We start from the raw sequence: 72,089 nt of genomic DNA, 5'->3' as shown, positions 1-72,089 counted from the left end.
TTCTGACTTCTATAAACCTCTTTCTATGAAGCATAATGCCTATTCTGAAATAGCTATTTTAAAGTAAGGTGTGTGTAGACTCTCCACTGCTGCTATTTAAAATGGTCCCTTGCCAGGGCCATTCTAAGTTATTCCTCCTGGAGCTCTAAATCAAGATAGCATGTCTACATGAGGGAAGCATGCCTCAGACTAATTTTGAGGATTCCCTGCAGTGTAGAAGTGCTATTTCAAAATAAGCTATTCCAGAATAACTATTCCGGAATAACTTATTCCAAAATAACTGTGCAGTGTAAATGTAGCCTCTGTGACTTAAATCAATTTGCTTTGTCTTTTCTTACTTTGCCCATCTATAAAATATCCAATGTGGGATGTGAAAATAAATTATTTGTTAAGTACTCAGGCTATGTCTACACTACCCCGCTAGTTCGAACTAGCGGGGTAATGTAGGCATACTGCACTTGCAAATGAAGCCCGGGATTTGAATTTCCCGGGCTTCATTTGCATAAGCGGGGAGCCGCCATTTTTAAAACCCCGCTGGTTCGAACCCCGTGCAGCGTGGCTACACGGGGCTCGAACTAGGTAGTTCGGACTAGGATTCCTATTCCGAACTACCGGTACACCTTGTAGTGTAGACATACCCTCACATATTATATTGATGACGAACACCGTAAAGAAATAAATAATTCTGTATTGAATGCAGGTTATGCACAGTAAAGGCGTAAATAGTATTTAATAAATGTATATAAGAAAAGATTCAGTTTTAAATTACATCAAGGCAAAATTGGAAATCTTGTAGTTAATCATGCTTTACAGTTTCTAATACATTCTTAAATGAAGATGGCTTCTTTTTCCAGGTTATTGACTTTCAATTTTAAAGAGTAAGAGTCCAGAATATAATATAAGCAAATTCAGATGAATAACTAATCCTTTGTTTCTTTATTTGGTTTTGAAGTACATGTATTTAGGATTACTAAATGAAATGTACATGACTATTTGAAGTGGGCAAAAATGTTTGCAAAGAACATGAGAGAAATATTCTAAATGACAGCAAAAGGAAGAAATGTAATGCCACTATTCAGTTACCATTTCCTGCAAACATTAAATTTCTCTAGCATATCTACGATGTAACATACACCTCTTAAAATTCTTATAACACCAGCCATCCAGCAAAATTACCATGCAGCAAAATGGAAACATAATTTCTACTAGTTTTTATCTGTATCCTGTCATGATGTAAATTGTATTACTCTGAACAGTAAAATTTTGTGATAGCTGTATTCCATGAATCTGATACAAAGATTATTGAAGACAGGAGGTTTTCTTTTTCAGTGAATTCAATGGTTTTTGTTGGAAGTCCTATAAGAGTGGGAAGAGAAACTTCTATGAAGATAGGATGGTGTCGACACCTGTAATTTGGATTTGACACACATAAGTTTAGGAAACAAGGATAATAGATGTGTAAAGTAATATAGCTCTGAGACTTTAAAAATAAAAATATTTTACTGTACTCCAACAGATTGTGACAAATAATAAGACATAGAGTCCTAAGTACTACTGATATTGATGGATGGAAGTCTAGGGAGGGAAGAGTAGCAATAAGATTCTGTTATAACCATCCAACAAAGTTACACAAAAAGTTACAAGCATAGGAGGCATAGGTAGAGTGCATTTGCCCCATGAGAAAATTGCAGTATCATATTAAGGGGCAATCAGTGTTTGCCACCCACTACCCTGTTTAGCTTTATGATCCATGCCAATTTTGGTGGTTTTTATATATAATTATAGCTACCTACTTCACTACCTTTTGAACCAATTTTCTGCTTAATTAGCTCCAATTTTCATTGTCTGGCAGACAATTCAAAACTGTTGAGTGAGTGCCTTCTGGTCTGAAAACCTGTTAATATTTAATACTCCTCATTTTAATATCTTACTTTTCAAATGTTCACCTAATGATATAATGATTATTTCAAGGCTGATCATTTATTTTGATTTAACTCAACAAAGATGTATAGTGCTAATTCTTTAATATCGCCTTAGCTGGTAAAAGTAGTTCCATGACCCTCTAAGATCATTCATTACTCCATTCATTTTACCACAGTATTATTTTACAGCAGGGATAGGGAACTTAAAACACACAGGCTGGATATGGCCTCTGGCTTACTTTGATCTAGCCTGCAGTGAAACCCGGGGCTTCACCCCACAATGGATCCAGCTGGCACTCACACTCTATTCTTGTGGCAAGTCTCTGAGCTATTCTGCCCCCTGCAGGGCTGGAACACACACTCTGCTGCAGGGGAAAGCCGTGAACCTTGGAAAACCTCCCTCCACAGTCAGGGTCACTTCACTGCTTTGGGAACCTCAGGTTCAGTGACAGTCTCTCTTTTGTTTGTTTGTTTTATTTTGTTATTTTTGCTTCTCACTTGTGTGTGGCATCAGACTGACCAAAACTGTTTCCCACTCCTGAGATACAGTCTCAATGTCTGAACCCTTCCATTTCCTTTACATACTTCTGTGGGTTCAGGGGAAGATACAAGGATCAGCCTCTCAAGTATCAGCAGCAGAGGCACAGGGACATTGGGATGAAGATATGTGCATCTATATCCCTGCAGCTCTGGTCCCAGTGCTTGGCTGCCATTGAAACCACCTCATCATGGACTCCCCTGGGCATTTCTACCCACTGCAAGTATGACTGAGAAATAACGGGAAGACAAAGCAGTTGCACAGCTATATTGGAGAAAAGAATGTGTCCCACGAAATATTTATTACAGGTGATACAAACCAGAAAAACAGGATGACCGTATTAGGCTGCCAGTAAAACAGTATCTTTACTTGCAAATTGAGAGGCAATTCATGAAGAACCCTCCTAAAACATCATTTTACAGGGCCACTTTCAAATAGAAAAAGACATACCTTTGCAATAAACAAATGTATCAGCCAAATTCAATTCCATTTTCAGCTGTGTAAATCCAGAATTACTCCATTGACCCATAGCACTTCAACAGCTGAATTATGAGAGAAATTGTTATGATCTTGTTTACAAGCTAATGATAATAAATGAGCTATATCATAACATCTTAGCCACATTGGTGGCTTACTTTCAATTATAGTCTCACCTTATGAGGCTTGATTCTTCCTTCACTTGGGGTAAGGAAAATTAAAAAAAGACTCCTGTGAAGACAAAAGTACTGTACTGCAGTATAACTAGTGTGGGGAAAGGATCAGATCCATAGTATCTAAGCTATTTTAATAGTGAATGAACATACATTAAGCAGCTCTATTCTGATCCTCTAAAATATCCTGGACATCAAATAATACCATTTGCAAACATGTAAAGCTTACAATTTGAACAGTAATAAGTACCAGTTAATTTGAATCCCTAATAATAATTTAAAAAAGGATTCAGTGTTCAGCTGCTGGAAACCCCTAATCCTTATATTATGCATAACTAATTATTAGTTATGTAGCTAGGTGACTTAAAGATAAGCTATCTCTCTACAATATCCCAAATACTCATATTCTAATTTCATTTTAAACAAAAATGCTTTCTGTTTAAAAAAATGTTCGTCGCATGAAGGCCCAATTGTTATTATTTTGTTCCAGTTGCCTTTGTTAATCCAGAAATGGTAACAGTGCTGTTTACCAACCCAATTATTCTAAGCTTCTCTTTCATCTCTTTCTTGGTAGCCTTCTTGTATAAGCTCCAGTTCTGTGAAGAGAAGCAGGCAGGCTGGGCAGAGCCTCAATGAAGTTAGTGGAGTTCTGTGTCCTACTTGGTTCTTTTTGCCTCATCAGGGATTATGGGATTTATTCATTGTCCAAGAAGTCAAGGGAAAGGCAGCCTTTGTATTCTATACTAAGTAATTCCTTCAATATTCTCCATAATAATTGAAATTAACAGAAAAAAACTGTTTAGACACACAAAGCATCATAAAAATAAAGCTTAGTTAATCACTTTGTTGCTGCTTAAAATACATAAGCAAATAAATGATAAAGTATTGCATGTTGTATCCCACCTACTGGGTATATCACCTTTGAAATACCAATATTAAAATGGAAAATCAACCCTGAAAAGAATACCATCACAATCCACTGACACAATGAAGTTACAGAGGAGCCCAGTGATGAAGGGGTTAATCCTACAGCAATTGCCACAGATTTAAAACAGTGTGTCATAAAATACCTTATTTAAAAAACAAAAGGCCTGGCTCGGATATGCAAGCAGTATACCTGAGTCCTACTGAAGTCCAAAGCAAGGGACAGAGATTGAAGGAAGACAAAAAGAAGTAAGCCCTCATTCTTGGTAGTCAGCTTGTGTCAACAGAAACGGAAAAACACATTTCATCTCACAGAAATTTAAAGCAATAATTATCTGGGGAAGTTGTTCTTCTTCTAATTTAAGACTTTTAATTCCCCTGGAAATACTGGCCAAGTCAATATTTAGAGAGAATGAGCTTTAGCCATTTTTCTCCCTTTATGGATGACTTTCTGTTCCCCTGAGTTGAATTAGATTTTCCTGGAGTTCATAAAATGACACAAACAACCTGAATACTTTCTAATTTATAGTTGGCAATATTTTCCTCTTTTTATTTAATGAAAAACAAACATTCACCTGTGAATCAGCATGAGTGGAACAACCCTAAAAACTAGCTCTCTACAAGCTCAAACCAGACAATGAATTATATTTCCCTTTTTTCATCAGTAAAATATACCAAAAATAATGTATTCAACAGTATTTCTTCACATATTTGCATTCATAACCACAGCATTATTTCCATTATACAATCCTCAACAGATAGAAGGTGGACTAGAAAATATAAAGTACCACATCTAATACCTGAATATAAAAAAAGTCAAATGAGACTATTCCTGTTTGGTAAAAGAGGGAAAGTTGTTGACAATTATGAAAAAAATCCTATGTTGAGGGCCAGAACATCAACTGGCATAAATGGACATAATTATAGTTGATCTATCTCATTCTGCCTGTTATCAGGAATTGGAAATGTACCTTTACATAATAAGAAATATACACCATATATTCAAATCTAGTCAGCCTCAGTAAGAAATGTAGAAACTCAGATTAATAGCCAGCATTGCAAGAATTTGGCCATTTGGGAAAAAAAAATTCTCCAAGTGGCCCTAAGAAAATCCCAGATTTTGAGCACCATAAAGCATGCTCCTGAATGCATTGCATAAGAGTACATATAAAAAAATCATAGAAGATTAGGTTTGGAAGGGACCTCAGAAGGTCATCTAGTCCTACCCCCCGACTTCTGCTCAAAGCAGGACCAACCCCAGCTACATAAAAATTCACTGCAACTAAACTAATTCACTGCAATTAACCATCTACTCCTTTTATTTATACTGACTTCTTGTAAAATGGAGCTTGTTAATACTTCTTGGGTCAGAATTCGAAACAGAGAATGCAGCAATTTTGCATAAAAAGAGGCACCTATATATATTTTAAATATACTTACTCACCTTTTAGGAGTATCTTTTGCTACTGCTTTATTCATTTAAATCCTAATTTCTGTGATTGCCTATTAAGATATCTTTCTCCTACAAGAAATTTCTCCCTCTTAGCTATAGCTTAATCTTTTCAATCTGCCCTTGTAGTTGATTCCCTCCAGTCTAATAGCTTGTTCTTCTCTGATTCTTCTGAATTTATACATTGAGGTAAGTCATGCAAAACATGACATATTGGGTTAGATTCTCAGTTGATGTCAGTCAACATAGCCACACTGAATTCAATGCAATGACTTTGATTTACAACAGCTGAGTAGTTTGCCCAGTATTCCAGATATTTTCTTACCATGAATTTATAAAACTCCCTTTGCTTCACATAATATTCTTTTTTATGTTTTTTGGGGGGAGGAGGCAAAAATTGGACACTGTATTCCCATGTTTGTGTTATTGTGAAGGAGACCAGTTATGTAGTGGTACAGATTGATACTCCATAACCTATGCAACCCAAGTCCAGCAACACTCCTGGTCCTATGTCATTATGGTAACTCCCTGGGGCCAGAAGCATTGCCAGACTAGGAGAGATGAAATATGGATTCTCAGGCTGCAGTGGGGCCACTGGGGAAAGCCCCTGGTGGCAGCGGAGCCACCAGGCAGAGTATGAAGTTCCCCCGCTCTGGTGGCAGTAGAGCAGCAGGGATGGGGAAGAAGCAGAGCCCACCCATGGGGAGATCAGAGTCCCAGGTGGCAGCAGGGCATCCAGGAGGAAAAATGGAGCCTGGTGCATTGATCTCCCCTGGCCCAGCAAATTCCTTTGTCCGGGACCAGCCAGGTCTTGAGGGTACTGGACCAGGGAGGTTCAGCTTATAATAAGAACTAGAGAATAAAGGCAACAAACTCAATTAATGAAGAGTCTTTAAACTCTAATATCTTTACATGAAACTTTTCTCAAATAATTAGAATAATGAACAAGTTTGATCAGAACATGCTGGAGAATTAAGACATCGATACAGAGATATAATGAAAATGTCAAGCTGCCACCTTATTAAACACGCTAAACAGGTGGTAAAAAAATCCTCTCCCACCCCTACGAGCCAAAAAAAAAATCTGCCAGGTATTAATTGGGTCCAGTGCAGGGTTAACTGGCCTTAATCTTTAAGAAATGAGACTAAGCACTCCCTAGCCTCATCCTCCCTAATTGATGACGGAAATGAATACAGAAGATTCAGTCTCTCTACATTCATGAAAGAGACTAAATATAGATGAGTCAGTATGGAACCACGTTCTAACATTATGTTAGGGACACTAGATTTGCTTCTGGATATCTATCTTTTAGATCAAATGGAAAACCAAAATCCTAGTATTTTTTTTCAAGTGATATTTTAGTCCTACTGTTCTGGAAGCTAATTCCATTGTATAATTGCATTCTTTGTCTCCCCCCGCCCCCCTGCCCCAAATTCTTCCCATGTTTTCAATTGTATGTGGTATTCCTCACTTTCTGTACAGAATTGTGCAGTATTAGTGTGCAGTATGTTCAGCCATATGTGTAGAGGGTGGGGGCATGTTTCAGTCCAAAAGTGGCTGCACTTTTCTGGTGAGTTGAATGTTAAATATATTCATAGATTTTAAAGATGGAAAGGATCATTGTGATCATAGTCTGACCTCCTGAATCACACTGGCCATAGAACACATCCAATGATTCTTGGATCAAGTCCAGAATTTCTGACTAAGAAAGAACACATCTTTTAGAAAGACATTTCAACTTAATTTAAAGCTTTTGAAGGGGGAAAAATTACCACATCCCTAAGTTAATTACTCTGTTATAAATGTGTGCCTTATTTCTAGTCTGAATCTATCTTGTTTCATCTTACTGCAATTGGAATTTAGTATGCTTTTTTCTTCTGGATTAAAGAACACTCTTCACAATCATCTCCTTTTGTAGGTACTTAGAGATGATGATCAAGTAACATCTTAACTTTCTCTTGTATAAACTAAATAGATTGAGCTTGTACTTCTTAATAGGTCTTGAGTATTATTTTTTCAAATATATTCTTTCAAAAAAGAAATCATTTGAAGCTAAGATCAGAAAAGACCACCCACACTCAAATCACATATGGCATGCTTGGTGTGGTGAAAAAGCCCAAAGTTAAATAGTTGAAACTTTCATAGTTGCAAACAAACATTTTTCAGGATTGCGGCTCTAACTTTGACATTTTGCTGATAACACAAACTGATGAATGATGACTTTGGCAGGCTCCTATTAATAGATGTATCCCCCTTTAGCAACCTCATGTCCAGAAAAGCAATTGAGTCAACATGGAATTTTCAGCATTTCATAAGACAAGACAAAGGAATAAATAGTCTCATGAAGAAAATTAAAAGATATATCTCCACTGATCTGAAATAATGAAACATAATCTTATTTTAGTCATAGTTTTTTTTGAAGAACAAGATTATTATTTTTTTCTCAGAGTCTGATAGAGATACAAGATGCATTAAACAAACAAACAAACCACCTACTCATATTGCATCTGAAATGTATTTGTAGCATCTTCAAATATCTACATTTTTGTTGATACCGGTAGTACAGAAATAAGAATAGTAGGATTTACTTTCTTTCTTTTCCTGTAACCTGATTTAAACATTATAAAACCCATAGGACTTCTCCCCTATTGTTAGTCCTTGAATAGTTTTATTGGGGTTAAGGATTAATTAATAAAATTGATACTTGTTTGTGCAAAGGTGGTATATCAATAAAGAACACTCTGAGTTATGCCATTTTTATGACAAAACTTTATGGCACAACACAACAAAATGCACAAGATTTAATGCCAGTTCTCAAATTGTGGATTAGGACTATCAATCAAGGGAGGATGGAAGGTGCAGGGTGAGTATCAACAAAACTTTACCACGGTACTTCTTGGACAAGATTTCACAGGGAGCTCTTCATGAAAATGATGTTCTACTGTTGGTCAAAGGATTAACCAGTGACAGGAGAAGGGCAAGAAGCAATACCATTAGGGTGTATATTGTGTTCTTACTTTAGATGACACACAGAAGGAATCTTGGAAAGTTAATACAAACTGAAGTCATGTGAGTTCTGAAACTTATTTTTAAGGTACAGGCCAGTTGTGGATCCCTTTTCAGTACTATTTTCAGTACAATTGTGGACACACAACTGCAGATCTAAAAGTAGCCATCCTGCAGCAAAAAAACTTCAGGACCAGACTTCAAAGAGAAACTGCTGAGCTACAGTTCATCTTTAAGTTTGACACAATCAACTCTGGATTAAACAAAGACTGTGAATGGCTCGCTAACTACAAAAGCAGCTTCTGTTCTCTTGGAATTCACACCTCCAGATCAGCTGCTAGAAGTGGGCCTCATCCTCCTTGATTGGATCCACCTGGTCATCTCCAGCCTGATCCTGGCCTGCATATTTATTCCTGCCTCTGGAAATTTCCACTACATGCATCTGACGAAGTGGGTCTTTGCCCACGAAAGCTTATGCTCCTACACTTCAGTTAGTCTATAAGGTGCCACAGGACTCCTCGTCACTTTTCAGTACTGTTTCAGTACATGAATTTGCCTGGGGAAAGTTTGGGTGTTTGGCAACTGTCCTCAGAGCCAACATGTTGGCATAGGGGATAAGTTATCTTCATCTAACCAAATATAAAATGAGAGATTAAGGATCTGAATATGTAACACTAGGAAAACCACCATAAAAATCATTCGTAGTCTGTGGCTACTCTAGTCCTCTGATGATGTTTCTATAATGATCTAAGGCAGCATGTCAGGCTTTGATAGGCTATGTGATCAAGTCAATTAATGGACTGGCCAGAAGAACATTGGAGATTCCATCAGTAGCATCTGTTGCTGCACGAATTATCCTTATTTTTCATCATGTAGATCACTATTCTCATAGGCTGCGTCTAGACTGCATCCCTCTTTCGACAGAGGGATGCAAATCAAGCACATCAAAATTGCTAATGAAGCAGGAATTTAAATATCCCACGCCTCATTAGAATAAACATGGCCTCCACTTTTTTCTAAACAGAGTTTTTTCTTAAAAAACAGCAATCTAAATGCAGATCTGTTGATAATAAACCCTTTTTCAACAGATCCTGTATTCCTCAAAAAATGATGTTTACAGGATCCGTCAAAAAAGGGTTTATTTTCAACAGATACATGTCTAGACTGCTGGGGGTTTTTTAAACTCCGTTTTGAAAAAAAGCAGTGACCATGTTTATGCTAATGAGGAGCAGGATATTTAAATGCCTGCTTCATTAGCAATTTTGATGTGCCTAATCTACATCTCTCTGTCGACAGAGAGGTGTAGTTTAGACACACCCATACTGAACAAACTTGCAACCCATGTACTATTCTTTTCAATCTTTGTCAGTGACTGTTTAGTAATATTCAGGCTATTTACTTACTTCTGATAGCCACTATACTCCATATGATTTAATTTTAGTTTATGTCATTTATATTTCAGATGCCAGTTCACTGCAAGGGTCAGGTTTTAAGAGTTTTCCTCACATAAAGATTGGGATCTTAATTAAAAAAGAAAGCTTAGGTTCTAGAGCACAAATTGGCACTCAGTGGGAAGTGATACATGAAGTCTTATTTGAGTTGAGGGCTAATGCCAAGTGTACAGGGCACTCAGTCTCGTCTTAACAAATCATCCTAAAAATCTTCAAATGAAACAGCTGTGAAAACACTTAATTCTTGACTTGCTTACTGCTCCACTGGTAGGCTTTTCTGTTTTTATTTTATCAACTGTTCCCTTCTTCAAGACAGGATGTTCTGATTCCTACTTACATGAATGATCACATACTAACTTTTTAGGATGGGCCTTCTCTAGGCCTTCTAACTTTGTCACTTACTGTAACATGAAGAGTAAAGGAAGTTAAGATTGTAGTTAGCACTACATTCTCTTCGCACAGGATTTGCAGGCTTGAGCTCCACTGATTTGCAGAGTCACCTGGACCAATCTAAGTATCAAACCTTTGTCCTTTATAAAGATATATACTGTTAATAAATGGACCCGCTTCAATTTGCACTTTTATTACAAGCTAACATTGTGCCAAAAAATCTTTTCTAGGAAACAGAACAAGATTAGGTTTCAGAAATATAAATCAATTTATACTCATGACCTACCCTGAAATTTGAACCCAATCTCCAGAGGCAAAAGGCTTACAGTTTTATTAATCAATATCAAATTTCATGCACAATGTTATTATGGAGACACCAGTGATTGTGTGATAAGTTGAGCTTTGTACTTATAGCAGAGATACAACTTCTCTTATGTTAAAAAAAAACAGTTTATGGTCCAAAAATGGCATGTACTCTTTGAATTTAGAATGAAGTTTCTGATATTTTACAAATAATTCCACTGCTAAATCCAGGAATTATAGTTAATTCTTAAAAAGTGTCTATTTTGAGATTTCTTTCATGATCATCAGTAATTTTATTTGAGATAACACAGATTCCTAAAGTATTATACATACTTAAATTTCATGCATAGGTTACATTTAGAGCTGAGGAAGAAATGGTTTTCCTATCCCTTGAAATGTTTGAGATTTCAAAGGTTTCACCTGTGCCATGCAGGGATGAAAAGTTCAAATGTAAAAAATATTCATTAATTGAAAATTTTGAAAAAAAAAATCAGCTTGGATTGATTGAAATATTTTATTTTGATAATTTCAAACTCTTTTATTTTACTACATACCTTATTTTTACCTTAAATTAGCTTAAATTTGAGGCAAGAAGTTATTTTGGAAAATATTGAAATAGCAGTTTTGGACAATTTCAAGACCTTTTATTCTTATTTTTTTCAAAATGAGAAATTCGTTGAAAGCAACCCTACCGCATGAACAATTTCATTTTTGATGAACTATCAATTTTTTTATTTCCAACCAAAAAAATCACTGAAAATACAGCAATTCTAGTGACATTTATACACGTAATAAATGTATAATAAAGGGGTTTGGGGACATTATTTTTCGTAACTGAAAGTCTGTCTTTCAGTAGAGGCAAAAGAATAATATTTAACAGTAGAGAAGTCAATAAAGAGCTTTCAGCATGGCTACCATTTCTCACTGAGGACAGTTAGGAGTAGGCCACAGGCAGCTATTAGTCAATTTATACCCTTCTCAAATTGGTTAGTTTTTATTCTTTTGATTGGGAGTACCTCTTCACTCTGTTCTTCTCTGCCTCGTGACATTATAGTGGCCACCATCTTCACAAAACACACCTTGGATTCACTCTCATTGTGCCATATAGGAAGCAATAGACATTTAGAAACAGAGCATGTTAACAGAAGACCACTTTGTACTCAGTCACCTTGTGAGCAGAGAGACAGTGGTCATTTTGAAGGAAAATTTTTCAGTGACTCTCTGTGAAGAACATTTTTAATTCTGCTGATGGATTGGTTTTCAGTTGTGAAAAATAATGCACCAACTGACCTTTATTCTTAAACATTCCTTTTGAAAACTACGTGTACAATATCTACTCAATTGAAAGAGCAGGAGGAGTGTGGAACAGCTCTGGAGAGGGCGGGGGTGTTCAGGAAAATAAAAGAACCCAGGAAGGAAGAGAGACACAAGCATGTTTGTGAGTCTCTACGTGCACAGTATCAGAGAGGTAGCCATGTTAGTCTGAAACTGCAAAAGCGATGAGTCCTGTGGCACCTTATAGATTAACAGATTTATTGGAGCATAGGCTTTCGTGGGCAAAGACCCACCATCAACCTCAGCCTAAGCTAGTCTACTCAACAGATCCACTTCCTGGACACTACAGTGCAAATAAGTGATGGTCACATAAACACCACCCTATACCGAAAACCTACTGTGCTTACCTTCATGCCTCCAGCTTCCATCCCAGACACACCACACAATCCATTGTCCACAGCCAAGCATGAAGGTACAACCACATTTGCTCCAATCCCTCAGACAGAGACCAACACCTACAAGATCTTCACCAAGCATTCTTGAAATAACAATACCTGCCTGAGGAAGTGAGAAAACAGATTAACAGAGTCAGACGTGTACCCAGAAACCTCCTACTACAAGACAAGGCCAACAAAGAAACTAACAGAACACCACTGGTCATCTCCTACAGTCCTCAGCTAAAACCTCTCCAACAAATCATCAGTGATCTACAACCCATCCTGGACAATGATCCCTCACTTTCACAGGCCTTGTGAGGCAGGCCAGTCCTCGCCCACAGACAACCCACCAACCTGAAGCAAATTCTCACCAGCAACTATACACCACACCACAGTAACTCTAACTCAGGAACCAATCCTTGCAACAAACCTCGGTGCCAATGCTGCCCACATATCTACACCAGCGACATCATCACAGGACCTAACTAGATCAGCCACACTATCACGGGTTCATTCACCTGTACATTTACCAATGTAATATACACCATTATGTGCCAGCAATGCCCCCTCTGCTATATACATCGGCCAAATTGGACAGTCTCTACGTAAAAGAATAAATGGACACAAATCAGATATCAGGAGTGGTAATATACAAAAACCTGTCGGAAAACACTTCAATCTCCCTGGACATACAGTAGCAGATTTGAAGGTAGACATCCTGCAACAAAAAAATCTTCAAGAACAGACTTCAAAGAGAAACTGCTAAGCTACAGTTCATCTGCAAATTTGACACCATCAGTTTAGAATTAAACAAAGACTGTGAATGACTAGCCAACTACAAAAGCAGTTTCTCCTCTCTTGGTGTTCATACCTCCACATCAGCTGCCAGAAGTGGGCCTCATCCTCCCTGACTGAGTTGACCTCGTTATCGCTAGCCTTACTCTTGATTGGTTCTCTTTTCTTATGCCTGTATATTTATACCTGCCTCTGGAATGTCTACTACATGCATGTGAGGAAGTGGGTCTTTGCCCACAAAAGCTTATGCTCCAATAAATCTATTCGTCTATAAGGTGCCACAGAACTCCTCGTTGCTTGTACATGCACAGTGATGTTTAGGGAATTCAGATGGGATGAAAAATCTGAGAACACTGTCAGAAGAAAAAATAAAAAAGAGTTTTAAAAAATTAGTTCAATTTAATCTCGATCCACAAAAATTAAAATATCTTAATCACATTCTGATTGTTACTACATACCAGCATTAAGATTGTTTTTACTCCTTAAATGTGTATTTCCACTCCTTAAAAGAGTTGGATTTTTTTTTTAGTTTGACCTTAACTTTGCAATTTTTAAGTTTATAAGATTTGGGACAGTTACAACTTCCTTTTAATGTAATTCTACCCTAAATTACCGATGTGTGCTCAAGCTAACTCCAGTCTAACCTAAATTCATAATTTTTGTTTGGGAATGTGTGTGTGTATGTAAGTATAACATATATGCACAGCTACTTTAGTAGTCACTACCAATTTCTGAAGAACTTTATTCACATTTAATTTTATACTCAGCCTACACACTGTGTGAATGTTAAATATATTCATTTTTAATTTAAAAGTTTTTGTTGATCTGATACCTGACTGGAAAAATATAGAAAAAAATATATTAGATATGCACAATGTTACATTATAAACAGATGCAGATTGGACAGTAGAGCACAGTGGATATAAAAAGTGACACATTAAACCATAGTGTAAGGATAAGACGCCTTTTCAGAATGAAGGAAAAACACACAGAAAGTGGCATGGGGCCCTGTTGAAGGAACACAGTTCCCTTTCAGTGAGCTTTTGCCTAATGATGCTGCTTTTTTAAACATCAACAATGTATTAATCACAGCAAAGAGTACAGATTCCACATCAAGTCTGCTGGCTCCTCTCCCGTGAATTCACATAAAGGATGTTCCTCTCATCCAAGTAATTCCAAAGGTGACAAATATTACAGATGCTGAATTTATGGGAATGCTTGCTCCCTGTTTATTAACTCATCCATCTTGTGAGAAATAAAGGGACCAAACGGAGAGACAAGTGGGCTTTTCTTACCCTGTCAGCTCAATGATGTCTTAAAAGTAATCAATATCTATAATTACAAAACCCTGCCAGGGTATTTTAACTCTTTAGTGGCTCTTCTTTGTGTCCTACTTTCATATACAATAGGATGAGCAGACCCATAAACTAATTAGAAAGAATAAAGTTTTAATTACTTCATTGCTGCTTTTCATTCGTCAAATCTTACTAAAATCAGCTGCTCCATAATGGTAGTAAGATATTTTTTAATTTAATAAATATATAAATCTGTCATTTAGAGAAAGTGTGGGTGAGATGAGTGTGAAAGATGCAAAAGCACCCAAGAATAAAGGTTTTCTCTCATGTATTTAAGAGGTTTTGTGTGTGCGTCTTCTTACTAACTAAAAAATGCATATTTTTTAAAGTAGAAACAAATGCATTTTAAGTAGAAATAAATACCTTTTTCATCAGAATAACACACAAAATCAATATTTTTCATGAGAAAGTAGCTATTTTGTAGACATCTGGCATAAAAGGGAATTTGGATTAATGTGTAAAATTGCTTAAAAGCACCAAAATGTTCACGCAAAATGCTGTGAAACAAAAACAGTGCCTTCTTTGTAGCTTTAGGGCCATGGCAATTTCGTAAGCCCTTTACAATGAAAATAAAGACCAGCAAGGAACACGTGTTTAGTTTATTCATATTGTACTATATTTCTAGAAGTATTTATACTTTTAAGCAGTTGCCTTAAAAAATTCTATGCACATGATCTCTATCACCCATCCCCCACTCATTGATGTCATCTTATTAAGAGCAGTCTTAGCTTAACTGCTAACCTGCATGGAAAAGAATCCAAGCTCACATTGAAAATCCCATTGAAAATCCATAAAAAAAGTTAACTCGACAAGCTGCATGAAGTACACATGCATTTTGTCTGAATAAATGCCAAGTAAGATTATATTGAAATAAACAGTTGCAGATGGTATACCACACAGACTAGAATTTGGAATTATATAACATTTCCGTTCTATTTAACAATGCCTACACTCTGGGTCACTCTCTGCAATTATTTTTTTAAAATTCGATAACTAATGTCTAGCTGCAAAAAGGAATACTTTATATTTAAATTATTAATATAAAATAATATCGTATTTTCATGATCGTGCCATAGTAGTTATTCAGACTGATATAATACATCACCATATTTTTTCCAGTTAGTTACTGAGGAATACTGTATATTCTCATAGTTATTCCAAATCCAGGACATTTAACACTGATATGTTTATGCAGAATATGCAATTATTCCATATTATGAATGTTTCAGATGTCAGATAAATACAAGTATCTTCATGTGAAATAATAAGCATGACATTTAAACGTTGTTTTTAGATAACTGGTATTTATATAGCCTGTAATTTTACAAAAACTAGAAAAAACAAATGGAATCACTTTATGTATAATCATAATGTTTTATAACTTAAAATAAACATGTCAGGTGAGCCAAGATAGCTGACGTTATTATCCCTAAAGACTTTTGATCATGTTGTCATACCTAATTAGCTCAACAGCATACATTTTGAAGAAGTTATTCTCATTATCTAGTATATATGTTTTTCAGAACTAGCTAGTGATACCACCAACTGAGGACTTCCAACCAAAGAACAAAGACAGGCAGTTATTATTAGAAAGATTAAGAATTTATGCATATCCTATGACCATGGATATGGCATGGTACCAACATGTCACTCATGCATTCTGCCACTCAAAACTTCTTTATTACAGATTACTAGTCCAGTGAGACTGGAATATTTATTGGATTTTTTATGCAGTCTTGTTGTGAGTTGAATACTCATTTTATATTGAATAATCTTTTCAGAGGCAATACGGGGCATGGGTGAAATCTGCTGTTAAAGTCTTGTTGTCATATCTCTGTGCATAATCAAACAATCCTGTGACTTGAAGATTATAATTGTTTGTATCTTGCTATGAGCCTTCCCAGATTTGATAACTTTTCCTTAACTTCCCTGAAGCTTCAGATCGCAATAATTTCAAGCACCATTTATTTTACTAACATTGGTAGATTTTAAAATATTTTTTGAAAAATCTTTTGCTGCTCTCATATAAAATAAATTACAGGACTAGGTAGCACTGCATAGTAGTACCATATGTAGTGCTACATAGTCCTGTATTTTGTTTCTGCTACGCCAGACTAACACGGCTACATTTCTATCACTATTCTTCATATAAAATAAGAGGGCCTTATTCATACATTAATGTATATAGGACCTAATTCTTATTCATGCTAAGGCTTTTTACACAGGTCTGGCTAATTTAAAGATTTACTACAGATAATATTTTTCATTTTCTGTCTCATATCTTAATGTCTCGAAACACTGTAAATGCATTAATTCGTTAATACTTCTAACACACCTTGGCTACATCTAGACTACATTCCTTTTTCGGTAAAGGGATGTAAATTAGGCATGTCAATATTGCAAATGAAGCTAGGATTTGAATTTCCCGTGCTTCATTTGCATAATGGCAGCTGCTGCTTTTTTCGATGGGGCATTTTTTGAGGAGTACAGGATCTTTCGAAATGGGGCATTTCTGTTGAAAATGTCCTCTCTAAAATGCTGGGTTTTTTTTTTTTTGAAAAAGCCCTGTTTCGTAAAAAAGCCGTGGCCACCATTATGCAAAGGAAGCACCAGAAATTCAAATCCTGGCTTCATTTGCAATATCGACATGCCTTATTTACATCCCTTAACCGAAAAAAGGATGTAGTCTAGACACAGCCCTTGTGAGGTAAGTAAGCAGTATTATATCTATTTTATACATGAGGCAACTGAGGCACAGAGAGGAGAGATAGACAACATTTCAAAACTGACCTCCGATTTTAGGTGTATCAAACTTTTGGTTAACAAACTTGAGACAGGTAGCAATGTCAAAGTTGAACACACAAAATTAAAAGCCACTTTTAAAAAAATATTCCTTGTAAATCGAGGTTTACAGGGTCTTGTGGAAAAGGGGTTTTCCCAACATTTGACCCCATCTACATGGGGCCAAATAGCAGCAAAACCTCTTTGGCAAAAAGAATCGGAAGAAGATATGCAAATGCAAGCGTGATTTGCATATCTTCTTCTGGAAAAAACCCCCGGCAGTGTAGCACTAGCCTTAAAGCCCGCCATAACTCAGAAAATAGCCATTGCTGATCAGGGAAGAGGGTGTGCCCAGGCACCTTTGCCTTCAGCACCCTATGGAGGCTCAGTATAACATGAGCAGAAAATCTAAAGTCTCTGGCCTGGCTTAGGAGGAATCCTCTGAGTACAGAGGATTTAGCTTGCACAGGGAGATGCAATTTGCCAGTTCCAGCATGTATGTATTTAGTCGACAGCATCTGAAAAACAAAGCTGGAGACACCGTGAAAGGAAGTTTTTGCATGATTTCTGGAATATATTTCTTAGAGTCAGGCCAAAAATCGCATGTAGATATATAGTCTCTTTTCATGGTGCTTTAGTACTCCCAGGGTACGTCTACACTAGCTCATTAATTCGAGCTAGGTAGGCAAATCAGGCAACCGGAATTGCAAATGAAGCCTGGGATTTAAATATCCCGAGCTTTATTTGCATGTTCCCTCTGGCCACCATTTTAAAATCCCCCTTAGTTTGGATTAACTTTAAACTGCCGCGTGTAGCCGCGGGCAATTCGTTCGAACTAAGGGGGATTTAAAAATGGCGGCCAGACGGGAACATGCAAATAAAGCCCAGGATATTTAAATCCCAGGCTTCATTTGCAATTCCGGTTGCCTGATTTGACTACTTAGCTCGAATTAACGAGCTAGTGTAGACATATCCCCACTTCCAGACCTAACCAGTACAAAAAATGCTTTTGATCTGAGGAAGTGGGTCTGGCCCATGAAAGCTCATCATCTAATAAATCATCTTGTTAGTCTTTAAAGTGCTACATTGTCCTGCATTTTACTTTAACTAAATGAGGATGTGTGTCAAATGCATACCAGTGTGTGTGTGTGTGTGTGTGTGTGTGTGTGTGTGTGTGTGTGTGTGTGTGTGTGAACTAAGCACATAAAGGTTGACATTCATTTTCTGCAAGAATTTTGGATGAAGATTTGGCCAGTTATTATTTCAGATAGATTGTAATATTTTGTATTACATAATAAAAGATTCTTGTTTTATCTTTGGCAAACCAAGTATGATTATGAAAGATCTTCATATACACTAGTATTATATTGTGCACTTAACATTGTGAATACTGATACAACATGAACTGACAGATAACTGCAGCCAGGATTAAAACTAATTTCTACTGTCTTTTTGCCATCATTGAAGGCAGCCCAGCTGAACAATCTGCCTAGAGACTCATTAGCATGTGGAATGCTGACATCCAAGCTGTGCGGAATCCCATGAAACAGAAAACTTTGGCCAACATGAGGAAAATCTCTGTGCAAAATAGCTATAAAAGCAAAGTTACATATATTACTTCTCATGATATAAGGAGATATACAGCACCAAGAAAGACAATTGTGGTGTCAGAACCATTTTCTAGGCTGCTTACTTTAATCTCTGTATGGTGACTAGATCCAAAAGACCAGAGCCATATAACCCTGTACAGAAGAATGGCTGACAATGTGATATGAAGTTTGCAGATTCAGGTAAATAAAAATTGGCTCTGCTTGAGCATAGGGAGGTATTTTTACAGTTACTCACACCATCACATCTATACGTATATTAGTTTTGGGCCGTTTGCTGCCAATAATTATAGGTCCACTACTTCAGTTAGTGCGCATGCTGCAGGGCTCAGCTTGTCTCAAAATTAGGCTACATATTTTATCTACATATGTGTAGACTATGATCAAGGTACATCTTAATTTTTGTTTAATATGCTACATCGACTCTGCTCCTTAAGTCTGTCACTTAAAAAAAAGCTACAAAAATTATTCCAGATCTGATAAATCAGCCTTAAATTTCCCATGTTTCAACATATTTTTGAAGTGCGGATGCAAAGGATAAAATCCTTATCTCAGTGAAGTCAAGAGGAGTAGTGTCACTGACTTCAGTGGAACCATGTTTTCACAAAATGGACCTAGTGTTTTAACACAGGTTGAAGCTCTTAGGGGTCTGACCCTGTACCGAACCAGAAAATTTGCCAAACCACGGGAGGTCAATATTCTCTAGCAATATTACCAACACTTCCACTGTTTACTGGGCTCTGAGAAGACATTTATGGGTAAATTAGAGCAAAATAACAGCACAGGAGACTTAGGGTATGTCTACACTAGCCACCCTAGTTCGAACTAGGGTGGTTAATGTAGGCAACTGGAGTTGCAAATGAAGCCTGGGATTTGAATTTCCCGGGCTTCATTTGCATATTGCTGGGCGCCGCCAATTTTAAATGTCCGCTAGTTCGGACTCCGTGCCCGCGGCTACACGCGGTATGAACTAGGTAGTTTGGATTAGGCTTCCTATTCCGAACTACCGGTACACCTCGTTCCACAAGGAGTAACGGTAGTTCAGAATAGGAAGCCTAATCCAAACTACCTAGTTCGTGCCACATGTAGCCGCGGGCACAGAGTCCGAACTAGCGGACATTTAAAAATGGCGGTGCCCGGCAATATGCAAATGAAGCCCGGGAAATTCAAATCCCGGGCTTCATTTGCAACTCCGGTTGCCTACATTAACCACCCTAGTTCGAATTAGGGTGGTAGTGTAGACATACCCTTAGAAACAGGACTGATGGTTGAAAACAAACATGGGACTGCAGGAAACTTGGCCATACCCATGATAAGTAGATATCTGGCTAACTAAAATCATGCTGGAAGGCAGATGTTGTTGGAGCAGAGAATGCCAGATTAGAGAGATTCAACCAGTAGTAATGTTACTAATATTGTGTAGAGAGATAATACCACCTCTATATTCTTTCTTGATGGTTCCCTGATTATGCATCTGAGATTCTTAGCCATGGCACTGATTGGGAGCTAATGTTCTTTTGGTTCTCCACCACAATTCCAAAGTTTTTTTCTAGTCACTGCTTTCTAGAACATGGTACACCAGTGTGCAAGTATGACTGCATCCTTTTTATAGACTTGTTATTATTTTAATCTTAATTAATTTTCTTCACAGTTTCTAAACCCAGTTAATGCAGTATATACTCTGAATTAAAATAGAGCTGGTCAAACTATTTTACAAAAATACAGGCACACATTTTTTACCAGTCATTGTGGATAGTTCCTCCCTTTTTCTCAGCTCTATTGTAAGCCTTTTTGGTCGGGGTCATATTTCTTGGTATAGATGTGAGCTGCATCTAGCACAATGGGAGTTGATTCTTCATTGGACAATTCAAATATTAAATATGAAAACAGATATGGTTTTGAGAGCTAGTAGCAGCAGGGCCAGAAGCCTTGCTGGGCCCTTGGGCAAGGCAGAAAGGGATCTATTCTGCTGAGGTCTTAGGCAGAAGGGGAAAGACCACCTGGAGCATGTTGCCTAGAGGTCCAGCAACAATTTAAAAGGCCCAGGGCTCTGTCTGCTGCTGCTGCTAAAGTAGCAGCGACCTGGAGACCCAGGCCTTTTTGAATCACCAAATCTTGAGCCAGTTGCCCTCTTCCACCCCCTACTCCTCCCGCCCCCACTGTTGGTGGGCCTGGCTGGTCTTATGGAACAAAACCAAGATTCTGAGGTAACTATCTATAGGGGAACCTAGACAGCCCTTTGTTGACTAAACCACACTATGTCTGCTTTACCTAAAGTATTAACGTCTAACAAAGCTAAACTCAGGCCTGTCTCAAGTCTCATGCACGTAACATGCAGGCAAGACTGGGGCTTTGAGTGGCAGGAATGTTTTTGTACAATCATGCATGTCCAGCATAGTACAGTGTGATCTTGCTGAGAAAACTGGGAGTAGAGTGGAACTGGTATATTTCATTTCTGATAAGCAAAAAGCAAGAGACAGCCATAGAACTGTTCACTAAGCATAGTTTCACAACATCCCAAGTAGCAAGATGTATCTAAAATAAAAGTATAAAAGTATCATACACAATATATAATTAATTAGCAGATATTATTAGTGTGACCAAGTCTCACTTTGCTATGAAATGCACTTAGTAAGAAGAACTAATGGGAGGTAGTGAGCAGGATTAACCTACAGGTCCTGCTCATTGTAACTAGAAGTAAAAAACCCTTCAGACCGGCTTGGGAACAGCAAGGTGTCCCGAAGTATGGGAGTCAAAGGAATCATGAACGTCCTGCCTGGTACTGTAGGTGGCATATGGGTGACATGTAAGTGAACTAGGCTTAATTATTGTAATATAGTAAGTCTTCTATTAATTGTTTTTGTGTTGTTTTGAGTTGTACTAATTGTTTTAAAAATTTACAATATTTAAGGTTTAAATTGTGTAGTAATTGTTTTTAAGGCTTGTAAAACTGAAAAAACTATATTAGCTGCTTAAAGCTTGCAATAAATAAGTGAGTAAGTCTGTCTGGAGTGTCCTGGTTTCCCTCAGATCTAAAATAAATTGAACCACACAACACTATCATACACATTTTTTTGTTTTTATTTATTAATTTTTCTTTCATTCTAGGAATATTTGTGTCAAATGTAAATATATAACAAATTGGTTATCTCCAATTTTGAACTATTTTTACTTGTTCCCGGCTTAGCAACAAGTTTAATTAAAGCAAAATCATTAGAATTTTAATTTGTCATCATCAATTCACACTGGTTTTTGTTTTGAAGCAGAAAGCTGATGAACATGAGCTTTGGATATATTAATGATAACTTTTGGATATATTTATGATAATTATTGAATTAAAATCATGCTAAGAATGAAAGCATGTTATCAGATAATTCACTGATAAGTTATTAACTTTACAATGCCTACTTTGCTAGGCAAAAAAAATAAATACTTAAAAATGTTTACAAATAACATTCAAGCATATTGCAATTAATTGTTTGATAAAGAAAGATGTGAGCCCTTATCCTGCCAAGATTATAGAACTATACGAGTGCTTGAATTGAAGGAATGTATTTTTTAAAAAATGTGCTTTATTTATGATTATTTTAAATAGTTCAGTGCTGAAAAATATTTCAGATTTCCAGCCCTATATTTTGCTGCATTTCCCTTAAAAAAATACTAATTATTTTAAAACCATGAGTAATACAAGGTCTTTATATTTTACATGATAATTTAGGTTTGTAAACATATAATTGTGCACATAACATGTGTATACAGTATGATATAGTTTTTTTTAATTTAAATTTTTATTTAAATTTTAATTATTTTCAGTTTCTATTAATTAACAAGAGGCATCAGGATCATATATAGTTCTGTACAGTGGTCATATATAGTTCTGTACAGTTCAGGATCTTTGTATTTATAATGGCATTTGAGGTGATTGCATCCTAGATATATGTGCACTGAATAGCCCATCTTTGCTGAAGTATTTTCATGTTCCTATAATAACACTATGCATTCTCCCACAACTATTATTGCATATATCTCTTCTACGGAACAATTTTCTTAATTATTCTGGACATCCTTAATGTTCTCACCTACATTTACAATGACCCCAATGCAAACATATGTTTTTAACATCCTAACTAAATCTAGATGACATCCCATTTACTTCTCTAATCTTTAAAAAAAACCAGCTTGAAAAATTGCAAATTAACTAGGTCTCTAATTGATTAATTTTTAGGACACCTGAGACTGTGCTTGTCTAACTCATCTCACTATTAGTCCAAAGAAAATGTTGATCAGCCTCTGAATGTTCAAGGATAAGCTCTAAAGGCCTATGAGTTATAATTCTGATTTTCTGTAGTTTTCTTTTCTGTGAGAAAAAGGAGAGGGAAATTCTTCTGAAAACTGGGATGGATATGGGACCTCAAACAGCTACCTTTGGCTCTGTGTATGTTCACAAGAGCTTGGTGTATTCAGGTATCTACAAACAATTTATGCCGTCAGAAGGAATCCTTCTTGAATATGTACTGACTGAAACCTGAGTCACAACAGGGAAGTGTAGATCTGCCCTCTGAGATTAATATCACATGAGAATATCCTTTATACTTGTTTCAGACTTCCTTGAATACTAACATTATGTTATTATTACACTGGACTTCTAACTACACTGATGAATCATAGTTTAAAGATGACTGAGTTATTAAAGCAGCAGAAGGACAACTGAGATTACAGAGAAATCTGTCTACTATTTGAGGGTTTTGCTTTATATTCTTTACTCAATCTGGGTTCTGTAACATTTGCAAGAACAATAGCTATTTATTCAGGACTTACTGCTTTCAATATATTCTCACAAAATGAAGATAATTCTATTATTACAGGAGATATTTGGTTTCAGCAAAGTACATTCACCTACCATCAAACCTGTACAATAGGAAAACAGTGACGGGTCATCAGAACAAGTGAGATCCACAGCTGATATGAAGTAACAGAAGGCAGACTGGAAAACAAGAGAAACTAGCTGTTTTGTAAAACCATAAAGAAGAATAAATGTATCTGTATTAGACACATTATGACTAAAGTTAATTCAATACCACTTCCAGTTTTAAGCTCTGACACTTGGCCCCCAAAGGAAAGATCCAAATAGTAAACAGTCAGAACAACAAGCAGTATGCTCCATTATACTCTGCTGTCCTCATGAAAAATCCTTAATTATATCTGCAAGAGCAGATATGCTTAAAAGCGAATAAAACACATTCCAATCTTGACCCAGCTCTGAGTTGCAAATGTATATTTACAGTAAAGATTAATCTCTTTTGAGGAAGTAATCAACCGAGGTAATATTAATTAACAACCTAAAAAACAGACATCATGGTAATAAAAATGGAAATATCTCTGTTTGAAATTTCCTTAAGCAACTGACTTTGTGCATTTAATTTGCATATTCAGATCATGACTAAGAGCTCAGTCATTAACTGTACCAACCTGAGGGAAGCCAATGCATTTTAAAACTACCCTTCCATCTACCATGATCACACAGATGGATGGGCCACATAGGCAGATGTAACTAGCTCTATATCAGCTACTTTCAGTCTCATTTGGCATAAATAAGGAGAGCCTTCACTCTGCTCTATCAGAGAAATTTTCATCTGTTTTTTTTAGTATAGACTTAAAATCCCTTCATGTGGTTTTGGTTCCACAGATGGACCATGGAAGGGCAAGATTTTCCCTTAAACTTTAGCAGATATGACAATTTACTCCAATTGAGGATATTGGCCCTTAATCTCAAGGTATGTCATGCCATAGTTTATTGCTAAATAAGTCTATAATATATTATGTTTTTCAAGAGTTCTTAATGTTTCCTTGTTTGAGGAATTTTGTAACTCAAAGTATGGAAAAAGCCCGTTCATTCTCTCAAGAGAATTCCAAATTGTGAAGTACTCATAGTACATGAGCCTGTTATTGAATTAATTAAATCTGAAGAAAAATATTCATTACATAAATTTGATTTTTCAAAAATTGCTTTTGCTGAATATTCTACAGGGCAGTGGTCCCCAGCCTTTCGTGGCTGCCAGGCGTCCGGTGGCAGGGCCACTCACGTGCCAGGTGTCCAGGGGCGGGGCCGCTTACACGCCGCGCTGCCGGAGGTGAGGGCACACATGCGCCGCGCGCCCGGGGCAGGGACCGCCCATGCACCCTGAGCCCAGGGCCAGCACCACGCATGTGCCACGCACCCGGGGCAGGGGCTGTCCATGCGCCATGCGCCTGGGGCTGGCACCATGCCTGTGCCGTGCGACGGTGGGGGGAGCAGCCCAGATGTTTCGGTGGGCTCACATAAATGCCTCAGCGGGTGCCATGGAGCCTGCGGGCACCACATTGGGGACCACTGCTATAGTGTTTGCCCACGTCCAGTATTAATAAAAATCTCTAGTCCTGACGTAAGGATACCCATTCCCACGCAGTTTTGGCACACTTCTTAATTTTAATACTCATCTATTTCCAATGCTGGGTCTACACTGCCATGAATTTGAACATTCAAGGTCAAAATTTGTGTTACTTCTTGTGAAAAGTAAGAGTACTGAAACTGACGTCTGCGGCCCCTAAAGTCAACAGAATAGGCTTAGTAGTGTAATCTCACTGTTTAGAAAATTGACCATATGGTGCTAAATTCAACCTAAACTCCTACTGTAGATCAGGCCTAAGTCATCTCACACTCTTCTCTTAATTGAAAAGTCAACACAAGTGCATTGGCTTTCCATTTACAGAACTGGTGCCATGTAGATACACTGAACAGTACTGAGAAATGAAAAAAAAAGTGTACCCCTTTCAGTCACTGTCTAAAGATGAGAAATAATGCCTCTTAGACATGCTGTGACAAATTGAAACTTTCCTGGAAAATTATATTAATTCCACAAAGGGAAAAAGGGGATAGACAATAATAAAGGGGGCACAGTACTACTTCTCTGGAATCTATTTAAGCAGTAATCTTCTAAAAGTAGTTTATGCCGACTGATTTGTCAACTATCACAGCAGCAAACTGTTCATTAACTGGAAAACAGGAGCCTCAAGGAGATTAGGATTAATCTAAGGTATATTGTCTATTATTATTTATAGTAAGTATCATCTGTGCATCTTCTTCAGGGTGTAGATCTCAACTAAAGGAGAGTGATGTAACATTTGCTAGGTGGTTTTCTGGGAGAATTAATGCTTTTTTAGCATCTGATTAGCAGATATTCATTTGTCTCAGAGACACACCAGCTATATTTGTCTGTTATCAGGTTAATAAAACATACATTCAGCTTCCACACTGAGGAAGCTATTGCATGACCATGGATTTCCCCCAAAAAATTTTCAAGTGATTTTTTTACTGCGTTGTATCATTTGGAAGCTGGCATTTTGTGAACTGAAATGTTAAAGGTCAGAGATAATATTCATGATCCAAGCACGTGGATAATTTAGAAAAGGGGAAAAAAACATATCCAGCCAAACATAAAGAAAAATTGATTGAAATAATAGGAGCAAAATGGAGTTTTATCTCTTTTTGTAAAGATTATGTAAAGTAACCTAGACGTTCTGCTGAATTAAAGGTGAAAACTAAATTACAAATGTTTCCTTATGCATCAACTCTTAGAAAATACTCAGCTCGTATAGTGCCATTCTTAAACTCTTTTATATATTCAAATACAAAGAGTACTAGAAAGACCAGTTAATCTTACAGGTAGAAATGACAGAATGTTGAGCTTTAAAAAAAATCTAGATATAGTTTAGGGTATAAATTTCAGAGGCTGTATTTTTAATAAAGGAAAAAAATTGTTTTAAGTCTTCTGTTTTTAGTATAAACTGTGTTCAGTTTTTAATGTCCCTTTATTCACAAAAACTGAAACCTGCTCCAATGACATATAAGAAAAAAGTAGTAAAGGAACTCACTCCTTTTACTGCTAGCTCATCTCACCTCACCCTGAGCAAAGCTTGAAATGCATATTTAAGATGGTGTTTTTCCATATGCTTTAGGATCACACAGTTTTCCTACTATCCAGCCCTACTATCACATCCCTGAAGTCCCTGCCTCCCAATCATTTCAGCCTTCTCTTTTTCCTTCTCAGTTCGGTGCAGTCAATGTCACCAGTTAGAAATTGCTTTGAAATTGAATTTTTTTTTCAATTTCACCTCTGATGTCTCTTGACATGTGTTCCAGTTATCTTCCCATTTCTCCTCTCTCATCAATCGTTGGTTTTACTTAGGTCAATCTTGGCTTCTTCCTGCTGAGCGATGCTAGCTGCAACTCATACCTTTCTCCAAGAGAGATTACACACAGATTGCACACTTGAGTTCTACTTACTCTTGACACTTTCAGGAGTATGTGTCATACAAGCAAGTTTGCCATCTTTGATTTGAAGAAAGAGCTGATGGAAACACAACAAAAAAAGGGCATGCAAGAAATATAATAATTCATTCATAATTGAAAATACATGTGTAAAGAGCAGCACTTTATTTTATATAAAAATATATTTTTCTATTTTCAAAACTTTTTAAGGTATATTTCAATAAACGTGTAACCATCTAGTGTTAACATACTGCTAACCAATATTATGGAAGGACCTAATCACTAAATAAAAAGAAAATATAATGAAAAAGAATCGTCCTACTTACTATGTATATTTTCACATTTAAAGCATTTTCAGGAATACGTATGCAGGGCAGCTAAAATACTTGACTCGAAATCAATATGCATCAGTAATTCCCTATCATAGATTATTAAACACTGTAGGCTGGATGTTGGCAATTCAAAGACATTCATTCCAGAAGCATTCAACACTGTATTTACCATATCCTCAGCTCAGATTATTTTCTTATATCAGTCATACTTTAAAAAATAAAAAAGACAAACTTTGACCCAGACCTGAGCAGTGTCCAAGAAGCATATAGTGTAATTCAGAAAGATGGTACAAATTCCCAATTAAGTTAAGTCCTGATTTTGAGCCCCATGTTCCTCTAGTTTGTACAGTCTGTCAATAGCACCTCTTCCTAGTGATGGTCCTCTGTTGCCATGTATGCGTGTGTTGGTAAGAAAGGTATGCTGTAGTAAACCAGTTCTAGGCCTTTGGAAAATCCCCCTATGTTGTGGTTGGCTCCATCAAGTATAGAACTGCTTTAGATGATCAACTATCATCTAACAGAAAGGAGGCAATTGATTGACTAACCCAGATCAATACCAACATATCTCTTGCTGATCCCCCAACATTGACTGAAACAGTGAAAGCAATTGACTTGCTGTCAAATTGTAAATCACCTGGGGTATGTCTACACTACCCTGCTAGTTCGAACTAGGAGGGTAATGTAGGCATACCGCACTTGCAAATGAAGCCCGGAATTTGAATTTCCCGGGCTTCATTTGCATAAGCGGGGAGCCGCGATTTTTAAAACCCCGCTGGTTCGAACCCCGTGCAGCGCGGCTACACGGGGCTCGAACTAGGTAGTTTGGACTAGGATTCCACGAGGTGTACCGGTAGTTCGGAATAGGAATCCTAGTCCGAACTACCTAGTTCAAGCCCCGTGTAGCCGCGCTGCACGGGGTTCGAACCAGCGGGGTTTTAAAAATGGCGGCTCTCTGCTTATGCAAATGAAGCCCAGGAAATTCAAATCCCGGGCTTCATTTGCAAGTGCGGTATGCCTACATTACCCCACTAGTTCGAACTAGCGGGGTAGTGTAGACATACCCCTGGGGAACATGTTATACCAGCAGAAATCTACAGGCCAGAAATCTATTCATGGCACAGAAACTGACAAAATATTTCAATTTGTATTCAAAGAACTATACCAAAGGAGTACAAGGATGCATGCATTGTCCACTTCTACTAGCAGAAGGAAACATGCAATTCTGCAACAACTATCAGGACATCTTCTTATTGTCAAAAGCCAGCAAAATTCTCACTACAATTCTGCTGAATTGCCTTGCGCCAAACATTGAACAAGGGCCTGCTTGAGATCAGTGTGGCTTCAGTAAACATCATGGGACCATAGATATGGTGTTTGCAGCTCATCAGTTCAGGAGAAATGCTAATAATGGAACTTCAACCTACATATCACATATTGACCAGACAAAAGCATGTGATACTGTCAGTTGGGCGGGCCTTCCTCGGATCATGGCAGAGTTCAGTTGCTCAGAGAAATTCATTGCAATGATTCAGCAATTTTATTATGGCATGTTTGCTTGCACTGTGGACAATGGTGAGTCATGAACCACTCTTAGTCACCAGTGGACTCAAGCAGGGCTGAGTGATGGCCCCAACCCTCTTCAGTATGATAATCTCTGCCATGCTTACAAATGGCTTTCAAAACTGTGACAGCAGGATTGGCAGCAGATACTGGACTGATGGCAAGCTCTTTATTTTGAGGTGGCTACAGGCAAAGACAATGGTACAGGAAATGACTGTCCATGATCTTCTGTTTGCTGATGGCTGTTATTTGCACACCAAATCTGAGTCTGACATGCAGCAAGCAGAGTATGGACTATTTCTTTTCTGCTTGTGACAATTTTGGTCTCACAATTAATATCAGGAAGTGATTTACCAGGAAAACCTTGTGTAGAGCTAAAGTGAATGGCAAAACTCTTCAGGCAGGACAGGTTCACCTACCTCAGAAGTACACTCACATGCAGTTCACATCAATCATAAAATCAATGCCTGAATTGACAAAGCAATGTGGACTTTGGCAGAATATGTGCAAATGAGTGGGAGCATAGAGGCATAAGTCAACAAATAAAACTGAAGGACTATACATCTATCATGTTGCCAACTCTGAGGTTTGCATGCAAAACCTATATGATACCCAGCACCATGCTATATTAAGCTGAAAATATATGTTTTCACATGGGCTGTTTAAGGAAACTGTTGATTACAAGCTGGGAAGACAAAGTTCCAGAGACCGAGTTTCTCATATGAGCAGGTATTCCAAACATCCATTCACTGTTGATGAAACATACACAAGATAGGTCACCAGAATGTCAAATGAGAGGTTACTCCTTTATGGAGAACTAAAGGAGGGAAAGTGCTCCCATCAAGGCCCGAGGACACTTTTCAAGGACTCCCCCCAGTTACTCTTGTGACGATTCAACATTGACCCAGAGTTTTGGGATGATCCTGCTAAGGATCATTCTACCTGAGAAAGCCACATCCATAGTGGAGTTACTGTCAATGAGCAGAAGAGAACTACTGAAGCACAGCAGAAGCACAAGCAGTGTAAATATCACAAGAGCAGCACCTCCACCCTTTTGTTCAGTGTACCACAGATATTTCCAAACTCAAATTAGCTGGATCAGCCACTCACGTGTTCGCAGAAACCAAACCAACCAGCAACAGCATAGTCATCTTCAAATTGGAAGGAAGAACAAGAGAACTGATTTGTCCAGGCAGTAGTGAATAAAGCAGTCTTAAGGGTGCTGTTCTTCATGGTGTTTTCTCTGTGGAGCTGCTCTCTAAGTACTTTAGTATTTGCATATCACGTCATAGGAGTATTTTGCTTCTTCTGACTGATTTTTGGAGAATGGTTTAAATTACTTGTCATATTTCTTTTTTGCTTAATTTAAGAAAACTGATATACCTTCAACTTCTTTAGCACTGAAGAGTGGAATGTCACAAGAAGCACTAAGTATCTGAACAGGGTGTAACTGTCTGCAATTAATTTAGAAATTTCTCTCTACATTCTTGGAGTGATTATGAAGCACTGCCCCACTTCTCCTCCTGGGACATTTAGGGTACGTCTACACTACAACGTTAATTCGAACTAACTTAGTTCGAATTAGTTAATTTGAACTAAGCTAATTCGAACTAACGGATCCAGACTAAAAAATTAGTTCGAATTAGCGTTTTGCTAATTCGAACTAGCATGTCCACATTAAGTGGACCCTGAACCGGGCTTAAGGATGGCCGGAAGCAGTGCCGGCAGGGCATCAGAGGAGGACTTAGAGCATGGAGATGCTGTCTCAGGCTAGCCGAGGGCTGTGCTTAAAGGGTCCCGACCTCCACCCCGGACAGACAGTTCTCAGGGGTGCCCCGCTTGCAAAGCAGTCCTGGCTTGGATTGCCCAGACTGCCCACACTGGGCACATCACACCACTCAGCCATCAGCCCGGCTGCACTTGCCCTAGGCTGCCATCTGGGGAGAGGGGGCAATTGGGGGGCTGCAGGAGAGCTTCCACCCCCAGAAGCCCACAGAGCGAGCCCAGTCCTCCCCATTGGGGGCTCGTGCCCCATTTCTCCCTCACCTCCTTCCACTTACCCTTCCCTAGCCCCTCTTCTTGATGTACAAAATAAAGGACAATTGTGGTCAAAAATGGAATCTGTCTTTATTGAACAAAACTGGGGGAGACTGGGAAAAGGAGGTGGGAGAGGGGAAGAGAGAGGGTGGGAGAGGGGAGGGCAACTAAAATGATCACGGATTGGGAACAGGTCCCATATGAAGAGAGGCTAAAGAGACTGGGACTTTTCAGCTTAGAAAAGAGGAGATGGAGGGGGGACAGGGTAGAGGTCTCTAAAAGCAGGAGTTGGGTGGAGAGGGTGCATCAAGAAAAGTTCTTCATTAGTTCCCATAAAGAAGGACTAGAGGACACCAAAGGAAAGGAATGGGTAGCAGGCTTCAAACTAGTAACAGAAAGTTGTTCTTCACAAAGCAAAGAGTCAACCTGTGGAACATCTTGCTGCAGGAGGCTGTGAAGGCTAGAACTAGAACAGAGTTTAAAAGGAAGTGAGATCAAGTCATGGAGGTTGGGTCCATGGAGTGCTATTAGCCAGGGGGTAGGAGTGGTGTCCCTGCCCAAGGTTTGTGGAAGGCTGGAGAGGGATGGCACGAGACAAATGGCTTGGTCACTGTCTTCGGTCCATCCCCTCCAGGGTCCCTAGGGTTGGCCGCTGTCGGCAGACAGGCTACTGGGCTAGATGGACCTTTGGTCTGACCCAGGATGGCCATTGTAAGCTCAAGGCTCAGGGTCGGAGGTCTCAGTGGACCACCTTGATTTTCATGCACACCTGATGACAGCACTCCACTAGGTGGAAATGATTAAGGAAGGTATGATGACCCATGCTGTCTGAGTTACTGTCAGGCAGCTATAGTATATACTGTATAATCTACTGTTATAGATTGACTTTAAGGCCAGGATGGACCTTTGTGATCATTTAGGCTAAGTTTACACTACAAAGAAAAGTCAGCATCACATTTTTGAAAAACCTTCTCTTTCAAGCCATCCCTTCTTCCTTGTGAAACGAGGTTTATAGGGATGGCAAAAGAATGTGTCCACGTTTCCAAATTTTTTTTCAGAAAAGCAGATGCATTCCTTGGACTCACCATAGCTTTTCCAGGATACCCAGAAAAGAGTTGCATTCTCCTTAGTCTCACCTCCTCCACATTATAGGCCACAGAATCTCATCCACCTGCATGTAAAATAGACCCCTAACTTTCGAGTGATTTAATTAAGTCCTCAGATTATGGTAACTCAAAGCATTCCCCTATTTAGTGTTCTATTTCCACATATTGAGGATTCCGCATACTGGCAGTACTCGAGGAGCCACATGTGATCATAGGAAGTCCCTTCATGCCACCACTTCTATAAATTTATCAAGTTCACTCTTGAAGTCAGTTAAGACTTTTGACCCCATAGCGTCCCTTGGGAGTCTGTTCCAGAACTTCAATTTACTAATCCAAACACTGTTAATATTAATTCACCCAAAAGTCTGTCAGTGTAAAAATGGGATCCACAGCGGTCAGTCTATATACATTGCCCCATGTGTGGGAAGTATTTTTCATAGCTAAAATGGTACATGGTACTGAAATCATTGTGTGGGGCAAACTGAATTTTCAGTTGCATGCACACGTACAGCTGGAGCCATTTTTCTCTTTTGTGACATTAATTTTACTTTGACTTTGATACTCAATCTTTACTTTATTTCAGTCCACTGAAGACTTGAAATTTGGTAAACAAAAATTGTTTTATATATAGGATCACAAAAATAGAATAGAGAGAAGAGAAAAAGAAAACACTGAGGCTATGTCTACACTACAAAGAAAAGTATCTTTTTCCACTTTTCTTCTTAAAGAGGCTGTTTGGACATTTGGCCCATCTACACAGGGACAAATGTTGGGAAAAACCCCTCTTTTGGAACATCCCTTCTTCCTCGTAGAACAAGTTTTACAGTGATGCCAAAAAAACGCATCTGCTTTTCCAAAAAAAATGTCGCAAAAGCAGACGGATTCCATGGATTCAGCAGAACTTTTCTGGGCTACCTCTTCAGTGTAGACATAGCGTGAGAATATAAATGGCAAGGTAATTTAGGATCAATAACTAAATATGAGACATGGCTGATTTATTTTGCTGTAGTCCTTTACAACAGAAACTCAAACCACACAATACACTATCTCTGTTTGCTTTCTTCTTGTTATACAGTAAAGAGATACACGACTTTTTCTAATGTGCTTAACTTTCAGGAGATAATTAAATGAAAATAGTATCTTGCTTGCCCAGCCAAAGTTTCTAAAAAGAGCAAAGTTACAGACCTGCATTTCTTTTATTTCAAAAACACTGAAAGATTCTGCACCCACATATGGCTTTAGAGTAGATGTGTATGTAATTTTTAAAGGTTTTTGTGGGGAACAGGGGGAGTTTAAGTTTAATTTCACTTCTTCACCCTCTGCTTTCTTATTGTCCTCTCCATTCCTTTCACCTATTACCATTACATTTTTGTACGTTGATTCTAATTCTCTTCCCTTTTCTTCCTCCTACCCTTCTTATTACTCTCAGTCTATCATCTTACCCACTATTAACCATACATGGGGGACGGAGCTGTAAAATCAACATTAAATGTAGCATAAGCATCCAATAGTTGCACAGTTGAAGATAAAAAAAAAACAGAAATTGAACAGAACCAAACACCTGTCACTCCTATCCAGCCTTTGGGAAACATTGACTCTGGATCTACATTGAAACTTTGTGGTTTCCTCAACTTGATGATGTTGAACCAAACCTTCTGAATCCAAACACACACAAAAAATTGTTGGGAATTCAGCTCTGGATCTTAACTTCAAAAGCTCTAGAGCTAAAAATAGGTGCATCTTCTTCCTTTGGTGCAAGTGTACTGCTCTCATAATGTCCCCTGGGAACTGAATGCACATTTCAGGAGATGATACATCCCTCTGTGTTTGCACCTGCCCCTTTTTAATAATTGTTGTACTTGTCCACACCCACAAACCAACACTCTTTTCCCACAAAGGTGTATGACAGCCAATCACAGAAATTTTAAAAATACCCAAATATCTATAATTCATGACAATTAAAGCACTAGAAATAAGGAACACTATTCTCCATTTTAAATAATGGCCAATTTTAATTGTATAATATTATTTTCAGTAAGAACATCTAATTAAGGCATTTGTTAAAGTTGTGTAACGTTAAGCTAACAGGGAGAGCCTAATGAAGTAATATTGGGATTTTTCCATTAAATTAACATTATGGACTTTTAATGGATGTCTTAATTAGATGTTGTTATTACCAGGGATGATGCACAAATAAAAGTCAGGCCCAATGGGTGCAGAATGCCTCATTAGCACTCACTGAGGGACATCGACAAAAATGCCTCACTCTACCTAATGCATAGATGCTGAATTCCTTTTACACAGACATTAACACACAAAGACACGCACACACATACACACAAATAACATTTTTTTTAACTGTGCTTATAGATACTGGTCCACTCTGTTGTCTTTTATACCAGTGCAATCTCATTAAAACTAATGAGGTCATACAAGTGTAAGTGAGAGTGCATCAAGTGGCAAATAACTCAGCTCTGGATTTTTCCATAGTTCTGCTCTTTTCTTTTCTTTCCCCTCTCTACTTAGGATAAGCAGTGCAAGTGGTGATGATCTAAAATAATACAAAAAGTATGTGTTCCTCACTCTTTGGCTGCATCTAGAATGGCATGACTTTGCGCAAATACTTTTAACAGAAAAACTTTTTTTATTTTAACGGAAAATACTTGTAACGGCAAACCATACTTTGTGCAAAAGCATCCGTGCCAGTGTAGACGTTCTCTTGAGCAAGAAAACTCCAATGGCCATTTTAGCCATCAGGCTTTCTTGCTCAAGAAATTAACGTTGCTGTCTACACTGGCCCTCTTGCGCAAGAATACTTGAGCAAGAGGGCTTATCCCTGAACGGGCTCATCTGAGTATTTGCACAAGAAGCACTGATTTTGTACAGTACAAGGTCAGTGTTCTTGCGCAAATACTCATGGCCAGTGGAGACAGGCGGCAAGATTTTGCGCAAAAGCTATTGCTTTTGCGCAAAATCTTCCCAGTCTAGATGCAGCCTTTGGGTTTCTGTTCTAGTAGTATCATTAAAATATAATTATGTACTCACTGAATGGATTACAAAATAGGCAATGGTCACCTGACTGAAAACCTGCTACCCTGAGTGCAGAGAAGCAGAGAACAGTTTTTACAAACACTAATGGCTGTAACCACATTCTATTTTTAAAGCTACAGCTTCAGCTGTTCTAGATCCTATCTTCCCAGAGGTTCTAGATTTGTAAGGTGTTTATCATTGAATCATATAACCATAGAGCTGGAAAAGACCTCAGGAGGTCATCAAGTCCAGCCCCCGTTCTGGGCAGGACCAATCCCAACTAGATCAACCCAGCCAGGGCTTTGTCAAGCCAAGACTTAAACACCTCTAGGGGTGGAAACTCTACTACTTTCCTAGGTAGCCCATTCCAGTGTTTCACCACTCTCCTAGTGAAATAGTTTTTCTTAATATCCAACCTGGACCTCTCCCACCACAACTTGAGACCATTGCTCCTTGTTCTGCCATCTGTTATGACTGAGAACAGCCTTTCTCCATCCTCTTTGGAACCTCCCTTCAGGAAGTTGAAGGCTGCTATCAAATCCCCCCTCACTATTCTCTTCTGCAGACTAAACAGATCCAACTCCCTCAGCCTCTCCTCACAGGTCATATGCTCCAGCTCCCTAATCATTTTGGTTGCCCTCCGCTGGACCCTCTTCAATGTGTCCACGTCCTTTTTGTAGTGCGGGGCCCAGAACTGGACACAATACTTCAGATGTGGCCTCACCAGAGCTGAATAAAGGGGAATAATGACATCTCTGGATCTGCTGGCAATGCTCCTTTTAATACAACCTAATATGCCATTAGCCTTTTTGGCTACAAGGGCAAACTGTTGACTCATATCCAGCTTCTCATCCAATGTAACCCACAGGTCCTTTTCTGCAGAACTGCTACTTAGCTGGTTGGTCCCCAGCCTGTAACAATGCTTGGGATTCTTCTGTCCCAAGTGGAGGATTCTGCACTTGTCCTTGTTGAACCTCATCAGATTTCTTGTGGCCCAATCCTCCAATTTGTCTAAGTCACTATGGACCCTATCCCTGCCCTCAAACGTATCTACCTCTTCCCCTAACTTAGTATCATCTGCAAACTTGCTGAGGGTGCAATCCATCCCCTCTTCCAGGTCATTAATAAAGATATTGAACAAAACCGGTCCTAGAACCGAACCTTGGGGCACTGCACTAGAAACCAACTGCCATCCTAACATCGAGCTGTTGATCACTACCCATTGGGCCCGGCCTTCTAGCCAGCTTTCTATCCATCTTACTGTCCATTTATCCCATCCACATTCCCTTAACTTGCTGGCAAGTATATTGTGGGAGACTGTATCAAAAGCCTTGCTAAAGTCAAGGTATATCACATCCACTGACTTTCCCACGTCCACAGAGCCAGTTACCTCATCATAGAAGCTAATCAGATTGGTCAGGCACGACTTGCTCTTTGTGAATCCATGCCGACTATTCCTAATCACTTTCCTCTCCTCCAATTGCCTCAAAATGGATTCCTTAAGGATCCCTTCCATGATTTTTCCAGGAACCGAGGTAAGACTGACTGGCCTATGGTTCCCTGAATCGTCCTTGTTCCCCTTTTTGAAGATCGGCACTACATTTGCCTTTTTCCAATCATCCAGTATCTCTCCCAGTCTCCACGATTTTTCAAAGATAATGGCCGAAGATAATGGTCAATGATATTTCCAACTCCCTGAGGGTATGTCTACACTACCCCGCTAGTTCGAACTAGCGGGGTAATGTATGCATACCGCACTTGCTAATGAAGCCCGGGATTTGAATTTCCCGGGCTTCATTAGCATAAGCGGGGAGCCGCCATTTTTAAATCCCCGCTGCTTCGAACCCCGTGTAGCGCAGCTACACGGGGCTCGAACTAGGTAGTTCGGACTAGGGTCCTATTCCGAACTACTGTTACTCCTCGTGAAACGAGGTGTACCGGTAGTTCGGAATAGGCACCCTAGTGCGAACTACCTAGTTCGAGCCCCGTGTAGCCGCGCTACACGGGGTTTGAAGCAGCGGGGATTTAAAAATGGCGGCTCCCCGCTTATGCTAATGGAGCCCGGGAAATTCAAATCCCGGGCTTCATTAGCAAGTGCGGTATGCATACATTACCCTCCTAGTTCGAACTAGGAGGGTAGTGTAGACATACCCTCAGTAATCTCGGATGCATTAAGTCCGGACCCAAGGATTTGTGTACGTTTAGCTTTTCTAAATAGTTCCTAATCTGTTCTTTACCCACCAAAGGCTGTCCATCTTCATCCCATCTTGCGTCACTTAGTACATTAGTCCGGGAGCCGACCTTGTCCATGAATACAGAGGCAAAGGAAGCATTGAGTACTTCAGCTTTCCCCAAATCATCTGTCACTAGGTTACCTCCTTCATCCAGTAGGGGCTGCACACCCTCTCTGATCACCTTCTTCTTTTTGTTAACATGCCTGTAGAAACCTTTCTTGTTATCCTTCACATCCTTAGCCATTCGCAAATCCATTTGCTCTTTCGCCTTCCTGATAACCCCCTGGCATTTTTGAACTATACGTTAAACCCCTCCCTGGTCATTTGTCTAAGTTTCCACTTTTTGTAAGCTTCCTTTTTGTGCTTAAGTTCACTAAAGATTTCCCCCGTAATCCAATCCGGTCTCCTACCATGTTTGCCTTTCTTGCTAAGCATCAGGATGGTTTCTTCCTGTGCCCTCAATAAAGCTTCTTTAAAATACTGCCAGCTGTCCTTGACTCCCTTTCCCTTCATGTTAGCATCCCAGGGGATCCTGCCCATCAGGTCTCTGAGGGAGTCAAAATCTGCTTTTCTGAACTCCAAGGTGTGTATTTTGCTACTCTCTTTTCTTCTTTTGGTCAGGATCCTGAAACCTAGTAGGCCAGTACATTTTTTAAAAGCACCTGGGTGCAAAAATCTCATTAAAATTAATGAATTCCTAAACACATTTGAAAACGTAACTAGGTATTTATCTGAATAATTATCTCTTCCTGATTAACTCCTTGGAACTGTGGACTCTGAGGCCTGGGCTACATTAGACCAGGAAAGTCAGCTTAAGGTTCACAACTCCAGCTATGTAAAATGAGTAGCTGGGGTCAGTTTACCTTAAGCCAAACCTTGGCAACGTCTATAGTCTGGGAGGCCAATGGGAGTGAACACTCCTTTCAGCTTTCTCTTACGTCTTGCAAATGGAGGAGTACTGAACTCCGGTAAGAGCTGCCCTCAGTGTTCAATTTAGCAGGTCCATACTAGACCTGCTAAATCGAACACCAGAAGTTCAACCTCTGGAGTGTCGATCTTCTCATAAGTATTCATGTGCCTTTATTGTCTCACTGATAAAATTACCTAGAGCAGTGACTGTCTCACATCTCCAAGCATCAACTTTCTTACATTTAATAGGGCAATAATCTGTGCATTAGGAAGGAAGTGATAGTAAAGCACTGCCAGTTGAGAGAATCTGTCTGTGGAATGAACTTTAAGAGGAAGTGAGGTTAATTCAATTTGATCGTCTTTAGGGATCTCCAATATAATTTAAATGGCAATCACATCATCCACACCTCAGAAAAAACAAAGCTTGAAGCTAAGTAAGTATGCATATGACAGCACTCCCACCTGGCTAGAGGTCATTCTGTGGCACTCTATCATTGCCTCTATTCCTTTGGGAGGTCTTCTTAAACTCCACACCCCAAAGCCAACAATAATTTAAACACTCCCCTTCTAGGATCAACTTTATTCTATCCTCTAGGCCCTAAAACTTAGTTCATTGTCTCTCTCACCTTGGTAAGGAGTTCCCAGTCCTCTTTCCCAGATCTACATCCCTATTCACTCACACACCCAGACTTTCCCTGGCTAGAGCTCAGCCTTCCAGCTCTGTCTTCCAGTTCTCATGGCCATAGGTCCTTTCCTCATTCCATGGTTTTAGTCATATCTTCCTCTCTCCTGCAGCTTCCTGCTGTTCCTATAAGGAATGGCTGTCCTCCATTACCTGGTCTTTATTTCCCTCACTTTGGAGAAGAGTTAAACTTGTCATAGGTGAGCAACTGCTCATTTTCCCTTAGGGGGCCTATCACATGGAGAATGTATATAAGAATGTGATTTTTAGGATGAAAGCCTATAAAATAGCTGACAAATCATGTCTGGAAAATGAAGATTTCCCTGAGTTGTTTGTTCCCTACAATAAAGTGTATGGGGTAACTATTTAGGGGTAGTCAGTAGATGGACCAGGGATCAAATCCAAACTGCCAGAGGGCTTTGAATGGACCATGTACATATTTTTATTTACTTACTATTGTTATTATTTTCCATGGAGTCTGAACCTTGATTATTCCTTAAGCATAAATTTGGACCTTGACAAAAAAGTAATGGATTACCCCACTTTAACATTTTCTTGGTCCATTATATTAATACACGATACAACTTTTGTTAACAATATTTCCTAGCTCCTTTACTGAGATAAGGATGGGACTTTGGCCAACAAGAATTTCACTGAGCATTTCCCATTAGGGAGTATGCCTGAGTTTTGATCTGTTTCATAATCACTTTAATATGTAAACCAATGATTTCCATCTTTAACAGTTTGGCAAGAAAGATTAGGCAGACTCATTTAGGGAATATTATCCTTTCAAGCATGCACACTAGCTCCAAGTCATTAAATTTTGAAGCTAGTTATCCTTCTCCAGTGCAATACTTTAAGTATTCCTTTATATTTAAACATTTTATATGGTGCAAAGGGCTAAAATCATGGTCCTATGAAACAATATACAAATAAGAAAATGGTCCTTTAATATACGAAGTTTGGGAAAATATGTGTTTGAGTAAATAGCGAGTAGATGTCACTTGAGAGATATTTAAAAAGTGATAATCTGTGGCTGTATATAAAAATACGGTACTACTGTATTATTAAAAAAAATCAATATGCAATAGAATTGAACATCACTAATAGCAGCCAGAAAGGAGACACCAACTAATGGAAATAAATCTCCTTTAAAAGCCTTTCAAATCACCCACTGTAACTATCATTTCAAAAATGTGAGGCTATGTCTAGACTGCAGACTTCTTTCGGAAGCTTTTCCAGAAAAGATCTTCCAGAAAAACTTCTTCCGAAAGAGAGTATCTACACTGCCAAAGCGCATCAAAAAAGCAATCTGCTTTTTCGAAAGAGCATTCACACTAAATGAACGCTCTCTCACATTTAAGCTTTGATTACCATGGAGTGGACACCATGGCACCTGTGTTTTTTCCTCTTCTTTCGAAAGAACTCCCTCTTCCCTGTTCACACGTGCCTTTTTTCAAAAGAGCTTTTTCGGAAAAAGGCTTCTTCATTGTAGAAAGAGGTTTACCAATGTCGGACAAACCCCTCTGTTCTTTTGATTTTTTTTTTGAAAGAACGTGATTGTAGCTTGGACGTAACTGGAGTTTTTCAGAAAAATGGACATTTTGTCCATAAAAACTCTGCAGTGTAGACATACCCAAATTCTAATACAAGATATTTTTTCCCCATTGAATTAAATGGCAAAGTTTCCACTTACATCTGTGGATGCAAGCATATTTCCTCAAATTCCTAGAGCTAACATTTTGTTATTTGCTTTACAGACTCATTCAGTTAACAAAAGTAAAATAAGTGCTGAACATGCTTATTATGCAAAAATAGCTATATTTTGTCAGTTCTAACCAAAATGCTGTTGGTGGAGTCTTACTATATTTCCAAAAGTACCCTATTCTCCCCCTCTCAGATAAAACACAAAAACAATATAGCATTGACTTCAAGCAGACAGGGATTTTACATATGAAGTCTTAAAGCTGTACTCTGGCTGTTGACACCATAAGGTGCATATGGAACTGTCTTGCTTTAGTGGTAGCTGCTGGAGTCACTCTGCTTGTAGTACTGATATAGTTAATATTCCACCATGGAAAAGTGACAATTATGATTTCTTTTCTGGAGGTTTATCATAAATGCTTCAGGATCTGAGAAGTACTCCGTCCAGTGACTGCAGAACCTTGGCCCATACCCCTTTGGAGGATGCAGTATCTCTGTGCTAGTGTCAGCATTCTCCCTAAACCTTCTCACTTTTGAGCCCCTGAAATGGGGCAGAAAAATCCCTTAGAATAATCACTATCTTCCCAAGTTAAAGTAAAAAGAGAGTAGGAGAGGTTTTCTACCTCAGCTTTACAGCTTTAAGCAGAGGAAGCCCCTCTCCTCTCTCTTTCCAGTTTGGGTGAACACTGCTCACCTTTTCTGTGGCTGGTGAGTGAGGATTTATTATGCAGCAGAATCTGAATCAAGTAGCCTATATTTGACAGAGACATTTCTGGGCTCCAAGACACAGATCCTCAAAAGTATTTAGGCTCCTATCTTCCATTGATTTCAACTGAAATTAAAGAATCAAAATATCTTTGACAATATGGATCAAAAATATCCAGTAATGAGTAGCAGCAGCTGCTGATGAGATTTGCCCTCAGGACAGATGGGGTTGACCAAAGATTAATACAAACCAAATTTTATGAAAACTCAATCATTTGAAATGTTTTAAAATTCTCAATGACTGTAAATTGCATTGAGCAATTTCCATATTTTCTGAGGAGGCAATGGATGGCAATTTTGTTAGCCCTATAAAACCTAGCAACAAGGCTGCATGTTCTCAATCATGATCTACAGGTACCATATGTACCAAGTAATTTTTGCATATGTATGGATGCATCTCTTTTGCTGAACACTTTGGTAACAGGAAGCACCAGTAAGGTGAACCTCCTGACCTCTGCGCACGCACACACACACACACACACACACACACACACACACACCCCATGTTTGTTTGTCTGAAGAAACGCCTGCTGTGGAACATGAATTCCTTTCAGACACATTTTTTTTTCCTCTTGACCCTCTCCCCAATCCTTCAAGGCAACCCTCCACCACAAATGATGGAAAGCAAACCTCAAGAGCTGTGATGACAGCCACCAAAATGGATCTATTTTCATTCATTTTAACCAATATTCAGATGGGGAATAATATATACAGAGAACAGAAAATTCCACTGCTTACTATAAATTATCAGTTTGTCAGCACCCGAAACAGGTGTGTTTTATGACTAGTGTTTCAGAACCTTGGCTATTTTAATGTGTTCAGTGGGAGTCTGAGATTTCATGACGGTTCTCTGTAGAATTATAAAGTACCATATATCATATATTCCTACTTACCTTTGATTTGCCTACATATCAGGCGCAAGGAGCTGTTTGGTAGGTAATTCTTTGAAACGGGGGGTCTTCTTTTGTATTTCCCTCCAAAAAACATGTGTATGTTCAGTGTAGAAAACTTTGATTTCAGTTCACTCAATCATCTTAGTATGCAGTGGGTTTTGAGCCACATAGGTCCATATTAGAGAACCAAGGTGGGTTAAGTAATATCTTTTATTGGACCACCTTCTGCTGGTTATCTTCTGTACAATACTGTGTCCCATTGTTCATTTACAGAGAAAATTGAGAAAGAAAAGTCAACACATAAAAATAAATAAAATATGGATTAGCTAGCACCAATTTAAAATGGAAAATGACTGTGTAATGGATATGTATAAAATAATAGTTCAGAATAACCTCTCATAACATATGTATCATTTTTTCCTCAAATGAGGCAAAGAATGTGGTTAAGACCACAGTAGATTTTCCCTCTGTGTCTATTTTTAAGGCATTATGTTTCCCTAATTCCTACTAGTTCCATCCAAGCACACAAAAGTATGTGTATATATTGGATAAATACACACAAATTTATGAGCATTCTAAAAATAGATTTTTTTCATCAGATTGTCACATGTTAAACTGTATCACCCAACAGTTTAATCTATATAGATCATTTTCCCGAGCTTTATTTGGTTTACTCACATAGTATAAGTAAGTACAAATTAGTCTACAAGGTAAACACGCGCTATTTAAATTTTCTGCTTATCTGTCTATGAAATTTGACCTTTTGTAAAACCAAGAAAACAGCCATTTCAGGTGATGTTTGAAAACATTTACCTATCCTTTTTGTAGAAATACAGTTATTCATGAGAAATTATTCATGTGTTGGTATTCCCAAACATGCAAATCACTAATTTGATAGTGACCATTTTTCATTTATAGACAATGATATAGAAATAAAATTTGTAGTTCACTCTTCACAAATCAAAACTGCTTTCTCATATTAAGTCATCAGGATAGAAAAGCGTTTTGGAATGTGAGACTTTGCAAGGCTCAAACTATTTGGGGGATGCCTAACAGTAGTCTGATTTCTCAGAAATTCTTTTCTTATCATTTAAAATAATATTTTATCATGGAGTTTTAATTTAAAACAACAACATTGTTTAGGGACAACGCTTTTCTTGTATCAGACCTAAAATAGTGCTCGAAATGGGTGTTCTATATATTCTACATGTATAATATTGATTGTAATTGTGCCTTAGACTATTTCTCGCCCCTTTTCTGATTTTCCTTTATTTATAATCTCTGTCTGGTTGCTTTATTTTCATATCTGTCCACCTTCTTCTTCATAATTTATCATACTATTCTTCACTATTCTACCCTCTCCTCCCTCCAACTTCCACTGGATTATTACTCTAACCCAGCCCTGCTTCTTTTCACAGTGGAATGCAATGTAAAAACATTTGAACTGGAGCCAAATGTTACCATCCACAACATTCTAATGGGTTTAAAATTAGGCAAAGTGCATTTGTCCATCTCTAATTGTTAGAGCTGTTACCTACTGAGAAATAAAATGAAATAGCAGGCTTACTTCTGTTGGACAAAGTTTCCATATTCCACGCACTGATGCTATCTCATCTCATTGTGGATGATGAACTACTCAGAACATTTCTGAGACAAGATTATATCAAATATATGAAGTATGAGGATACAGTTCTGGCTGGCATGCACATTAATACTGTTATTCATTTAACCATATTCCCTATAAAGTATTTTCTAAAGAACTAACTATACAGTACTTTCTGAAGAACCAAAGAACCCCAAAGTACTTTTCAAATGATGTATTCTACCTGACAAGAATCACCTGACACCCCAATGACATGCATCTGCCTGTAAAGATGAACATACTGGAAGTATACAGTGCACAATAACATCGCTACAGTTTAAGAAGTCATAATGTAAGTCCTCAGATTGCAATATAGTCTGCTTACTGGAGTTAATAACCATACTCTACCAAAAAATGTTGATGACTGTAATGGCCACCAATATGCATCTGCAAACTATATACCATGGCTGTGTCTACACTGGCATCCCTTCCGGAAAAGGGATGCTAATGTAGCACTTTGGAATAGGCAAATCCGTGGGGGATTTAAATATCCCCCGCGGTATTTGCATTAACATGGCTGCCGCTTTTTTCCAGCTTGGACATAAGCCGGAGAAAAGCGCCAGTCTAGACATGATTCTCCGGAAAATAAAGCCTTTTTTGGAGGATCTTGAAAGTAGGAATAAGAGATCCTCCGGAAAAGGCTTTATTTTCCGGAGAATCACGTCTAGACTGACGCTTTTCTCCGGCTTATCTCCAAGCTGGAAAAAAGCGGCAGCCATGTTAATGCAAATACCACGGGGGATATTTAAATCCCCCGCAGATTTGCCTATTCCAAAGTGCTACATTAGCATCCCTTAATCGGAAGGGATGCCAGTGTGTAGACCGCCCATATGTTTCTGATTGGGAAATATTATATTCCTGAGTCTTAAAAGAGATCTTATTTCTTCATAAAACCTTGTAATATGGGAAGTACTTCAGAAATGAGGTAGTAAGTATATGTTTTACAAAAAAATTGATCACACATTGCTTGCACACTGAAATCTCCCATTGATTTCATTAGCAGGTATAGGTGTGCAACGAATACAGGATCTGGCCCAAGTGTCCATATGTCAAAGATTCACTAACACAGGCCTATTAACCTACCTGACTGCATCTAGACACGGCTTCAGGTAACACGGCAAGTAATTCAATTACATTTCAGAGATGAAAATCCAGCTGAATGTGGGAAAGTCCTCACTGTAGCTGAAGCAAGATGTAACTTCCTGAGATTTAAGCCATTCAGTACGTTTTGAAATGCCAAATGCTGACAGCATTCCTGGAAAATGCCTGAAATATTTTCAAAGCAGGAGGAAAACAAATAAAAAGATCGGCAAGAGCAGAGTAGGTTTCCTGTATTAACCTGTACAATAGCTCATGTTTAATTCCCAGCTCCCCCATTGACGTCTTGTGCGATCTTGGACAAGTCAGCTCATCTATAATACAGTTCTCCATTGGTAAAATGGGTTTAGTAGTTGTGGTACTGGGGAATGTGCTTTTAAGGACTGAACTTTCCAGACAGAATCTGGGCAGAATGCTGTGAAGCAATTTTTGTTATGCACCACAAGTTGGAACTGAACATCGATTAAATTAGATCTCTTTGAAGCACTTAAACAATGAATAATAACTAAACACTATATGATGCGAGAAGTAGAAAGAAATTAAGAAAACATCCTGAGTGAAGCACCACAAGAGATAAAACTCTCTGGAAATGTGGAATTAAAAAAAAGAGAAGGTTGAGACAATTGTGTATTTGTGCCAGTAAAAAGAAAGAGACAAAAGGTAGAGTTATGTTTGGCAGTGGTTGATTCTGAAGCACTTTGTTTAATAATTAATAATTAATATTTCGTATGTTAATAATAGTTAACTAAGGCAGAGGAAGCGAAATATGAAACTGTGTTATATAATTTGAGGAGTATAGCATTCCACACGAAACTGAGACATATGAAAGATAATGCTATGAAAGAAAAGTGAAATTTTAGAGGCATTTGTTATTAGAGCTTGGGAACGTTTCTGGCTGTTTATTGTTGTTTATTTGTTTGGGTTTTTTGTTTGTTTGTTTTTGGCAAAAATACATATTCAAGTCAACCAAAACCTTTTCATGAACTCATGCATATTAGGGGATATTGCTCCAGCTGAATAAAAATATATAAATATTTTGGACATATTAAAATAAATCATTTTGACAATCAAAATAAAACATTTCAGTAAAAGTAAACCTAAACAAGCAAATATGTAATCTCTTTGTAATGGAAATTACATAGTTGGGAAATAAATTAACACAACAAAATGTACAAGTGGGGCTCAGTAAACCTCAACAAACTGTGTAAGAAACTCAAGGAATTCATTAAAGAGGGCCTGGTCCTGAAGTACTATGACAGTGAGGGTATGTCTACACAGCAAAGTTATCTCGAAATAAGAGCCATTATTTCGAAATAACTTTACTAGCATCTACACAGCCAAACCGTTATTTCAAAATTAATTCGAAATAGCAGAGGGCTTATTTCGAATTTGGTAAACCTCATTCCACAAGGAATAACGCCAAATTTGAAATAGCTATCATATATATAGTAGCCCAATGTCTGTGACTCTGCAACGCTGAAATGCTGGCTGTTCCCTCTGGGTGGCCTCCCTGGCTGTTCCCTCTGAGTGGCATTGTTGCCTGAGTCACGTTCTTCGCCTCCCGCCATGGCGATCGGATGACTTCTGCGCTGCTCAGCTGGGCCACCATGGGGGAGCAAGCAGAACAAGCGGCTGTTTGGTGGCCTGGCTGAGCGGCGCAGAAGTCAGCGGAGCACAATGGCGGGAGGCAAAGGGAGGTGGGGTGGCGACGTGCAGCATGACAGTGGCTCCAGGCCCCGCCCCCTGGCTGTGAATGTCACCATCTCGCCCCCCTTCACCTCCCACAGTGGGGCTCGCCTGACTTCTGCGCTGCTCAGCCAGGCTGCCACGTGGGAGCAAGTGGTGCAAGCTACCGTTTGGGCTCCATACTCCCCATGAAGTACAGGAAGCGCAGTGCCCAAATGTCCATCTGAGCTCTGCGGTGCCTGAGTGAAAGGCAGGTGGGGGAGGAGAAGAGAAAAAGAGATACAGACAGAGAGGCAGGAGGCAGAGGAGAGGTGACAGGGGGAGGGGAGGCAGTAGGAGGAGAGAGAGAGAGAAGAAAGAGAGAGAGAGAGAGAGAGACATGGAGCGAGAGACCAGAGGCTCAGGAGAGAAGCCTTACGTGGAGGAGAGATCTGAAAATCCTGTCTTTTGACGGGCTAATTGGCTAGTTTCAAAATAAGTGCTGTGTACACATTTATATCTAAATAGGGTGCCTCCAGCCTTCCCAGGTTGCCATGATGGCCGCTCCAGCCTCAACCAAGAACACTCCTCTCCCTCCCAGCTCCCCAGAGCCCTTAAAGGGGTTTATTCTGGCTAGAGTGCCTGTACCAGCTCCAAGCATGCCAGCCCAGAGCCAGCAGTCACGGCTCCTGAGCCAGTGGCCCCAAAACATGAGTCAGCAAGCCATTGGCAGCCAGCTGTCCATTGCTCCCCAGGAGCAGTCTGCCAGCTCCCAGGATCCTGCCAGGGCCTGGAGAAGGTGGGCACCTTCTTGGTCCAGGGTGGAGATCATGGACCATATTTAGGTTTGGGAGGGATGCCCCCAACAACCATGATCTCCGCACTAGATGGAGGAACACGGCTATCTATGGGTATGTCTACACTACAAAGTTAATTCGAACTAACGGATGTTAGTTCGAATTAACTTTGATAGGTGCTACACTAGCGCTCCTCTAGTTCGAACTTAATTCGAACTACCGGAGCGCTTAGTTCGAACTAGGTAAACCTCATTCTATGAGGACTAAGCCTAGTTCGAACTTACTAGTTCGAATTAAGGGGTGTGTAGCCCCTTAATTCGAACTAGTGGGAGGCTAGCCCTCCCCAGATTTCCCTGGTGGCCACTCTGGCCAACACCAGGGAAACTCTATTGCCCCCCTCCCGGGCCCGGACCCCTTAAAGGGGCACGGGCTGGCTACGGTGCCCATGCCAGGTGCAAGCCTGCCAGCACCCAGCTAGCAGACCTTGCACCTGGCACAGCTCGAGCCAGCCACCCGATGCTCCCCAGCCCTCCCCCTCTTCCCGGGACCAGGCTGGCGGCTCCCGGGAGCTTGCCCGGGACCGCAAGAAGCGGGAGCCCGCCTGGTCTAGTGCGGACCTCGTGGACCTCGTCCACGACCTCCACACTAGGCACAGGAAAGCAGCCATTTAGGGCAGGAGAGCTGCCAGCCTGGCCACCCAGGAGCGGGTGTGCATGAAAGTCAAGGTGGTCCACTGAGACCCCCGACCCTGAGTCCTGAGCTTACAATGGCCGTACTGGGTCAGACCAAAGGTCCATCTAGCCCAGTAGCCTCTCTGCCGACAGCGGCCAACCCTAGGGACCCTGGAGGGGATGGACCGAAGACAGTGACCAAGCCATTTGTCTCGTGCCATCCCTCTCCAGCCTTCCACAAACAGAGGCCAGGGACACCATTTCTACCCCCTGGCTAATAGCACTCCACGGACCCAACCTCCATGACTTGATCTCACTTCTCTTTAAACTCTGTTCTAGTTCTAGCCTTCACAGCCTCCTGCAGCAAGGAGTTCCACAGGTTGACTCTTTGCTTTGAGAAGAACAACTTTCTGTTATTAGTTTGAAGCCTGCTACCCATTCCTTTCCTTTGGTGTCCTCTAGTCCTTCTATAATGGGAACTAATGAAGAACTTTTCTTGATGCACCCTCTCCACTCCACTCATGCTTTTATAGACCTCTATCCTATCCCCCCTCAGTCTCCTCTTTTCTAAACTGAAAAGTCCCAGTCTCTGTAGCCTCTCTTCATATGGGACCTCTTCCAAATCTCTGATCACTGTAGTTGCCCTCCCCTCTCCCACCCTCTCTCTTCCCCTCTCCCACCTCCTTTTCCCAGTCTCCCCGAGTTTTGTTCAATAGGAGAGATTCTATTTTTGACCACACGTTTTCTTTATTTTGTACATCAGGAAGGGGGGGCTAGGGAAGGGTAAGTGGAACGAAGGTGAGGGAGGGTACGAGCCCCCGATGGGGAGGACTGGGCTGGCTCTGCGGGCTTCTGGGGGTGGAAGCTCTCCTACAGCCCCCCAATTGCCCCCTCTCCCCAGATGGCAGCCTGCAGCAAGTGCAGCCGGTCTGATGGCCGAGTGCTGTGATGTGCCCAGTGTGGGTACTCCGGGTAATCCAAGCCAGGACTGCTTTGCAAGTGGGGCACCCCAGAGAACTGTCTGTCCGGGGTGGGGGTCGGGTCCCTTTAAGCACAGCCCTCGGCTAGACTGAGACAGCAGCTCCATGCTCTAAGTCCTCATCTGATGCCCTGCCGGCACTGCTTCCGGCCATCCTTAACCCCGGTTCAGGGTCCACTTAGAATCATAGAATAATAGGACTGGAAGGGACCTCGAGAGGTCATCGAGTCCAGCCCCCCGCCCTCAAGGCAGGACCAAGCTCCGTCTACACCATCCCTGACAGATATCTATCTAACCTGTTCTTAAATATCTCCAGAGAGGGAGATTCCACCACCTCTCTTGGCAGTTTATTCCAATATTTGACCACCCTGACAGGAATTTTTTCCTAATGTCCAATCTAAACCTCCCCTGCTGAACTTTAAGCCCATTACTCCTTGTCCTGTCCTCAGAAACCAAGAGGAACAAATTTTCTCCTTCCTCCTTGTAACACCCTTTTAGATATTTGAAAACCGCTATCATGTCCCCCATTAATCTTCTTTTTTCCAAACTAAACAAGCCCAGTTCATGAAGCCTGGCTTCATAGGTCATGTTCTCTAAACCTTTAATCATTCTTGTCGCTCTTCTCTGTACCCTTTCCAATTTCTCCACATCCTTCTTCAAACGTGGCACCCAGAACTCGACACAGTACTTCAGCTGAGGCCTAACTAGTGCAGAGTAGAGCGGCAGAATGACTTCACAAGTTTTGCTTACAACACACCTGTTGACGTGGACTTAATGTGGACATGCTAGTTCGAATTAGCAAAACGCTAATTCGAACTCTTTTTTAGTCTGGATCCGTTAGTTTGAATTAGTTTAGTTCGAATTAGCACTGTAGTGTAGACATACCCTATGGCAGGATAGCTGCCAGCCTGGCCACCAAAGCCACATGTAAACCCAGGAGCAGGTTTGCATGAAAATCAAGTTGGTCCAGCGAGACCCCCAACCCTGAGTCCTGAGCTTCTCCCTTCCAGCTCCCTCCTCCCAGGTTTCCCCTTCCCCTCTCTTCTCCACTCTCCCACCTCCTGTCCCCAGTCTTCCCAGAGTTTCATTCCCCCCTCTCCAGTTCTGTTAAATAAAGAGAGTTTGTGTTCATTAAAAATACATGTATTTTATTTGACATCAAGAAGGGGGGTTAGGGAGGAGTAAGTGGAAGGATGTGAGGGAGGAATGAGGCACAAGCCCCCAGTGGGGCAGACCAGGGAGGCTCTTTGTGCTCCTCAGGGTGGAAGCTCTCCCACAGGGAGACGCATGATTTTGAAATAACTTATTCTGAATTAACTATTTTGAAATAAGATATTGTGAAATAATGCTGTAATGTAGTCATACTCTGAGTGAAAAACTAAGTTATCCAACGATGAATCTTACAACAGTCTGATCAAAAGTAGTGACCATGGGCTGTGTTAATTAAATTTAATGGAATAAATTGACCCCAAAGTCAAAGGTGTTAACATTATTTTGTTGTCATACAACATTAATGGTTTTAAATAAAGTTCAGGGAAGGGGTTGAATATAAAGTGGTCTGTCTGCTAATAGGATGGCAGTTACACTATTCAAATTGTTGTAACTTTTTATTGATGATACAGAAAAAGAAGGGAAATTAGTAAAGCATTTTAAAAATAAAGTCTGAATAAGGATTTTTTTTTAAAAAAAAATCTCATTTTCTTTACATTTGAAGAGATTTTAGAAGGAACAATCTGTTTGACAGTCTTTTAGATATTATAAAAGATAACTATCCTGTTTGGGGAAGATAGAGAAAAAGTTAACTGAAATGGGCTGAAGCAGCTGTGGTTGCTGTTGTTGTTTAAATCTAATCTTATTTCCTAAAAGACAAACAAGACAAACAAGCACATGCCTAAGAGGAGATAAAAGAACCACAGACACAGAAAATGAAGTATTTGCCTGTGGTTTTGATTCTCACTTACAAACTCATTGCTCCAAGACCTGACAAACTTGCACCATCACTTGACTATTTAGGGCATTGATTTATAATTGTTATTTCTAGTCTCAGGCTGACAACAGTGTTGCAAAATGCATAGTCTTGGCCAGCTAATCCACACTTTCATTAGACAGTAAGCAAAAAAAAGAGAGAGAGGAAGGGAAAGAAAAGGAATAAAATGGGAAAGGAAAGTGGAGGGGTTTGACAGCAAGAACCAACATCTCAAAACCCAGATGGTATTTGGGATCCAGAAGAAGTGGGAATGTCATCTGGGTCCTGCTCTCTGATCAGGATTTCTCTCAGGATCAGGACGATAATGAAGGCCAGACAATGTCCTAATGAAGTCCAGGGTCCCAAGAAATATAGGAGCATAATGGTGAAGCCTGCTCCTTCTGGTTCATTAACTTACCATCAGGCAACAATTACGAGGTTACCTGCAAGCAGTTTCCTCTAAAAATATTGTCTTTTAAGTAAGGACCCTAAAGGCATAGATGGGTGGAATAGCCGTTATTTTGTACATCAATTAAGCCTAATTTCTGACACACCCATTTTAGTTCACTGATTTCCAGTCCCGCACTTCTCTTGTTCACTAGACATGCTCTTAATATAATTCTTGAATTACATTAACATGCCTTTTTTTCTATACTAATTCAGGGTTTTTTTGCCTCTCCTTAGCATCTTTTGTCATCAACATTTCTGTTATAGGTAACTGTGTCATTTTATGATCTTCCATACAGGTCTTGAATGATTTTACAAATGATCTTACAATTATGGTAAATCCGTAGACCTAATTACTACAACAATGATAACAAAACTAAGTGACAATATGGTGAAAGAGTAATATTTGGCCTCGGTCTATTGGTGTAAAAGGTTTCATGTCTTTATTTAGGAGACTAGTGTTGGTTGAAACTGACCATACACCATTTACTTCCATTGTCAAAAGATGTTTAGCAACCTCACTGCTGAAACTACAAATACTTTTTTTCACCTACACATGTATGATTTGCAAATTGAACACATACCTAGAAGAGATTTGATAGTTACAGACACACACCATCTAGAGTATTTACAAAACTCAAGTCTGAGTCCAGAGATAGATTTTGAACATGTCAATTTGATCATCAACAACAGTAATAAAAATAGAATCTGCCCAACCTCCGATAAAATATGGTCTGTGTTTGTCAGAATTACTGGACAAGATAAGAACCCTGTGAAAAGTGATAAAGTCCAAACTGTCTGGGATAGCATATTCCCATTCCCTATTATCAGTATAAGGTGGAGCTCTTAGTACTAAATGTGATTTTATTTGAAGGCTCCAGAACTGTTATTCCTAAGGTATTACAGAAAATTAAGTTTAAAAGGTTACATCAAGGTCATATATTGGAAAGGTTGGGACTGCTAAGAGAGGGACCAAAACCATGTTATTACAGCCTCAAATGAACAGTCATTAAAGAAGCATTAACAAGGCTTCTCACATATGACAGAAATATAGGCCAAATCACACAAAAGAGCCCTATTGGTGACAATGGAAAAACTGATCCCATAAAACATGGGTGGGGAACCTAAGGCCTGGGGGCTGGATGTGGAACCTGGTTTGCCTGGATCTAGACCCCGGGGCTTAGGGCTTCCCTCAGCATTGTGGAGCCTGAGCAAGCCCCTTTCCTCTCCCCCCGACCCCTCTACTCCCTCCCTGCAGCCCCTGACTGATTTTTCTGTGAGTCAGTGGCCCCCGATCCGAAAAAGTTCCCTACCCTGCCCTAAACAAAGTTGGCATAGATTTGTTTGTGCTGGCTGAAAAAAAATATGTACTTGTAATAAACTATTATTCTGGTAATTGAGTCATGCCACCCAACTACTATTGTAAACAGCAGAGTTTGTGGGAAGGTGTTTTGTCTCTTTATTATTATTATTATTATTATTAGTTATTGTTGGGTTTGGGTTTTTTAAATTTTTCCCTATGAGATTAAATGCATCCCAACATGAATTCTCTTCATTAGATTTTTCTTTCTGTATAATAGACATCCTCTAGGTTTTTTATGCATATATATCCATCTTGTTTCTGAGACATTATTTCATTCATGCACTACCTATTTTTGCTCCTTTTTCATAATGTGGAATCTGTTTAATTGGCCATCCTAATTTTAAACATAATGGCTAAATACACCATTCACCTATGCTTCTGATCTATTTTTAAAATTAGCATCAAGTCTTATAAATCAGTAACAATTCTTCATACTGCAAGGAGATGATGAATAGTAGAAAGAACCAATGAACATATCTCATGTAAACAAAGATCTATAAATTATAGCTAATCTATTGAAGCAACTTTAATGAATTCTGCAGTACACAAAGTTTGTCAAAAACCAATTATTTGTAATTGGTTCCACACAGAACTGTAAAACTGTGATGTTTGCTTCCCTGCTGACATTACTACTTTTTTCTGAGATTGGGAACTTCATTCTATTACTGCAATAGCTAGATGTCTGCATATTTCCTATATGCCTTGGTATCCCAGTGAGTTCATTTTCTTCAGTTCCTTTATAAATCAATGTAGTACATCATGCAGTTTTTATCAGCCACCAGCCAACAGGGTGCAACCATAGATTTGCACAACAAGCTACTTACCTTCCTCATACAAGTAGGTCTACAGGCTCATGGAAGTGTAACTGATCTGTGAGGAGAAAACAGGGGTATGTGCAGAGGCCACTTTTGAAATAGAGGTTAAACATGCATGAACATAAAGTCATCACCTTCTGATTCTCATGAGCCAGTTATTCTATGATTCTAAGTACTATGCTCCACAGATCAGCGGATTACAGACTGAGTAATTAAGACACAGTGGTTTATTCATAACACCAGCAGAGGCACAAAGTATGGATAAAATTCCACCTGAAGGGAAGAGAAGGTATGGAGAACAAAGAATTACAAGATTATCAAAAAGGATACAGATATGAGGCAGATAATTTACAATGGAGTCAAACATCTTGCTTTTAACAGACACCAATGGTAAAATTGGTTGCTTCTTGTGCCAGTAGGCACAGGAAATTCTAAGTCTCGTCTATATAGAAAGGATATTTCATATCATGTGTCCTGTACACCTGTCAATTTTGGGGAATGGTATGTCCTCTGTTTTGGGTTCTAGACTCACCCCAAGATCCATCTCCTCAACTAGAGTGAATAAGTTTTGCACATATTGGTTGTTTTTTTATTATTTCACAATTTGACCTATAATAAAAGGCTGATATAAGTCATTGCATACAACTTGTTTTCTACCAAACTAATATGAAAGTGAACAGTTCTTGATTTCTCTGTGGAACTACATGGACAAATTACTAGTCCTCCCCTTCCAAAGAACGCACTTTTCCCTTTAATTTTTAGGATTTTTCCTTAATTAGGGTATTTTTACATCTTTCATGACATGATTATTAACATCAGTTCATTTTAACAGTCTTCAAAACCATCTTGAAGGAATCAATAATGGGCAATCGAAGACATCAATTTACATAAACTTACGGTATGTGTGCATATGAGAGGTGGGGTAAGGAAGAAGAGCTGGAGGCATGGTGCAGAACTGCTATGCACAAAGTCCTTTTACAGAGTGAATAGATCATCTCTATGGTTAAGACTAAATGCACTTTCTAACTATTTAATAATACTGTACTGCATTTTGAACTGTGGTTATCGCCTCTTCAAGAAACAGCTTTTCAGTCACTTTATGCACTACAAGCATTTTAGCTCTGAGCCCACACCAATTATAAGGAAACAGAATAATCCCCTCTTTCTCATATGTGCTGCTTCTATTTAAAGGGTTGTTTCAAATGGATTAATGCCAACATTTCAGCCCTACGGCTTTCTTCAGCATACTCACAGATGTGTAGCAGAGACTACAGATGGCACATTGGCCTACTTGCCAGTTTGAGGCCAAGCTCATCACAACGCCAAACAGCAGAGTGGCCAACTCACATCATGCTGAGGGGGTCCCTCACCAGTCTGAAAGGACTCAGAGAGGTAGCTGTGTTAGTCAGGAATTTAAAAAACAATGAGTAGTCCTGTGGCACTTTAGGGCATGTCCACATATGTCTAACTCTCCTTATTTCAAAATACTGAGGTGAGCATCCACACGATCAAGCCCATCATTTTGAAATAAGGGGATGGTTATTTTATAATAATAATTCCTGCTTTCTTTGCAGAATAAGCTTATTTTGAAAGAATTATTTTGGGAGTTATTTCAAAATAAATTATTTAAAAATAATTTCCCAGTGTAGTCATAGCATTACAGACTAACAAAAATATATAGAGTACCATGAGCTTTTGTGGAGAAAACCCACTTCTTCAGATGAGTGGGTTTTGTTCATGAAAGCTCATGATACTCTATATATTTTTGTTAGTCTCGATGGGTACATCTACACAGCAGGACTAAAGTCGGAATAAGCTGCTCAACTTCAGAGTAAGTCGAAATAGCTCGACATTATGTCAAAATAAAGGCTTGTAGTGTAGACGCACACTATGTTATGTTATGACCACTCCCGAGTTAGAAGCTGCTGAGAATTCTACCACTCTGCTTTCCCTTCAAAATCCTTTTCACTTTCCTTCCTTATGCTCAGCATTCTTGCCATAGTCCCAGAAACGACAATCTGTACGAATAATAATTACTGTTTTTAGACAACAGTATGAAGGGGTACTGAGAACTTTACTCCTTAGTTAAGTGGTGATTGCGTAATGCCTCTAAAAGCAATAAGATACACCATAGGAGGGCAGAGGGGAGCTACATCAGTGAAGGCTGAATCTCTATCAGTTAATTAAGGTCCACATTTTGCTCTCAGATACTAGTATAGTGCTCCCGTTGGGCTTCAACCCACTCCCTTCGGCGTAAATGAGAATTTCATCATTAACTTAATTGGAAGCAGGATCAGGCCCATTGACTTCAGCAGGAGTCCTATCCATCCATATGAGATAAGAGTTAAAAGATCATGGCAAACATGAACTCCTAGAATGAAAAACCAAGCAAGTAAAACACAAATATTTTTATACTCTTAATTATGAAAATTTCAGACATACAAACATTTAAACCCACAACATGGATCTGGTTGATAGCCCCCTCTGACCACTTTCTAGACTGCTATGAGGGGGTTGCATATGCTCATAGCTTTATGGGGCTGAGCAGAGTTTAGGTCCTGTTCCTGGCTTTGAGCCTCTTTATATTTGCTACACATTTGGGTACTGCACACCTCACAGTCTAGTTGCAAAGTCCCTGAAACTACTTGCTATCTCTTACAAGGCTCTCCAGAAGCTTTTGCAAGTTTCCCAGAATTCTATAAAAGGTATGAGTGTTACAGTTCACCTCTTCAAAGATATGTGACAATAAAAGGCAACAAACACCCAGACAGACTTTATACAAGATAATTTAACAGCAGAAGAGATACTTAAATCTTGAAAAAATAATAAACACACTTATATGCATTTTCTCTGCTTCTGTTCCTCAATATTTTGGTGAGATTTCTGGGCCTGGACAGAGTACTCTCACAAGACCAAGCGTCTTACTCTTCAACTCAGTTACTTCTCTTCGGAATCACAGAGCCTTCTCTAACCCAGCTAGCATCCTCTGAGCTTTGGTGGTCCATAGTTAAATCAAAGTCCCCCTGCTATAAAAGCATACGTGTATTTTCCTTTCCCTCAGCAGCCCCCCTTTTGTTCTTCCTGTGAGTCCTATTTAAAATCCTGCTTTGACATCATTGCCTTCTTGGGGAATTTTCCACTCTCTTCCCTTACTCCACTATGCTGACAAGTTGGAGGATGGAGCTAGAGGAATGATATCACTCAACGAAAAGTATTCCATGTTAATTAAATTTGTTATTAATAGTTCTCTTTTTAGACATTAAAGTCCAGAGCCTACAATGACCTTCCATAAGCATCTAACTACACACTGGACATGGGTGTAAAATTTATGAATCCAAAATAAGAAATAATTCAAAATAATGAGATTTCATTTCTGATGCAAAGAAAACCATTAAAACAACCCATATAACTATCAATATATTTAACCAAAGTGCATGTAAACTTGGCTAAAAATACGAAAGACTCAAAAATAGTAAATCTTAACAATAAAAAATAAAGCAATCATTTTACCAAAACCCCCTTCATTTATTCTTTATTGCCTTGTACAATTATTTTTATGTTTAATATTTAGGCTACTGTTAGAATGCCATAATTACTGCCATTTTGCCACACATAGAAAATGATTCAGAAAGGAGATCCATTTTTCACATTTGGATACCTGGTTTAAAATGCAAACTCAGTTTGGATGTTGAAGGTACTGGAGCTGGTATCTGTACTGAAAAAAGAAAAGTTATTTTTTGTGGAGTATGTAGCCATAAAATTCTCCTGGGACATCTGGAATATTTGATGCTGATGTGTGTTGTTGTAATAGTGAAAGTAGTGAGAGAGTTGAGGTATGCACACACCAGGCCTTTCTTTGGTTTAGTTCAATCACAATAAAATAGTTCAAATATTAATATATACTGCAGTGGCTGAGCTGGCTTTCAGCAAAAAAGTAGCAGCACAACTGAAGTCAAACTGTCAATGCAGGTATTAAAAGCAGAGCATAGATTCAGCACCCCGAGTCATATATGTGCTTTGGGTCACAGTGCTCTTTTTGCCTAGCATAACTTTCCAATGTGAAAACCTTGTCTCTCTCTGGACCAAAAGAAAACATTAGCATTGAAGAATAGCCGTCTTGTCTTTCTGAAATTAGAGAAATTCAAATATAAGGTCATCATCAGCCAATAGCAACAGCTCCCAAAAGTGAAGCAGCATAGTAGTTGCTGCCCAGATCATAGCAGGAGAACCATTACACGTCTAAGTTCTGAGCCTAGTAAAAAAAAAAAAAGAAAACTAATGGAAATTCCAACTGAAAATATTTATTTTTTCTTCATTGGCTAATGAGGATTTATTGACTCCTAGTCAAAGTGTTCCTATAATTCAATCCCAAAGATTCCTGTATAATCCATCAGAAATTACAATAGACCCCAGTAGAAGGATTTTAATGCCTTTAACTGAAGTTCCATTAAACTAGTATGGATGTATTGCAACAGTATCAAACTCATTTGATGGAGAAAACTAGATTCCATCTTAAATTATGGTCTGGCGGCAAGGATGTACCACACTTCATACTCTCTTCAGACCTGAGCAGATCTGCTGCTGACATTAGATCAAAGAGAAAAAAAGTCTTTATGTCATAATTAAACTTTAATATTCAGTCCTTTACTATTATATTCCGCATCACCCAATGGGATGCTGCTCCCTTTTTAGCCAGTGTTACTTCTGCCCTCTCTCTTTTCCTTCTTCATATCCCATTTTCTATTTCTCTCTGCCTATTCCCCCGTTTTTGTAAGTCTGCTCTGTTCTTCCTCTGCATTTAATTCTCTACAGCAATTCCCAGGTCCCACCTCCCTAAGGACTTTTTATCTGATAGAATGACCAGCAAAGGAATAATAATTGTTGACATTGGCTTTGCAGTTGCCACTCCAAGGAAGAGCAGTAGTTCACACTCTTCAGAACTACTATGTTGGGCCATCTGCCAACACAAGCAGACATTGCTGTATCAGTTTACACCCAGTTCACATTTGGAAAGTTTTCTTTGTAACTGTAAGGGCTAGAAACTTTCTATTTGTTAAAATGGCAGCTGAGATTCTGTTGAATCAGAGAATGTCACATGGGCCACATAAACATGTCCACATCCATTCCCTGGGCCACATGTTTAATATGCCTTCTGTATTCCATGTTGATGTAGCAGCGTGGTTCCTATTTCTGTATATGACTTTTTAAAATATGAAGGCTTGAATTTTCAAAGGAGCATAAGGGGAAATTCAATGAGTATCTCATTCTCTTAGGTGCCTTTGAAATTTCTAGCCAATATGATGGAGACGGGAAATCCTGTGTGCCCCAAGATGAAAAGAGCCTCACAACTGTAGATCTGAACTGCCTGTTCTCAGCAAAGAGCTATGCCTGGAACAGATAGCAGAGCACAACCTCCCCACAGCAGAGGATGTTTTTTTTCTTGTGATGACTCATCATTTTCCATATCAGATCTTGAGAATCCTAGACAAGAGATTTTTCAAAGAGAAAACTCTTCCTCCTAGATTTCAGCGTGATACTCAATCTCTTTGTCACATCTGCCATGAATACCCCATGAAGGGAATGGATACACTCATAATGCTCTCCTCTCCTCTTCTCTTTTTCCTGGCATGCTACTGTGGATTTTTAAAGGTAACCACTGTAAATTAACAGTAACTCAGTGTGCTCTCTTCTTGGCCTGTCTGCCTGTAATGTCAGGCTTCTGTGCTTTGTGTGTCAGTGTACAGCTGATCATTAGACCAGCTTAGGAATTCATCTGTAAACTCTAGTATGAGCCCTTGATTTCATGGCAGTTTTATTCATGCTCTGATCAAGTCTGTGCTGTTCTCCTCCACTAATCTTTAGTAACCAACTCTGGTCTGCCTCGATAATACATGTGCATTCATAATGAATTCCCACTTCCAGGGCCATATTGTGACCTTCCCATTTTCATATCAAGGTACCTTTTTTATTAGGACTCTCACTGCAGTATTTCAGTATTACTTTTCACTTCCTCTGTTGTCTTCCACGTTTAGGGGAAGTAGTAAGTACTGTATTACATTATGATTTTAAACCAAATAATATTTGAAACTTCTGAACACTGACATGGTGGAAGAGAAGTATAGGAGGAGATGTTGCATGCTATCTTTCCTCCATGTTGGTGGATCCTGTAAGATGTTATCTTTCAATGATTGGCAGAAGGCAAATGTAGTGCCCATCTTCAAAAAAGGGAAGAAGGAAGATCCAGGAAACTATAGGTGAGTCAGTCTTACCTCGGTTCCTAGAAAAATCATGGAAGGGATCCTTAAGGAATCCATTTTGAGGCACTGGGAAGAGAGTAAAGTGATTAGGATTAGTCAGCATGGATTCACAAAGGGCAAATCGTGCCTGTCCAATCTGATTAGCTTCTATGATGAGGTAACTGGCTCTGTGGACATAGGAAAGTCAGTGGATGTGATATACCTTGACTTTAGCAAGGCTTTTGATAATCTCCCACAATATTCTTGCCAGCAAGTTAAGGGAATGTGGATTGGATAAATGGATGGTAAGATGGATAGAAAGCTGACTAGAAGGCCGGGTCCAGCGGGTAGTGATGAACGGCTCAATGTCAGGATGGCAGTCAGTTTCTAGCGCCCCAAGGTTTGTTTCTAGGACCAGTTTAGTTCAATATATTTATTAATGACCCGGATGAGAGGATGGATTGTATCCTCAGCAAGTTTGTAGATGACACTAAGCTAGGGGGAGAGGTAGATACGCTTGAGGGCAGAGATAGGGTCCAGAGTGACTTAGACAAATTGGAGGATTGGGCTACAAGAAATCTGATGAGGTTCAACAAGGACAAGTGCAGAGTCCTACACTTGGGACGGAAGAATCCCAAGCATTGTTACAGGCTGGGGACCAACCAGCTAAGTAGTAGTTCTGCAGAAAAGGACCTGGGGATTACAGTGGATGAGAAGCTGGATATGAGTCAACAGTGTGCTCTTGTAGTCAAGGCGGCTAATGGAATATTAGGTTACATTAAGAGGAGCATTGCCAGCAGATCCAGAGATGTCATTGTTGCCCTTTATTCGGCTCTGGGAGGCCACATCTGGAGTATTGTGTCCAGTTCTGGGCCCCCACTACAAAAAGGATGTGGACACATTGGAGAGGGTCCAGTGGAGGGCAACCAAAATGATTAGGGAGCTGGAGCATATGACCTATGAGGAGAGGATGGAGAAAGGCTGTTCTCAGTCATGACAGATGGCAGAACAAGGAGCAATGGTCTCAAGTTGCGGTGGGAGAGGTCCAGGTTGGATTTTAGGAAAAACTATTTCACTAGGAGAGTGGTGAAGCAGTGGAAAGAGTTACCTAGGGAAGTAGTTGAGTCTCCATCCCTAAGTCACAGCTTGACAAAGCCCTGGCTGGGTTGATTTAGTTGGGATTGGTCCTGCCTAGAGCAGGGGGCTGGACTTGATGACCTTCTGAGGTCTTTTCCAGCTCTATGATTCTATGTTTGACCCTGCACATTGTCACTATTCTATATGCTTAATGGTGGCACCCAATAGAGGGCATCACTTCCCTGCTATAGTTTATATCTGAATTCTATTATCTCTGTTTTCACTTTTCTTGAATTTGAATATTTCTGACTTTTTCCCTAGACAATAGCATCTGATATGATTATGCTTTGCCAATCTTTAAAAAAGAAACTAGCAGACACAAACAACTATATAATGTTATCTGACATACAGTGCCACAGTGTTAAACTTCTATTTGCATAGGAAATAAAAGTATAGTATATATTTTAAAGGTGGCCACTGAAAATTAACAGCAATAGCCTATTTGTCCATCTTTACCCTTTGCTTATCCACGTCACAAAATCAACCATATGGTGTGCTACTTCATCGCATTTGACAAGCTTTGTTCAAAAGAGGCATAAAAATGGAATAATTAGTGAGATGTAGTAAGAAATAGTGTGCACTGGTAGAGCAGAACACAAGAAGGCTACGTCTAGACTGGCATGATTTTCCGGAAATGCTTTTAACGGAAAAGTTTTCTGTTAAAAGCATTTTCGGAACAGAGCGTCTAGATTGGCATGGACACTTTTCTGCAAAAGCACTTTTTGTGGAAAAGCGTCCCTGGCCAATCTAGACGCGTTTTTGCGCAAAAAAGCCCCGTTCACCATTTTTGCGATCGGGGATTTTTTGCTGAAAACAAATCTCAGTTGTCTACACTGGCCCTTTTGCGCAAAAGTTTTGTGCAAAAGGGACTTTTGCCCGAACGGGAGCAGCATAGTATTTCCGCAAAAGGCACTGATGTCTTACAGTAGGAAGTCAGTGCTTTTGTGGAAATTCAAGCGGCCAGTGTAGTCAGCTGGCAAGTTTTTCCGGAAAAACAGTCCACCTGTTTACAGTGTTTGCCTGTAACTATGTGTTACTTCAAGTCTATACTACTTGTCCTTTATTTTCAACACACTTTGGAAAGTTTTGGACAAAAACTTATCCTGCACAAAACTTCTCATGATACTAGGGAAAAAACCATGAAAAATGTTCACCAAAATAATGCTCTCTGCAGGGTATATTATTGTTAGTAGCCAGGAAATGTATTGTATCTTACTGACTAAAAAGAGACATTCCTCTCCCCCAAAAGGAGTGGATTATCTGAGTCTCAGACATTTGAAAAATGAAAGGACTTACTGCCACCTTTACAGATAAAGCTTTTACTTCTAGATGGACCCCTTGGGACATTACAAAGCACCTACTGATTATTTGAGAAATATTTGTATAAGATACAGTTAATCCCCTCTGTGCAACCACTTTATTGTGCACTGTGTTGCCTCTTTGTTTTTTCATGTATTTCAATAGAGGATTAAAGGAAGATTTTGGAAGAACAATGCTACACAATAATCAGAAATAAATCTGAAATTTTGAAAAGAATGGCTAGAAATCACACACTACACTCTGGAAACAAGAACTTGTGGTTTACTTGGGAAAGAGATAGTTTAAATGCTTAACATTTCTAAAGCAAAGGTCTGGTTTCAAGACAAATCAGTCTTCCAGGCCTGCATAGTATTCTTTACCATCTTTCTTGCACGGGAAGCACTGATAAAATGCATGACACTTCTTTATCTTGAACTGCATTGGGAGGGTCTTTCCATCTTCATCAAGTTGTTGTTCTTTCCAAATGTTATTTGCAACAGGAAGGTAGAAGAATTTTTTTTTAAGTTCCCAAATGGCTGCTGGGCTTTTTGTACATATCTAATCAACGTCCACTTTCCAGCACTGTAAAATATTTTGTGCCTTTGTTTTTTATACTGTTTAAGAAACGTTCTTGAATCTTTCAGCCTTGCAACAATTCAGTGTATCAGGAGGAACTAGCCAGTACAGTACAACATTTGACTTAGGGTAATCACTCTATTAAATAGTACTATATACAGATCTGTTTTGTTGTGTTTGCAAAGAAGACTGATTATAAATCTTCACAGAAAATCTTCTTTTCTGAATATAGAACCTTTTTATCAGACAAGTTTACATGGATTTGAAAATTAAATGTAAATGTTAAACATCATAAATATTACTCACTGTTTAGGTGTTTTACAAAATCCAACTTATATTTCATTCTTTCTGCTATAACTTTTCAACCCATTTCACCAAATCTTTTTCTAAATCATGAAAAAACTTCTGATGGTCTTTTTATGACAGTTGAATGAATTTGTATGGGTTATTCCCTGAGGATATGTCTACACTGAAGACAAAAGTGAGAAAAAGATACACATACTGTGAATAGTATTTTACGTACCCTTTTCCGCTTTTTTTCCTAAATTTGGCCCATCTAACTGGCCTATCTGCCATATAATGAATATAACTCTGGTTTTATATACTTTAAATCAGCACAGCTGAGGATGAGTTCACCTAGCAAAGGTGGAGGGAAGTAATTAGAAACTAAATCATTGCCTATATGACACTGTAGTTTTTCTTTTCCCTGAGTAAGTGTAATACTGTCTTTAAGAACATTGAGATCACAAGTTCTTGAGAGTGGAATATATAGCCATTTATGTCAAAGGTCCCAAATTTCATTCTGCTTTTTACTTGGTACAAGTCTGGGGCCTAGGCTTCCAGTATGAATCAGACCCAAATAAGTTAAATAGTCTCAGATACTATGTGCTTGCTATGTCTTGCAAAGTGATTATATACACTCTGAATGCAAGGCATGCCATGGCAGAGCCCAGTAGAATACTGTACAGGAGAGCCCTAGACTCTGGACGTGACCTCTGAGGGAATGTCTACACTAGCCCCTAAGTTCGAACTAGGGTGGCTAATGTAGGCATTTGAACTTGCAAATGAAGCCTGGGATTTAAATATCCCGGGCTTCATTTGCATGTTCCCGGGCGGGCGCCATTTTTAAATCCCCTTAGTTCAAACTGACTGCCCGCGGCTACACGTGGCAGTCAGAAGTTAATCCAAACTAAATCCTTAGTTTGGATTAACTGTTACTCCTCTTGTAGCTGCGGGCAGTCTATTCGAACTAAGGGGATTTAAAAATGGCGCCCGCCTGGGAACATGAAAATGAAGCCCAGGATATTTAAATCCCGGGCTTCATTTGCAAGTTTGAATGCCTACATTCACCACCCTAGTTTGAACTAGGGGGCTAGTGTAGACATACCCTCAGAGAGGAAGGCATTAGCCTTTACCATCACAGCATGGCTATACAGGATAATCAACAAAACTTGGAGTCACTAGCATCAAAGGCTTTTAACAAAGCTAAAACAATCAGGATTGCTGCCTTATATGACCATTGCCAGATGAAGAAATCACACTATTTTCTTGTACTTAAACCTGCTTCTAAAACCAGATCAAGATGTAACTGGAATCATTCAAATACCACCTTCTCAACAGTCTGATGATAACCGAGTATGGGAATCATTGTGAGAAAGTAAGAATTGACCCCACAATATTATGTTTACCATCTAATTAGACATTAAATGTCTAATTTAGACATTAAAAGCCTGTCAAATACCTATCTAGTCCCATAGATGATATTGCCTGACTCCGAAAAAGAAAAAAATGTTGACTGAATTACTATAATCTGTTCTCTACCATACATTTTCAAAACATGTGCACTATATTTGATCAAAATATAAAACAGGTATTTGAGAAACATATTATGCTTCAGTATGGAATGCAATACTTAGCTGCATGACAAACTCATTCCAAATTTCTCACAATATGATCTCTTAGCCTTCGAAACTAAAGTTGACATACCCTGAATACCACCTATCTTTGAACTTCCTAATCAGTAATCCATTGGAACCTGTTTTTACACTTCTGATATACCTGCATCTTTATTGCTAATAACGAAGAAATAAACTTCCAGAAAACCCTGAGAATAAAACTCTGAAATGATAATGCAACTCTTAGTTAACTGAAATCTTATACAAAACAGACTACTTGGTGAAACAAAACATTTTCTCTGCACCGAGGCCAAGGTTATATAATATTAATAATACTTGAACTTGGTTCTCTAAAATAAATAGCAGCTGAAAGAATGAACCAGATAAAAATAGTTCTCTGTGCAAAAAGATTTCTACTCTCCTTAATTTTAATTAAACATAAGGTTTTTTTCTTGCTTGCTCAGTGAATTTCCCTGTTCTTGAATTTCCGTTTCCCATATGTATTTAATATATGAGAGTCAAGAAAAGTCACAGGGAAGCCCAAAGCCAAATTCACCACATGTAAGAAAGAATGCAAAAGCTTAACTTAATGTCCATGGTGCGCTCTATATGATTTGTAATTCACAAGTCTAAGTTGACATATTGCGTTTGCTTTAATGAGTTTTGTTTTCACAGGGCTAGAAGTGCTCGTTTTTAATTAGCAAAATGAACAAACAGAAGTTCTCTCATCTCTTACTTTTGTCTCTGTGGAAGAATTCATTAAAATGACTGCATTTATCTTGTTAAACAAGAACACTCATTCCACACTAACCCTGATTTCGTTGCCTACAGGAAACAGCTACAGAAGAATCCCTGTTCAAATCAAACTACTCAACAGCAACTTAATCTGTTTTAAAAGACCATTTCTTGTTCCTCAAAATTGCAGTTCTGCTGGTCAATGCATTAAGCATGGATAACACTTCCTGGCCAGAAAAATGTAAAACAAAAAATGATTTGTTAAAATGGGCACAATTTCTACCATTTTGCTTTGTGTGTCTGCCCAGTAAATTGAAAACTGGTCACATTTGGTTCATCTGACAAAAGCTTTATATCAGGGATTCTAAACTCCCCATTCTCACGTCAGTCCTGAACAGAACAATTGCACAATCTGGCTCAGGAATCCCCACAGGACAGGGCAGGGGGGAATCTGTCCATTACTGGACCCCAAGTCCTACTTCTTTCCACTATTGCCCTGTACTTCCCTCCCCCATAGCACCCTTACCACGGAGCACACAGATTTGTGAATTGCTGGGCAAGGGGAGTGGGCTTGTCATTATAGTATTATATCCTGTAATAGCTCAAACTTATTTTGTCAATATTACCTGGAACTTCTGTAAAAAAGGAAGTGTGCAATATACATATTTATATTTTGCCAGGGAACTGATTACATTGCATAGTTTTTTAATGGGCATAATTCTAGCACAGTAGACTTCTGATAATCTGGAATCTTTGAGACCTAGGTGGTGCTGGATTATCAAATATGCCAGACTATCAGGAGGTACTATAAGCGGATATATATACATAGTATATACTGTATATAAAGTATTTTAACCCTTTTTATTGTAGCACAAGCACTGTCCAGCATCACACAATGCCAGTGGCAGATTGACTTGGTCCCATCCAGTTTCGCTCAGCTCAGCTGCTGCCGCTGCTGCCTTGTGACTTGTTTTTTGCCGAACTAGGAGGGTAATGTAGGCATACCGCACTTGCAAATGAAGCCCGGGATTTGAATTTCCCGGGCTTCATTTGCGTAAGCGGGGAGCCGCCATTTTTAAAACCCCGCTGGTTCGAACCCCGTGCAGCGCGGCTACACGGGGCTCTACGAGGTGTACCGGTAGTTCAGAATAGGAAGCCTAGTTCGAACTACCTAGTTCGAGCCCCGTGTAGCCAAGCTGCACGGGGTTCGAACCAGCAGGGTTTTAAAAATGGCGGCTCCCCGCTTATGCAAATGAAGCCCGGGAAATACAAATCCCGGGCTTCATTTGCAAGTGCGGTATGCCTACATTAACCCCTTCAAAGAACTCTAAGGGTATGTCTACACTACCCCGCTAGTTCGAACTAGCGGGGTAACAAACATGCGGACAAGGGGGATCCAGTAGATATAGCATACTTAGATTTTCAGAAAGCCTTTGACAAGGTCCCTCACCAAAGGCTCTTGTGTAAATCACATGGCCATGGGATAAGAGGGAAGGTCCTTTCTTGGATTGAGAACTGGTTAAAAGACAGGAAACAAAGGGTAGGAATAAATGGTAAATTTTCAGATTGGAGAGGGGTAACTAGTGGTGTACCCCAAGGGTCAGTCCTGGGACCAATCCTGTTCAACTTATTCATAAATGATCTTGAGAAAGGGGTAAGCAGTGAGGTAGTAAAGTTTGCGGATGATACTAAACTGTTTAGGATAGTCAAGACAGAAGCAGACTGTGAGGGACTCCAAAAAGATCTCACCAAACTGAGTGATTGGGCAACAAAATGGCAAATGAAATTTAATGTGGATAAGTGTAAAGTAATGCACATCGGGAAAAATAACCCCAACTATACATACAGTATGATGGGGGCTAAATTGGCTACGACAAATCAGGAAAGAGATCTTGGCGTTATCGTGGACTGTTCTCTGAAAACTTCCATGCAGTGTGCAGCGGTGGTCAAAAAGACAAATAGGAAGCTAGGAATTATTAAGAAAGGGATAGAAAATAAGACCCAGAATATCTTACTGCCCCTGTATAAAACTATGGTACACCCACATCTTGAATACTGTGTACAGATGTGGTCTCCTCACCTCAAAAAAGATATTTTGGCCTTGGAAAGGGTTCAGAAAAGGGCAACTAAAATGATTAGGGGTTTGGAACGGGTCTCATATGAGGAGAGGTTAAAGCGACTGGGACTTTTCAGTTTAGAAAAGAGGAGACTGAGGGGGGATATAATAGAAGTATATAAAATCATGAGTGGTATGGAGAGGGCCGATAAAGAAAAGTTATTTATTAGTTCCCTAAATAGAAGAACTAGAGGACACGAAATGAAATTAATGGGGAGCAGGTTTAAAACTAATAAAAGAAAGTTCTTCACACAGTGCATAGTCAGCTTGTGGAACTCGTTGCCAGAGGAGGCTGTGAAGGCTAGGACTATAACAGAGTTTAAAGAGAAGCTAGATAATTTCATGGAGGTTAGGTCCATAAAAGGCTATTAGCCATGGGATAAAATGGTGTCCTTGGCCTCTGTCAGAGGCTGGAGAGGGATGGCAAGAGACAAATAGCTTGATCGTTGTCTTCGGTCCACCCTCTCTGGGTGGCACCCGGTGCTGGCCACTGTCGGTAGACAGGATACTGGGCTAGATGGACCTTTGGTCTGACCCAGTACGGCCGTTCTTATGTTCTTATGTACTTATGTAAGAAGTATATTTCCAATAGGATTAGCATTGCTATAATGCAAATACTAGGTACAATGGAAAATCTAAGGGACTGGCAGGAAGTGAATCAGAGAGAGAGAAGGAATGAAAGATTACCTTCTTCTCCAGACTCCCTATCTTCAAACAAATTTTAAAACTGCTGGCCCCAGTTGTTCTGCCATCCCCTGGCTAAAACTGTTAATTTGTATTATGGTCCAAAATGACAAGTTGCTGAAAGTGCATATGATTGCAAAGCATCTGGATCACACTGATAGTTTTTCACTTGTCTGGATGATGATGGTTGCTTCCAGGAAGAGACACAAAAGGGATACTGATTTGTTCTTCATTAGTTGAATGCAGTATACACTGTGGAATCTGAAGCAGCTGTTGCACATCAAAGAAACTTGCAGCTAGGGCCTGTTAACATTATTAACATCTCTCTCATGATACTGAGCATAAAAGTGAGAAATTCTGAAACCGACAAGGTGTAAACAAGAGGTCAAACTGGTGAAAATAAATTATACGATTGTCCCAGTGGTATCTCCATTGCATATTACTCATTGCATATTGTAAACTATGGATTCATTAGTTATCTAGAAATTATTGTACTAAAATACTGCATGACCCAGTACAGTATAACACTGACAATATATCTAAATGATACCAAATGTATGGGGTCAAATTTTTAAAACTTAAGGTTGAAAGTCAGTGCACAAAAATGAACCTACTATTGCATATTGCCTTGTTGTCACACAATGATCTATGAATATATAGTGCTAGAATTGCTCAGATCCTCAACTCAAATAAGTTTTGTTTTTCTTCATTTAAATCATTGCTCTAGTGTGGGGCTGGGGATGAAAGGCGCTGCCCCGGCTACCCCGGGCAGAGAGGATTACCCCAGTCCTCTCTCAATGCAGTAGCTTGGAGCCAGGAGAGAAACCTTTCTCCATGATCTCTGTGCCTCTAGTGGGCACAGCTGGGAGGAGGGGTGCATGTCTCCTAGCTGAGGCACCTACAGGTTCATCTGCCTCTGCTCTCCCCTGCCAGAGTGAGGAGCACAGTAAACTGTGCAGTTTCTCCTCACACCTTGATGAAGGGAAACAGCCAGTGATGTCCATGTATGAACTGTGGGAAGCTTCAGCTTCCCCACCCTCTTAAAGAGCACATGTGGGAGGTGAGAGACTCGAGGCTGGTGCAGTCCCAGAAGGGGGTGCACACCTACCCAGCTCCTTTCACATGCCTGGTGATTCTATTTTCTGGTTGGTTTTCTGAGAAGCAATCCCATTTCAAGTACGTCTCTGGCACAATCAAACCCTTACCTTAATTTAGGTTGCGATAAGAGGAACGTATGTATCAAATTTGGTAGTCTTAGCTCTTACCATTTAGGAAGAATTCTTGACTAGTCAGACTCTCTCAAATATATAGTAGATTTACAGGCAGGAACATGGAGTTAAGAGATGGTCAGTTCTACGTGTAAGTGTAGTAAATGGAAGAACATGAGTGTTCACATATTTTTCCGAAAAGATCTCAAGCCTCTTATTAAAAAAATTTGGCCAACATGGACAAGCATATCAAATAAATGATTTAGCATCACAAACCTAATCTATTTCAGCCATATAAAATATCCTAGGTTGAGTAGGACTGTTGAAAAAAATCTTCCATCAAATCTGTTTGAAAAAAAAAATTTCATTAGACAGGTCTATATTCCATGGGGAATTTTGAGTGTTAGTAAAAAAAAAAAATCATTTTGTTCAAAAACTTTGAAACTTTTGCACCACTTTTATTTTTGGTTAAGACATGAAAATTTTCACAGATAATATTGATAAAAGCTTTTTTATTGTTATTTTTGTCAAAATTGTCCCCAGGAAAACAAAAATAAAATCATTTCCTTACCAGATCTATCTATGCACAGTCCTACCAGAGCTGATATGAATATGATGCAGGTTGGATTCTTTAATCATACCAGCTTGATCCTGTAATCATTGGCAACTTTGCCTCTATAAAGATTTTAAGACTGAGACAGTTTTATTCAAAACTTTCCTGAAGCCAGTTACCATAGCACCTGCCCTTTGGATGAGTTATTGAAAATCAACTGAAACAAATGTTTTTAACTCACACACTATAATCTTTGTACTAATAAAAAAGACAGCTGAATCTGTAATAAATCCAACAACCTATCTCTAAAATGTGCAACCATGAAGAACCTTCATTCACTTAGACCATTAAGAAAGCTTAAATGGTTATGGAGCACCATGAAAGTAGAATTCCAACTTAAAGAAACATACTCATGCAAATAATGAGAGAGGAAAACCACTGCATTTTCATTGTCCTCATTCATCAGACTCTGAAAGAAAGATATCATTCATTATCTATACAGTGCAGAAACTTTCAGAAGTTAAAAGTTTAAACTTCACCTTTGCCCTAAAAGATACAAGACTGGTTTTTGTTTTGTTTATTTAATTATGGCGTGTCTGCAAGACATCTCTAATAGCCATAGCTTAGAGTAGCTTTTGAGTGAAATGTTTTCTGTGGTGATTTGTTGAGTGCTTTTTGTACTGCTGGTGCCCCATTTATGTTTTATTCAGACTATACAATTGATTTCTGTGATTGCGGTCATAGGGTCTCCAAGGGACTTCTCTTGTTCAGCTCCCACACAGTCTTATTCATGTTTTGGATCAAAAAGTATTTGGAATGGTTCCTATGGAGTGCAGGGGGCTTTGGCAGCCCCCTAAGCAGCACAGAGCAAGTATTCATACCGACCCACGCACCTCTCTTAGTGAAAACTACTCCATGGTAATAACATAAGTCCTGATGTGCCATTACTTTTGACCTTTGATAGTCATTAGAACATGTGCAGAGTGAATGATGTGTGGTGTAAAAATGCTATCAGTCACATTTGGGTGCATTTTTCACCTATATAGGATTCCCCTGCACAAGGGTAAAGGATTTCACAGGGTGCAAAGCAGTGAAAATTCAGTCCCACAATCTTCATATATTTAGAGAATGGAATTGATCCCTGTGCAGTGAGTTAGGACAAGGCCCAAGCACCATTGACATTCCACTTGTCAATTGCAGATCAGCTGCATCTTTTACATGGTGAAAAGTCTGGTAATGTTTAGGGTTATAGTATGATTTCTAAATGATAACCACTGACTGCATATTTAAATTGTAAACTCTTTGAGGCAGTGAGAGGGGTCAACTCACCGCCACGGTGCTACCAGCTGGCTGTCCTGGTGAGAATTAGCTCTTCTTGCCTTGCCAGATGCCTTTCTCTAGGTGGTGTCACCCCATGTTTCTCCTCATGTCACAGCATCCTCTTCCAAACACTGCCCTCCGGCAGTGCCCACACCAGTGTCTGAGCCCCCCTTCCGGGGGTCATTGTTGTTTGCTTTGCTCACACCCCAGGGTCCTGTCTTTCCCAGAGCACCCTGTTCTCCTCCTTAGGCACTGCAGCTTGGGAGCCTTCTTGGCCAAAGTTCCCCTTGCCTTGCCTTGCCTTGCCTTGCCTTGCCTTGCCTTGCCTTGCCTTGCCAGCACTGCTCTAGCTCCAGGGAGCCTCCTGCTTCCCTTGCAGCCAGACCCGCACTGCTCTCTCTCCAGAGCAGCTGTCAGTTCTCCCTTATATAGCTCCCAGCTGG

This window comes from Pelodiscus sinensis, chromosome 6 (assembly GCF_052426305.1).
Source record: "Pelodiscus sinensis isolate ZL-2025 chromosome 6, ASM5242630v1, whole genome shotgun sequence".
Classification (NCBI taxonomy): Eukaryota; Metazoa; Chordata; order Testudines; family Trionychidae; genus Pelodiscus; species Pelodiscus sinensis.
This window is presented reverse-complemented; position numbering follows the sequence as displayed.